The sequence below is a fragment of the Pecten maximus genome, chromosome 12 (assembly GCF_902652985.1).
Source record: "Pecten maximus chromosome 12, xPecMax1.1, whole genome shotgun sequence".
Classification (NCBI taxonomy): domain Eukaryota; kingdom Metazoa; phylum Mollusca; class Bivalvia; order Pectinida; family Pectinidae; genus Pecten; species Pecten maximus.
In genome coordinates this window covers 33,932,771-34,004,859 of record NC_047026.1, presented here as the reverse complement: position 1 = coordinate 34,004,859, position 72,089 = coordinate 33,932,771, and the positions used below count along the sequence as shown (strand labels likewise).

General features: G+C 35.4%; 2 protein-coding genes and 1 long non-coding RNA gene across 3 annotated transcripts in view; all 3 read left to right on the top strand.

Moving 5' to 3' along the window:
- Positions 1–34,499: 34,499 nt before the first annotated feature.
- LOC117339011 (hemicentin-2-like) lies at positions 34,500–41,285 on the top strand. Its single transcript, XM_033900376.1, has 6 exons — positions 34,500–34,800; positions 36,537–36,839; positions 37,884–38,141; positions 39,120–39,380; positions 40,287–40,544; positions 41,077–41,285. Exons 1-6 carry the CDS (start codon positions 34,500–34,502, stop codon positions 41,283–41,285), a joined length of 1,590 nt encoding a protein of 529 aa, XP_033756267.1.
- On the top strand, positions 39,197–50,196 carry LOC117339010. The gene is made up of 9 exons (XM_033900375.1): positions 39,197–39,380; positions 39,573–39,830; positions 40,287–40,544; positions 41,077–41,338; positions 45,428–45,736; positions 46,541–46,660; positions 47,696–47,776; positions 49,747–49,815; positions 50,168–50,196. Exons 5-9 carry the CDS (start codon positions 45,586–45,588, stop codon positions 50,194–50,196), a joined length of 450 nt encoding a protein of 149 aa, XP_033756266.1. The 5' UTR covers positions 39,197–39,380; positions 39,573–39,830; positions 40,287–40,544; positions 41,077–41,338; positions 45,428–45,585.
- A 7,911-nt stretch (positions 50,197–58,107) lies between these two features.
- The window catches only part of LOC117339479, a 14,576-nt gene continuing 594 nt past the window's right edge, over positions 58,108–72,089 (top strand). Inside the window, exons 1-4 of the long non-coding RNA XR_004535221.1 lie at positions 58,108–58,657; positions 59,046–59,108; positions 59,445–59,482; positions 68,511–72,089. The exon at positions 68,511–72,089 is cut by the window's right edge and continues 594 nt beyond it. This is a non-coding gene — a long non-coding RNA (uncharacterized LOC117339479). The remainder of the gene's footprint in view (positions 58,658–59,045; positions 59,109–59,444; positions 59,483–68,510) is intronic.

The window sequence follows — 72,089 nt, the reverse complement described above, 5'->3', positions numbered from 1 at the left end:
TGGCCACTACGTTTTCCAAGGCATTGGCCACCATATGTCATAGTACGTAAGATTGGAACGCATAGCAATGATTCTTCGATCGTAGTGATCGTGACGGCTGGTAGAGAGTGACAAATTACTGTAAATACTCCGGAGCTAGTTCATATTTTGCCTTATATTCGTACATCTTGTACTGTGACCTGAAACGCACAGGTAGCCAATGCAGTGAATAAAGAACTGGTGTGATATGCTCCCTTTTCCGAGTACGGATAACCAAGTGTGCTGCAATGTTCAGGACCCTCTACACTCGGCTAATCAATGTATCAGATACACCAAGGCATTACAATAGTATAATCGAGCGGTAATTAAGCGAATGTATGTCTTAAAATGCAACTCGAAATGTTTCTGATTTGGTGATAACAGTAACTTTTGATAGTGTTTACCTCTTCCTTCATGTTCCAGCAGCTATCAAAGTGTACACCAAGGTCAGTCACAGCTTGGACTGCCTCAATAGACTGGGCACCAACCTTTAACTGGAGACCTTTGTTGAGCTGAGACGAGCAGTTCTGTCTTTTTCTGATTAAGCATTTAATAACAACAGTATTGAAGGCTATGACGACGTCAAGTCTCCCCGATTGGTTTAGAATACAGCATTTTCTTGGTCCCAAGAGGAACCCCGAAGTTTAACATTTTGTCGTCTGAGATAGTAGATCTAATGACAACACACTGCCGTCGTTCTCTCAATATTGGATATTCAACGAATTTTATCAGAAACGCGCCAGACAACCACAGCAAACAATTCGAATAAAAAATCTAGCAACTTTTTTCATAAAAGATAAGACAAATGTGGTCAATTCACACACGACAACTATTGATACACGTCTACAAGTAATTCTACCACAAAGTTCTGTTTCGTAAAAACGTCTCAAAGGGTACTCACAATTGACGGTAAGGTCGAAAGACTGCGAACGGCTCACACTGCCATCCAAAGCTGTGCACGTGTATGTTCCAGCTTGTGTTTTATTGACTGGGCTTGTGAAGATATTTGAATTCTTCCTTACACCATTTGGGAGTCTCCATTCTGTGCTGCATGAAGATGATGAGCATTCATCAGCCTCGCATAACCTTTCCGTGACGTTGCTTCCTTCCAGTACTGTGAGATCTGTACTTTCAGGACGGATGGAGGCGGTAAATGCATCTACAATAAAAAATATTTAACCATCCTATATGGGAGGCTAACTCTTAAATATGCCATTTATTTTTGTTTCTGCGATAGGCCAAATTTTCTTAGGAATACATATAAAATAATAATCACCTGTTGAAAGCTTTTAATTCTGGTATATCGTATTCATTTTAAGAATTTACTCTTTAATCAAACATAGACTAATTTTCGCCAATATCACAATGTTCGCTCTACTTTATTTCTAGATAAAATTTCGAACCGTTCTTTCAAAATGTCTACAAATATTTCTCTTTATGATATACCGTTATAATAACGTTGTTGCATCAGGACAAATGAAATAGTCAGACAATATTATTGGTTTCGGAATAGAATAAATCGCCATATTCTGAAAACAAACTCTTTTCAATTCAAAACGGGCCTAATTCTATGTCCTATGTGTATTGAAACAATTACCCATATTTCAATTTTATTTTCACTTTTGATTTCAGTAAAAAATCCTATCTAATTGGCTCTTACACAAAATGTGAATGGTAGATTTGATATTGAGATACTCATTATAATTAAATGCTTTATATATAGAATGCGTTGTCTTTTTAGCTCCATAAATATTGCTGGAATGAAGGACTAGAAAATATATTGACATGAATAAACCTAGCTTAAAGACAACCATAATATACAAAGATTTATAGGAAATATGAAAGGAGATATTTATTGAGGAAAGTTTGAAAAGGAGTTGGAAAATGTGGGAAATGCTGATGCACGTACTTTTGTCTAAACCCTAGTATTACCTGGGTAGCAGCGTTTCATTGAAAACTACTTAAGTGTTAAATGTGATTTTTTTTAAAAAAATATTTCAATAAATTCTTCATGAATGAACGGCAGATTAAAAATGACTTAAGGAATGATCGATGATGATACGTAATGAGGATGGTAAGTAAATAGTAAGATAAGTAATAAGGATAATAAGGAATCAATATAAGCAATAAGGACAATATGTAGCTAGGATCATAATTAATGTAGATGCTATGTAATGAGGATATGTAATTGTGATGATATGTAATTAGGATGATATGTAATTAGGATGATATGTAATTAGGATGATATGTAATTGTGATAAGAATTAATGAGGATGATATGCAATGAGGATGAGAATTAATGAAGATGAAATGTAATGATGATGATGTGTAATGATAATGATATGTAATCAGGCTGATATGTAACAAAGATGATATGTAATGAGGATGATAAGCAATCAGGATAATGAGTAATGATGATGATATATTGTGAGGATGAGAATGAATGAAGATGATATGTAATGAGTATGATATGTAATGAGGATAGGTAATGAGTATGATATATAATGAGGATGATATGTAAAGAGGTTGATATGAAATTAGGATTATATGTAATGAGTATGATATGTAATGAGGATATGTAATTAGGATGATATGTAATGAGTATGATATGTAATGAGGATATGTAATGAGGATGATATGTGATCAGGATGATATGTAATGAGGATGATATGTAATGAGGATTATATGTAATCGGGATGACATGTAATCAGGATTATATGTAATCAAGAGGATATGTAATGAGGATGATATGTAATGAGGATGATATGTAATAAGGATGATATCTAATGAGGTTGATATGAAATTAGGATGATATGTAATTAGGATGATATGTAATGAGGATATGTAATGAGGATGATATGTGATCAGGATGATATGTAATGAGGATGATATGTAATGAGGATTATATGTAATGAGGATAAGTAATGAGGATGATAGGTGATCAGGATGATATGTAATGAGGATGATATGTAATGAGGATTATATGTAATCGGGATGACATGTAATCAGGATTATATGTAATCAAGAGGATATGTAATGAGGATGATATGTAATGAGGATGATATGTGATCAGGATGATAATTAATGAGGTTGATATGTAATCAGGATGATATCTAATCAGGATGATATGTAATCAGGATGATATCTAATCAGGATGATATGTAATCAGGATGATATCTAATCAGGATGATATGTAATCAGAATGACATGTAATGAGGATGATATGTAATCAGGATGATATGTAATCAGGATGATATGTAATCAGGATGATATGTAATGAGGATGACATGTAATCAGGATGATATGTAATCAGAATGGTATGTAATTAGGATGATAAGTAATAAGGATGATATGTAATCAGGATGATTAGTAATTGTGATGATGGAGAGTATGTGATATGAGATAATAAAAATGATGTTGGCTGATGAGAATATATTTGATCTATATATTTGATGACTACGACGACTTCATACAAAGAACTATAATTGAGGATATTAATGTGAAATCATGAGAGGACAAAAGTGATGATTGTGATTCTATGTTCTGTAGCCCTGTAACCTGATGATGCATTTTGTCTGATAACTACAACTACTGATTCACAATGGCGGCTGATGTGATTGATCAATTGCTTGCATTACTTATCTACTAAACTGCACAAAATTGCGCAGAAATAACGAAAAATGAAAATAAGGCCTTATCCGACCAGAATGACCTGACCTGATTGGCATATTGATTGCAGAGGGTCGATATTTATATATAGGAAATAGGTAGATTGCTTCCCGCCAAAATGTCAACGTGTCAGAGTTTAACGCCTTTGGTTTGCGACGCTCCTGCGACACAAATGCATTTTTGTTTCGAACGTTTTTACCGATAATTGTTTTACTTTCTGATGCAATAAAATCAAAATCATTGAGAAAATCGTTTTCGAAAAAATGCATTACTATTACCATGAATACTATACAACGGATAGGGGGAACGAAACAGTTAATGACATCATGGCATATCAATAACAGTCTGTACACGAAGTTAACGTAAGTTATGATTTAGACAAGTCAGCATGACGTCAAAGCAATTTCTGATGACGTAAACATTTACGTGACGAATACGTGACTCAAAGAACACGTGTGAAATTAGTTCGGTCCAAAGAGGAAATCTCAACCAATCAAAAGATCCAAAGGAAGGAAAGGTGATCTATCACTGGTGATATATCAACTAATTCATCGAACAAGTTATTGTGGATATCGTCTTTACAAACACAGGGAATACGATAACACATACAATAGTGTGGATACAATGGGTGGTTAAAATGGAGTGGTTTAAAATGAAGTGGTTTAAAATGGAGTGGTTAAAATGGAGTGGTTAAAAATGGAGTGGTTTAAAATGGAGTGGTTAAAATGGAGTGGTTTAAAATGCAGTGTTTGAAAATTGAGTGGTTTTAAATGGAGTGGTTAAAATGAAGTGGTTAAAAATGAAGTGTTAAAAATAAGAAAGATGTGAATAACAGTTTCAAGTAATTACATGTTGCTGAAATAGCTTAAAATCTATAAACATATAGAGGAAGTGCAAAAACATTCTGTCTGGTAAAGCAAGTGTGTCATTTGGAGACTGTTATAAAAATATTCAAGATTAAGCCGACACTAAATAATAATGTGGAATGGTATACATTGTAACAATAGCAATACTACTTACATACTTTCAAGCTGATCGGGGAACTAACCAACAGGATATTAGAGTTTTGACCCCATGATTTCAGCCCTCTACAGGTGTAGTTACCGGTGTCTCCAACCACGGTATTACGTATGGTAAGTGATGGGTCTCCCCACCTTGATCCAGAGTATTTGTAGTTCTGCTGTTGGCTGTAGCTGTAGACTTGTTGTCCTCCTTTGGTCCAATATACAAGGATAGGATTCCACAAAATCGTGCACTGCAAAGTGACGGATACTCCTGTTGGGGCGGAGTAGGACGTCTTACTGACCGACACTGTGATAAAACAAGCATTGTTAAGTGAGGAACTTAGGTAAATAATAGTGTGTTTAATATGCCTGTTTTAAAGAATAAAGTGTTGTATTCATGCCAAAAATCCTTGTATTGATCGATTCAAGACCTGATGATAAAAAAAAGATTTAATGCCACTCTAACACCTTCAACAGCTACATGTACATATAATATCTCTTTGAAATTTCAATAATATATATAATTTATAATCTACTTATGGTTGTGCAGCAAATCGAATGATGTTTATGAACTAAGACCATTCTAACTTACTACATAGTATGTGGTCGTTTCAGTGATTGTTACAGCCGATATGTATGGTCGCCTTCAGTCACTGGTCATTTCTCTTAGGATGTGTTCATGTCAGGGATTGGTCAGTCTTAGTCATGTGATTGGTCAGTTGCTGCAGTTTTCAAGCCTAATAAGTTTTTCTGTACGCCATAGGTTTTTTTCTGATGATGCCTAGGGTTACAGCTGCTGTTAACATTAAGGGAGTTTAAGTGAGTAAACACTTGCCAGCTGTTTTAAGCATGGGTAAATCATACCTCCCAAGACTAAGGGTTGGGGACACCCCGCTCGGCAGCAACTTTACTCGAGGGCTTTTAACATCAAATACAATCAGTTAAGTTACAAATTTTACTTTCTACTCACAATATTGCTTCCTTATTCGGCTCGGCCAGCTACAATACTTATTTGCTCATTTATCAATTAACCTAAGGCAGTGCAAATCACCACAGCTGTTATAGCCCCTTGGCCCAAATGTAAATACCAGTAATAAACAATGGTCTAAGTCTATCTCACTTATCTGTGTCTTCGTTCATAAATTAACTTATGTGTCTCCTTTAACCAATGACGATTTATTAGTACAAATATGATATATCTATAATTGACCAATCCATAGCATATGTAGGGGACTAGATTAAAATTGATAAAACTATTACCTCTCATTGCCCAATACCAGGAGAAGGGAGGGAAGCATTCTGGGAAGAAATAACGACCTCTCCAAGATATTTTTGGTGACAATGTCATTGACTTGATATTTTATTAGTTATATTTAAAGTTTTAAGTTCATATAGGAAAATTAGTTGGCCAGATGAGCAGGACAAAAATGAGTCAAAATGACCCCAAATTTGGACAAAATGTTGAAACTCTTTATCCTTGAATTTCTTATTTCTGAAAGGAGGGTGAGGCTTACTACATGTATAATATGCATAGTAAAGTGTTAGTCTTTGGAGTATTTGACTCTGGCACGGTAGGATCTGAAGGGCGGTGCTCCAACTGGGTCAATTGGCTTGAATTTCCACAATATCTCCTTCCAGGTATTTCAGGATTAAACTGTCTTTTTGTGGTGTCTATGGTCGGTATAGATGCCAGTTCTTTGCAAACAAACGAGCACAATATGACACGTTTGTTTGCAAAGCTCTGGTATCAATATCGACCATAGACACCAAAAAAGACAGTTTAATGCTTATATTTACATTCTCAACATATCTTTTTGTTACTTTTGAAAATTAAAATTGAGTTAGCATAAAAATGCCAATATTAAGCGACAATATATATATATATATATTTACATAGACATGAAACGGCAAGACGAAGGTGACACGGTAAAGACCTACAGCTCTTCATTTGTATTGCCTTCTGATTGAACGGGGTTCGACAAATGGAACAGCCTATTTTGCAGTTAAACGCCAAATGCAGTTTACCTTGTATATATATGTAGTCACAAACGTTTTGACCAAGCTTAATATCTGAGAAGATAATTAGAAGATTCGTCTTAATGTATTCTGTATAAGTACTATTGTAGATAATTTTTCAATTCCGTGTTATTTAACCAATCGTAATTATAGAATGTTTTAAACAAATATTCGTTAGTCTGCACATGCCCTGGCAATTGAATCGGGTCGTTATTGAAATATTAAGCGGAACAGGAGCTATCTTACAATTTGTAAGTCGAACAGGAGATATCATACAATTTGTAGGTCGAACAGGAGATATCATACAATTTGTAAGTCGAACAGGAGATATCATACAATTTGTAAGTCGAACAGGAGATATCATACAATTTGTAAGTCGAACAGGGGATATCATACAATTTGTAAGCGGAACAGGAGATATCATACAATTTGTAAGAGGAACAGGAGATATCATACAATTTGTAAGAGGAACAGGAAATATCATACAATTTGAAAGTCGAACAGGAGATATCATACAATTTGTAAGCGGAACAGGAGATATCACACAATTTGTAAGTCGAACAGGAGATATCATATAATGTGTAAGCGGAACAGGGGATATCATACAATTTGTAAGTCGAACAGGGGATATCATACAATTTGTAAGCGGAACAGGAGATATCATACAATTTGTAAGTCGAACAGGAGATATCATACAATTTGTAAGCGGAACAGGAGATATCATACAATTTGTAGGCGGAACAGGAGATATCATACAATTTGTAAGTGGAACAGGAGATATCATACAATTTGTAAACGGAACAGGAGATATCATACAATTTGTAAGCGGAACAGGAGATATCATACAATTTGTAAGCGGAGCAGGAGATATCATACAATTTGTAAGTCGAACAGGAGATATCATACAATTTGTAAGTCGAACAGGAGATATCATACAATTTGTAAGTCGAACAGGAGATATACAATTTGTAGGCGGAACAGGAGATATCATACAATTTGTAAGTCGAACAGGAGATATCATACAATTTGTAAGCGGAACAGGAAATATCATACAATTTGTAAGCGGAACAGGAGATATCATACAATTTGTAGGCGGAACAGGAGATATCATACAATTTGTAAGTGGAACAGGAGATATCATACAATTTGTAAGCGGAGCAGGATATATCATACAATTTGTAAGTCGAACAGGAGATATCACACAATTTGTAAGTCGAACAGGAGATATCACACAATTTGTAAGCGGAACAGGAGATATCATACAATTTGTAAGTCGAACAGGAGATATCATACAATTTGTAAGTCGAACAGGGGATATCATACAATTTGTAAGAGGAACAGGAGATATCATACAATTTGTAAGTCGAACAGGAGATATCATACAATTTGTAAGCGGAAAAGGAGATATCATACAATTTGTAAGCGGAACAGGAAATATCATACAATTTGTAAGTCGAACAGGAGATATCATACAATTTGTAAGCGGAACAGTAGATATCATACAATTTGTAAGCGGAACAGGAGATATCATACAATTTGTAGGCGGAACAGGAGATATCATACAATTTGTAAGCGGAACAGGAGATATCATACAATTTGTAAGTCGAACAGGAGATATCATACAATTTGTAAGTCGAACAGGGGATATCATACAATTTGTAAGCGGAACAGGAGATATCATACAATTTGTAAGAGGAACAGGAAATATCATACAATTTGAAAGTCGAACAGGAGATATCATACAATTTGTAAGCGGAACAGGAGATATCACACAATTTGTAAGTCGAACAGGAGATATCATACAATTTGTAAGTCGAACAGGGGATATCATACAATTTGTAAGCGGAACAGGAGATATCATACAATTTGTAAGTCGAACAGGAGATATCATACAATTTGTAAGCGGAACAGGAGATATCATACAATTTGTAGGCGGAACAGGAGATATCATACAATTTGTAAGTGGAACAGGATATATCATACAATTTGTAAGCGGAACAGGAGATATCATACAATTTGTAAGTCGAACAGGAGATATCATACAATTTGTAAGCGGAACAGGAGATATCATACAATTTGTAGGCGGAACAGGAGATATCATACAATTTGTAAGTGGAACAGGATATATCATACAATTTGTAAGCGGAGCAGGAGATATCATACAATTTGTAAGTCGAACAGGATATATCATACAATTTGTAAGTCGAACAGGAGATATCATACAATTTGTAAGTCGAACAGGAGATATACAATTTGTAGGCGGAACAGGAGATATCATACAATTTGTAAGTCGAACAGGAGATATCATACAATTTGTAAGCGGAACAGGAAATATCATACAATTTGTAAGTGGAACAGGAGATATCATACAATTTGTAAGTCGAACAGGAGATATCACACAATTTGTAAGTCGAACAGGAGATATCACACAATTTGTAAGCGGAACAGGAGATATCATACAATTTGTAAGCGGAACAGGAGATATCATACAATTTGTAAGCGGAGCAGGAGATATCATACAATTTGTAAGTCGAACATGAGATATACAATTTGTAGGCGGAACAGGAGATATCATACAATTTGTAAGTGGAACAGTAGATATCATATAATGTGTAAGCGGAACAGGAGATATCACACAATTTGTAAGTCGAACAGGAGATATCATATAATGTGTAAGCGGAACAGGAGATATCATACAATTTGTAAGCGGAAAAGGAGATATCATACAATTTGTAAGCGGAACAGGAAATATCATACAATTTGTAAGTCGAACAGGAGATATCATACAATTTGTAAGCGGAACAGTAGATATCATACAATTTGTAAGAGGAACAGGAAATATCATACAATTTGTAAGTCGAACAGGAGATATCATATAATGTGTAAGAGGAACAGGAGATATCATACAATTTGTAAGTCGAACAGGAGATATCATACAATTTGTAAGCGGAACAGTAGATATCATACAATTTGTAAGCGGAACAGGAGATATCATACAATTTGTAAGTCGAACAGGAGATATCATACAATTTGTAAGCGGAGCAGAGATGTCGAAAACATCATTTTGTATTACTATTTGATATATACAACGACATAAGAAGTCATTATAATGAGAAATAAAATTGACAAAGACCTTACCGCTTCACAGGTTTAAAGCGTCAATAACAATACCGAATTAAGCCGTCAGTGCAAACTTAGCTTTTTAAGGATTTACTTGAATATCTGTTTATGTTATGGACCTATAGCACAAAAAAACCGGCGTGTAGTCTCATTATAAACCACTTCCCGGTTTGTGACGAGAGAAAAAAACGTTCGTATATTCAACTTAATCCTTATATAATTCAAAATAAAAAATTCAAAAGCGACGTTAAAAACGGCAACGTCACTGTTTATGTTATGGACTCATAGGCCAATGAAAATGCTTCATACATGGAAGATTCAATCAGAAGGCAATTTAAATGAAGAGCTGTAGGTCTTTACCGTGTCACCTTCGTCTTGCCGTTTCATGTCTATGTAATATATATATCTATATTATACGTTTGTGCTGTAAGGTCTACAGTCAATAAACTTAAGTGTTATGGAACTGATTCTCGATAGTCCCCATGTCGACGTTACAAGTAGGTCTGTCTCGTGCATTCATTGGATTTCTTATTTGAACTCTTTGGTTTGTTTGGTTTGTTTTTGTTTAACGTCCTATTAACAGCCAGGGTCATTTAAGGACGTACCAGGTTTGGAGGTGGAGGAAAGCCGGAGTACCCGGAGAAAAACCACCGGCCTACGGTCAGTACCTGGCAACTGCCCCACGTAGGTTTCGAACTCGCAACCCAGAGGTGGAGGGCTAGTGTTAAAGTGTCGGGATACCTTAACCACTCGGCCACTGCGGCCCCTTTATTTGAGCTCGAAAACTAGACGTGTAGTTATTTTTGAATGATGTGCATTTGGTTCAAAATTATATTTAGTTTTATCGAAATTCATGAAGACCTGGGAATACACTCCAGTTAGCTTAAAGTCACGTCAGTCGTCGGTTTAACATTCAACCAGTAGACGCTTTGGGTACTAGTGACGTGGATTTGTTTATATCAAACCATGTAATTCAATAACACAGGTAAAACTTGCCATGTCTAGTTCCAAATACAGTTTATACACTTCTATGGAATACATTGTATTCGTCATCCTGTTTTCGCTCCTTCATCATCGTGTTTTCGCTCCTTCGCCCCTTCACGTTTGGGTCGAAGGAGCGATATTGGAAATTTGGCCCTAACGGAACACCATTCATTTTTGTTTTTGTAGATTATATTTGGACAGTGAAATTGTCTATAGCTACACTGTACGAGCGGCCAGGATCTGTTTCCGCTGTGTCACAGTTATATAGTTCCTATTCTGTGTAATTCCGTGTATGTAAAAACCGTTCCTTCTGACAGTTGCTACTTGGTTATAAGTACATTTGATACCTCGGTATATTGTAATATATATCGTATCTAGCCATTATTGAGTTATAAGAGTTTTAAAACCGCCGTCTGCTATTTCTAGACTGTTACACTACAGTCTGCAACTATCTAGCTGTTACATATGCACCTGACCGCGGGACATTTATATCATAATTGGCAACAATCTTTGAAATCGTAATTCCAGCTTCCATCAGAGTCCTCGACGTTTTGATTTCACCCGTAGGGGTTAGATTATTTTTTCACGCTACATGTCTGTTTAAAGTAAATGCTATTATATATATAGAAACGTTAATTCATTAGATACTGACTTTTTAGATATTTTTTCAACAACAATTGCGAAACAAGTTATAACTTATATAAATCACTTTTTGTTTGCTGGATGGAAGCGTGCGAGGGTTCTTAATTTGGGAGGAAATCGGAGAACTCGGAGAAAACCTTGCACGTCCGATCGGGGAATCGAACTCCGGCCGCTTAGGTAAAAGACAATAGTGGTTACTAATGGGTCAACCGATCACCCAGTCATGGATAAGTTCCCCATAACACGATAAACTGTTGGACAATCACTTAAAATCCAAATATAAACCTCTGTACACAAGTCCAGTCTTACCTTTTGTAATACGTAGATACACATTTTTTACTTTAACTTGGAATCCGTTTCTTCCATGGCAGTCATAATACCCATTGTCTGATGTTGTTGTATCGTGTATGGTCAGTGAAGGATCTGTAATAGACGATCCGGAATACTTGTCGTTAGGTCCGCTGTCACTACCGTACAGGGTTCTTCCACTCTCGCTCCAGTACACGGTATCAAGACCGTCAGCAGAGGAGATTGAGCATTGTAAGGTGACGTTATATCCAGCTTGTATATAATATTTTCTTTTGCACACAGTCACATCTATTTCTGCAATAGAAACATAATCAAAGTTAATAACTAACTAAACAAACAAAAGATCGGAAGTCAATCGAATGAAGTAACCACATGTTTCTGAAGAAATGTTTCTGAACCATTTGACAGCATTGCAGTACATACTTAGAATCTTTAAACCATGATGTATGTTAACATTGTACATGTATATACAGTGAATGTTATATCGTTTACCTATTGTATCAAGTCAGTGAATGTTATATCGTTTACCTAATGTATCAAGTCAGGTAATGTTATATCGTTTACCTATTGTATCAAGTCAGGTAATGTTATATCGTTTACCTAATGTATCAAGTCAGTTTATGTTATATCGTTTACCTAATGTATCAAGTCAGATGATGTTGTATCGTTTACCTAATGTATCAAGTCAGTTGATGTTATATCGTTTACCTTATGTATCAAGACAGTTGACGTTATATCGTTTACCTAATGTATCAAGACAGTTGACGTTATATCGTTTACCTGACATGATGTATCAAGTCAGATGATGTTATATCGTTTACCTAATGTATCAAGACAGTTGATGTTATATCGTTTACCTAATGTATCAAGTCAGTTGATGGTATATCGTTTACCTAATATATCAAGTCAGATGATGTTATATATTTTACCTAATGTATCAAGTCAGTTGATGTTATATCGTTTACCTAATGTATCAAGTCAGATGATGTTATATCGTTTACCTGATGTATCAAGACAGTTGATGTTATATCGTTAACCTAATGTATCAAGTCAGTTGATGTTATATCGTTTACCTAATGTATCAAGACAGTTGATGTTATATCGTTTACCTAATGTAACAAGTCAGTTGATGTTATATCGTTTACCTAATGTATCAAGTCAGGTAATGTTATATCGTTTACCTAATGTATTAAGTCAGTTGATGTCATATCGTTTACCTAATGTATCAAGTCAGTTGATGTTATATCGTTTACCTAATGTATCAAGTCAGTTTATGTTATATCGTTTACCTAATGTATCAAGTCAGGTGATGTTATATCATTTACCTAATGTATCAAGTCAGATGATATTATATCGTTTACCTAATGTATCAAGTCAGTTGGTGTTATATCGTTTACCTAATGTATCAAGTCAGTTGATATTATATCGTTTACCTAATGTATCAAGTCAGATGATATTATATCGTTTACCTAATGTATCAAGTCAGTTGATGTTATATCGTTTACCTAATGTATCAAGTCAGTTGGTGTTATATCGTTTACCTAATGTATCAAGTCAGTTGATGTCATATCGTTTACCTAATGTATCAAGTCAGTTGGTGTTATATCGTTTACCTAATGTATCAAGACAGTTGATGTTATATCGTTTACCTAATGTATCAAGTCAGATGATATTATATCGTTTACCTAATGTATCAAGACAGTTGATGTTATATCGTTTACCTAATGTATCAAGTCAGATGATATTATATCGTTTACCTAATGTATCAAGTCAGGTGATGTTATATCGTTTACCTAATGTATCAAGTCAGATGATGTTATATCGTTTACCTAATGTATCAAGTCAGTTGGTGTTATATCGTTTACCTAATGTATCAAGACAGTTGATGTTATATCGTTTACCTAATGTATCAAGACAGTTGACGTTATATCGTTTACCTGATGTATCAAGTCAGTTGATGTCATATCGTTTACCTAATGTATCAAGTCAGTTGATGTTATATCGTTTACCTAATGTATCAAGTCAGTTGACGTTATATCGTTTACCTAATGTATCAAGTCAGTCAATGTTATATCGTTTACCTAGTGTATCAAGTCAGTTGATGTTATATCGTTTACCTAATGTATCAAGTCAGTTGATGTTATATCGTTTACCTAATGTATCAAGTCAGTTGGTGTTATATCGTTTACCTAATGTATCAAGTCAGTTGGTGTTATATCGTTTACCTAATGTATCAAGTCAGTTGGTGTTATATCGTTTACCTAATGTATCAAGACAGTTGATGTTATATCGTTTACCTAATGTATCAAGTCAGTTGATGTCATATCGTTTACCTAATGTATCAAGTCAGTTGACGTTATATCGTTTACCTAATGTATCAAGTCAGTCAATGTTATATCGTTTACCTAGTGTATCAAGTCAGTTGATGTTATATCGTTTACCTAATGTATCAAGTCAGTTGATGTTATATCGTTTACCTAATGTATCAAGTCAGTTTATGTTATATCGTTTACCTAATGTATCAAGTCAGTTGGTGTTATATCGTTTACCTAATGTATCAAGTCAGTTGGTGTTATATCGTTTACCTAATGTATCAAGTCAGTTAATGTTACATATATTGTATCTAATTCATGTAATGATCACTATGGACACACAACACCACTTGGATTTCGCTTGTGTTTTTTTCAGCACTTGTGTTTGTGTGACGAAACGTGACGATGGTTATCAATTTTCATATAAATTATAGATAAAATAGCATTTTATTAGTATACATTGTAGATGAAGGAGTTTAACGAAAATAATAGCATAAACACGGCAAGCATCGGGATTAGTTCTCACTACATATTAAAACATTCAAATGTTTGTTAATTGTTTGATATCCCCATAATTCTTCATTGCTACATGTATCTATCCAAAATGTATATCGTCGTGTTACGAGTAGGCAGTACAACAATAATTAATAGCAAATAGCCAATAATATACTACATATAGTATACTTACCTGCAGAAACTAAGTCAAACAATGCCAGATAAATTGACACAACGGAGGCGAACATATTCCTGCTTAAGAACAAGAATAAGGATGGCTTCTTTGTATTCCGATTGCGTCAAACTTACACTATAGATAGAAAGTTAAACACGGTCCTGTAACAATAGCAGTAAAAGTCAGCTATGGTTATTAAGGATTAAGTGAGATGATACATAACTAATGGAAAAACGGAAAACGTCCTCGAAGTTTCCTGTCCTCGAAACTTTACCAGGGAACTCGAAATACAGCACATATTTTTCCGTATATTCTTTTTCGGTTTTCTTGTTTAAAACAAGCAACCTGATTGGTTATAGAAAAGTGTTTAACCAATCAAAATGCTTGTTTTAAAAAAAAAAATTCGGTTGGGACAAAATGGCTACTCAAGAGGAAAATCTGCGATCAGTGTGCATAAAAAGTCCCGGGGCCGTCGACAGGGTGCTCGTATGTATCAAGTAAATGTATGTAATAGTTGTATTAGGTGATCTGATGAAGCGTACCACTTGATTAACCCGTGAACTTCGTATTTAAAGCTATGTCCAATGGAGTCGAAGTGTGGCCCTAATACGTCAATTTGTCCGAGTAAACAAAATCGAGAGAATTTTGAAGTTTGACGCCCGATTCTGTGTGCTAATATCGAAAAATCGACAACATATTATGGCTAATTGTAAAGATTGACTATTTCTCTTCAATTTAAGGCCTACTGTACTTCGAATAAATCCACTTTGGTTTAGTTAAGTTTATTTTTGCTTAACGTCCTATTAACAGCCAGGATCATTTAAGGACGTGACAGGTTTAGGAGGTGGAGGAAAGCCGGAGTACCCGGAGAAAAACCACCGGTCTACGGTCAGTACCTGGAAACCACGTAGGTTTCGAACTCGTAACCCAGAGGTGGAGGGCTAGTGATAAAGTGTCGGGACACCTTAACCACTCGGCTACCGCGGCCCCACAAATAAATAAATCCACCCAATACAATCGAAGCTAAGGTACTTAGAAATAAATACATCATATTTAATTTCAAGCCTGAGGGAGTTCAGAACCTTTCTCATTTATACTGATAACTGATGAAAAGAAAATGCTATTGGAATTAGTCTGAGACGCGCTAGTATAGATTTAATCAACGCACACTGACTTAGTATACGATCACTACCAAACCAGTTTGTTGTTTCAAAGAAGTTGAAATGCTTTTCTTTTTTCTAGATGATTTTTCTCCGTCTGTTTGCAGGGTCAATTTACCTAGCATAATAAACATGAATCGGCATTGAACTTACGATACTGCTAATTAAACTGTGATACAATTGATGTCACTTTTACCTTTTGATCTGATGTGACAGGTATATTTCAAATTGTACTTGATAAAATGCTACTCATGGTTAGAGCACATACATGTATGTACCTCAATGTTAAGAAAGCTAAACAGTCTTGGGGTATACAACGTAATCAGTTAAAAAAGTAGATAATTTGGAATGAACTTTGAGAACACGGATTTTTTTTCTAATTGCAATCCTGTGATGAAATAAAACTTTTTTTATATGATAAAGGACATTTTTCAATCTGTTTTGGTTAATTGTATGCTAAATACTACGTAATTATGTAGTTTGCTAGCATAATTGTTCTAAAAAGTTGTTCAAAAATGTCTTCTAATGAGTGGGTGGTTTCCTGTTTAATTTAAAAAGCCAACAGTGGGTTATTAAGTGTGATCACGTCTGTTATGTAATTACGGCACATTGGATATAATGTAAAGGAGACGGTCTTAAGTATCTCTATGAGCAACTGGATTAGCATTATTTCCTCTCCATATTATTAAACATTTAGAATCACATTTAGTCTGCAGAAAATGTACGAGAACTATAACATCTGGAACCGGAAGGAAAAGACATACAAATACAATATTGGACAAATGTTTCCTGTTAATGAGGATTTAATACAACTCAAGATTAACTCCTTAATTTCTGTAAACATGTCTTGACATCTAGATACATTTTTATTAAATCAGACTTTAGACATCGAGTTGATTGTTTTTAACCTGTTAATATCCACTGCAAAGTCCTTATTTGATTATAACAAACTCTAACTATAATAACGATCACGTCAAAACGTGGTTAATATGTGCATGTGTTACATTCACTCTAGATGTTTGATACTCAGTCTAATATACAATGTTGTGATATCACCATATACTCAGTCTAATATACAATGTTGTGATATCACCATATACTCAGTCTAATATACAATGTTGTTATATCACCATATACTCAGTCTGATATACAATGTTGTGATATCACCATATACTCAGTCTAATATACAATGTTGTGATATCACCATATACTCAGTCTAATATACAATGTTGTTATATCACCATATACTCAGTCTGATATACAATGTTGTGATATCACCATATACTCAGTCTAATATACAATGTTGTTATATCACCATATACTCAGTTTGATATACAATGTTGTGATATCACCATATACTCAGTTTGATATACAATGTTGTGATATCACCATATACTCAGTCTGATACACAATGTTGTGATATCACTATATACTCAGACTAGAATACAATGTTGTGATATCACCATATACTCAGTCTGATATACAATGTTGTGATATCACCATATACTCAGACTTATATACAATGTTGTGATATCACCATATACTCAGTCTGATATACAATGTTGTGATATCACCATATACTCAGTCTGATACACAATGTTGTGATATCACCATATACTCAGACTAGAATACAATGTTGTGATATCACCATATACTCAGTCTGATATACAATGTTGTGATATCACCATATACTCAGACTTATATACAATGTTGTGATATCACCATATACTCAGTCTGATATACAATGTTGTGATATCATCATATACTCAGTTTGATATACAATGTTGTGATATCACCGTATACTCAGTCTAATATACAATGTTGTTATATCACCATATACTCAGTTTGATATACAATGTTGTGATATCACCATATACTCAGTCTGATACACAATGTTGTGATATCACTATATACTCAGACTAGAATACAATGTTGTGATATTACCATATACTAAGTCTGATATACAATGTTGTGATATCACCATATACTCAGACTTATATACAATGTTGTGATATCACCATCTACTCAGTCTGATATACAATGTTGTGATATCACCATATACTCAGTCTGATATACAATATTGTGATATCACCATATACCCAGTCTGATATACAATGTTGTGATATCACCATATACTCAGTCTGATATACAATGTTGTGATATCACCATATACTCAGTCTGATATACAATGTTGTGATATCACCATATACTCAGTCTGATATACAATGTTGTGATATCACCATATACTCAGTCTGGTATACAATGTTGTGATATCACCATATACTCAGTTTGATATACAATGTTGTGATATCACCATATACTCAGTCTGATATACAATGTTGTGATATCACCATATATCAGTCTGATATACCATGTTGTGATATCACCATATACTCAGTCTGATATACACTGTTATGATATCACCATACACTCAGTCTGGTATACAATGTTGTGATATCACCATATACTCAGACTGATATACAATGTTGTGATATCACCATATACTCAGACTGATATACAATGTTGTGATATCACCATATACTCAGTCCGATATACAATGTTGTGATAGCACCATATAATCAGTCTGATATACAATGTTGTGATATCGCCATATACTCAGTCTGACATACAATGTTGTGATATCACCATATACTCAGTCTGATATACAATGTTGTGATATCACCATATACTCAGACTTATATACAATGATGTGATATCACCATATACTCAGACTGGAATACAATGTTGTGATATCACCATATACTCAGTCTGATATACAATGTTGTGATATCACCATATAATCAGTCTGATATACAATGTTGTGATATCACCATATACTCAGTTTGATATACAATGTTGTGATATCACCATATACTCAGTCTGATATACAATGTTGTGATATCACCATATATCAGTCTGATATACCATGTTGTGATATCACCATATACTCAGTCTGATATACACTGTTATGATATCACCATATACTCAGTCTGGTATACAATGTTGTGATATCACCATATACTCAGACTGATATACAATGTTGTGATATCACCATATACTCAGTCCGATATACAATGTTGTGATAGCACCATATAATCAGTCTGATATACAATGTTGTGATATCGCCATATACTCAGTCTGACATACAATGTTGTGATATCACCATATACTCAGTCTGATATACAATGTTGTGATATCACCATATACTCAGACTTATATACAATGATGTGATATCACCATATACTCAGACTGGAATACAATGTTGTGATATCACCATATACTCAGTCTGATATACAATGTTGTGATATCACCATATAATCAGTCTGATATACAATGTTGTGATATCACCATATACTCAGTCTGATATACAATGTTGTGATATCACCATATACTCAGTCTGATATACAATGTTGTAATATCACCATATACTCAGTATGATATACAATGTTGTGATATCACCATATACTCAGTCTGATATACAATGTTGTGATATCACCATATACTCAGTCTGATATACGATGGTGTGATATCACCATATACTCAGTCTGATATACGATGTTGTGATATCACCATATACTCAGTCTGATACACAATGTTGTGATATCACCATATACTCAGACTAGAATACAATGGTGTGATATCACCATATGCTCAGTCTCATATACAATGTTGTGATATCACCATATACTCAGTCTGATATACAATGTTATGATATCACCATATACTCAGTCTGATATACAATGTTGTGATATCACCCTATACTCAGTCTGGTATACAATGTTGTGATATCACCATATACTCAGTTTGATATACAATGTTGTGATATCACCATATACTCAGTCTGATATACAATGTTATGATATCACCATATAATCAGTCTGATATACAATGTTGTGATATCACCATATACTCAGTCTGATATACAATGTTGTGATATCACCATATACTCAGTTTGATATACAATGTTGTGATATCATCATATACTCAGTTTGATATACAATGTTGTGATATCACTATATACTCAGTCTGGTATACAATGTTGTGATATCACCATATACTCAGTCTGATATACCATGTTGTGATATCACCATATACTCAGTCTGGTATACAATGTTGTGATATTACCATATACTCAGTCTAATATACACTGTTGTGATATCACCATCTACTCAGTCTGATATACAATGTTGTGATATCACCATATACTCAGTTTGATATACAATGTTGTGATATCATCATATACTCAGTTTGATATACAATGTTGTGATATCACTATATACTCAGTCTGGTATACAATGTTGTGATATCACCATATACTCAGTCTGATATACCATGTTGTGATATCACCATATACTCAGTCTGGTATACAATGTTGTGATATTACCATATACTCAGTCTAATATACACTGTTGTGATATCACCATCTACTCAGTCTGATATACAATGTTGTGATATCACCATATACTCAGTCTGATATACCATGTTGTGATATCACCATCTACTCAGTTTGATATACAATGTTGTGATATCACTATATACTCAGTCTAATATACACTGTTGTGATATTACCATATACTCAGTCTGATATACAATGTTGTGATATCACCATATACTCAGTCCGGTATACAATGTTGTGATATCACCATATACTCAGTCTGATATACAATATTGTGATATCACCATATACCCAGTCTGATATACAATGTTGTGATATCACCATATACTCAGTCTGATATACAATGTTGTGATATCACCATATACTCAGTCTGATATACAATGTTGTGATATCACCATATACTCAGTCTGATATACAATGTTGTGATATCACCATATACTCAGTCTGGTATACAATGTTGTGATATCACCATATACTCAGTTTGATATACAATGTTGTGATATCACCATATACTCAGTCTGATATACAATGTTGTGATATCACCATATATCAGTCTGATATACCATGTTGTGATATCACCATATACTCAGTCTGATATACACTGTTATGATATCACCATATACTCAGTCTGGTATACAATGTTGTGATATCACCATATACTCAGACTGATATACAATGTTGTGATATCACCATATACTCAGACTGATATACAATGTTGTGATATCACCATATACTCAGACTGATATACAATGTTGTGATATCACCATATACTCAGTCCGATATACAATGTTGTGATAGCACCATATAATCAGTCTGATATACAATGTTGTGATATCGCCATATACTCAGTCTGATATACGATGGTGTGATATCACCATATACACAGTCTGATATACGATGTTGTGATATCACCATATACTCAGTCTGATACACAATGTTGTGATATCACCATATACTCAGACTAGAATACAATGTTGTGATATTACCATATACTCAGTCTGATATACAATGTTGTGATATCACCATATACTCAGACTTATATACAATGTTGTGATATCACCATATACTCAGTCTGATATACAATGTTGTGATATCACCATATACTCAGTCTGATATACAATGTTGTGATATCACCATATACTCAGTCTGATATACAATATTGTGATATCACCATATACTCAGTCTGATATACGATGGTGTGATATCACCATATGCTCAGTCTAATATACAATGTTGTGATATCACCATATACTCAGTCTGATATACAATGTTATGATATCACCATATACTCAGTCTGATATACAATGTTGTGATATCACCATATACTCAGTCTGGTATACAATGTTGTGATATCACCATATACTCAGTTTGATATACAATGTTGTGATATCACCATATACTCAGTCTGATATACAATGTTGTGATATCACCATATACTCAGTCTGATATACAATGTTGTGATATCACCATATACTCAGTTTGATATACAATGTTGTGATATCACCATATACTCAGTTTGATATACAATGTTGTGATATCGCTATATACTCAGTCTGGTATACAATGTTGTGATATCACCATATACTCAGTCTGATATACCATGTTGTGATATCACCATATACTCAGTCTGGTATACAATGTTGTGATATCACCATATACTCAGTCTGATATACAATATTGTGATATCACCATATACTCAGTCTGATATACAATGTTGTAATATCACCATATACTCAGTCTGATATACAATGTTGTGAGATCACCATATACTCAGTCTGATATACCATGTTGTGATATCACCATATACTCAGTCTGATCACAGTGCTATATCACGATATACTTTGGCTACCGTGCAATATTATGAGAACTTTGTATTGTTTGTTTGTTGGATTGATAGCCTTTGCGAAAACCCAGGATGAATACTGAAGAAGATATAATAACCTAGCATTGATGTATCCCACAGTTTTCGAAGTAGTGTTTTTGACAGTGGATACGTATAAGGTCTTCACAATGATACTGAGAGACATTTACATATAAATTGTGAGGACTATTACCACATCGTACTAATAATCTACCCCTCTAGTTTATATCCACCTATCATATTACTAACTTATTGCAAAAGCAACAATGTACTTCCATTTAAACATTAAACACACTAAATACCTTGAATATACTGTCCATATCTTTGTAATGATATAGAAATTAATTCGATATTCTAGTGTAATTTTGAACTTCATCATCATATTATTAGATCCCTCAGAAACATATCTGGTATTATAGAGTCAAATTAATGAATGTTGGATACTATATCATTATGCTTAATATATCTTACCCAAAAATCACCATAAATTCATTATCATAATATCCATAAATGTGAAAGATTAACAGGACCAGGAGGAGGAAAAGAGACCCAGAGGGCCTGTATCGCTCACCTGTTTTGATTTGACCAAACTTCAAAATAGTATTCACGTTCAATTCGATAATAGCTTTATGTATTGATGACGAACAATGGTATTTATGGTTATGACGTTGGAATCTCAACTGCTTTAAAGGTCATCATTTAAGCAAAATCTGTTCCTCATTTCCCAAGGGTGTTGCTTACAAAATTTTATTAAAATCAAATCATAACTTTTTTTGATAAATAGGATTTGAAGTAAATGTTGACGGACGACATACGGATGGACAACGGACGCTGCGCCATTGCATAAGCTCACTGGCCCTTATTTACTATAAAAACACAGTACATACAAAAAGAAGAAGATATCTTGAACATGAAGAGAGAGCTTTCATCTGGGTGGATATTTTGATTAATAAGCAAAATATTCTATTAGGATATACATATATGTAAATTCTAATGTAGAGTATAGGAATTCATGGTTAGCATCTTGGATGACTTCGTCTATTGAAATGCTGAGGTTATCAGTTTCCTCTTCAAGTTCTTTTTCAGCTAAATATTCAGGCTCGGTTTGTTGCTGCGAGTGAATTCAAAATCTCCTCTGCAGTCGTCTTCTGGACGCCATGTTGTTTATTTTGATTCGCTGGCAACACATGAGCTACGTCAAACCCTGAGAGACCCGAATGGTTTGATGAGACACACAATCTAGAGGCGTTCCGCGAAGAAGGTCAATGGCCTGCGGCCTCGGGCCAATATGACAGACCTTGGCCTAATAACAGGGCCAATATGGAATTGGCTGATTAATAACCCAAAAATAGCTATCACGCCTCAATTTGAGCCAATATCTATTACGTCTAATATAAGCCTTAATATCAGCCAATAGCTATCACGCCTTAATATCAGCTAATAGCTATCACGCCTTAATATCAGCCAATAGCTATTACGCCTTAATTTGATCCAATTTCTATGACGCTTTAATATCAGCCAATAGCTTTTACGTCTTAATTGAGCCATCGTCTATTACGCCTTAATATAAGCCATATCTATTAGGGCTTGTTTTTGTAAAATCATCAAAAAAAGTTACTTTAGAATGGATCATTAATAATCTGAAAGATTGTGATATACTAACAAAGCATCAGTCTGGCTTCCTACTAAACAAACTCAACAGGTAATCGGTCACTAGAGATATGTGACACTACTGTAAATAATTAGGTCCAAAATAACAAATTAAATTTATGTTTGTGATACTAGTAAAGCAATCGATATGGATTGGCATGAGGTTTTACTTTATAACTTAAAATCATATGTTATAAAATGGAAAGTTGTACAGTGATTCACAGACTGTCTTTCTGTCAGGAAACAAGTAATAGTATTAACAAAAAGTTTTTTATTTATCATCCATGGATGAAAAAGCAGACTTCCAAAGAAACACAAACCAACACTGGTAGTGGCATGAAACCACGCGTCTTGAATTTTCACCTGAGCTTTAACTTTTCTCACAACTGTGAATTGGCAGCAATTAACAATGGAAAGATATACAGCAGAATGTACATGTATCACAATCAACATGTCAATAAAACTGTTGAAATGAAATTAAACATACGGGCCACCCACCCAGGGACATAACCCCACCTCGGTACAAACTGGTCCGTTTCTCAGCTTACCGAGAAACATAAACCGCCATTGTTATTTAGTGCCGAACCATACACCTAGGATCTTCACATGAGGTTACATAAGCTAACGTTCTAACCGACTGAGCTATCGCCATCCATTCCCCCCTCAAACACCGTTATAAGATGTTATAACAAATATTGATATACAGTCGATATTATCCAGACTGATTGGTATATACACTGTGAAGTGGTATCAGTTAACAATGTAACGTTATATCTGTATCAAAATCAACAGTAAGTGTCCTCTTGAGCCAGACAGGAACGGACCACTTATTTCAGGCCGAATCCTGTGCAAACGGACAAGGAAGTTTACTTTCTCTGCGTGCATTTGTTACAAAAATAGCCAAAATGATTTAAACAGTATATTTTGAAAATATCTTATTTAAAGGCGCATTGATTTACGACAAGGTAAATAATATTTGACTACATGTAATATGTGTTTACTGAAAGCGTTGTCTATTGAGAAGCTTGATGTTACTTGATGTGATATATATTACATATAAACAGATATGACGAATGAGGACAAAGGTATAACTCGTGCCCTGACCGGGCCTCGAACTCACGATATACGGCAACCAATCGCCTAGCCAGAAATACCCGCAGCTTATATAGCGCCACAACCATGTTTTGAAAAAAAGTTTAAATGACGCAATAAAAGACAGCCCGATGTGGACCCTGAAATGATTATAGTGAAAAATGTCCATTAGATGATATAAATACTTCTGCCGCAATATATTAAGAACATGGATGTGGATTGAACACTTATACCATATATTAAACACAGTACAACTGTGACAGGAAATTAAAACCTTCTGATCAACAACACATAGTGCATATGGTATATTGGTGCTTATAATTAGTTATTTAACAAAGTAACACAAATGACGAAGGATGACAATTTTACAAATCCTGCTCTGACCGGGCCACGAACCACAGATCTAAGGCACTTAATTGACTAGGCAGAAATACCCACAGCTTTAACTACTGCACTACATCCAGTAATTGAGGCACAGTGAACAGACCAGATGACAAGGAGTACCGAAACGCGTAAGGAACTACGCGATATTTCTTGACTTAAACATATTTTATTTGTATCAATATATACAAGAGGATTGGGCACAAGTTTTCAAACTTATATGAAGCCCTTTCCTAGATATTTCTTCTTAAAACATCGTCTGTTTAAACAAAATAATTGATTTAATTATCACTATATAATGTGTAATGCAAAAACGTTCGGAAATTTAATTTATTTTCAATATTACGCGAGAAATGTGACTATTTTATGATATAAATCGGGACGTAATTGTTAACGGTAAAATAATAATGAGTTTGCGGATAACCGTCATCAATACCTCTTTAATTACGTTATGACAATGAGAACAAAGATACATTTTTTAAGCATTCAACTGCTTTCAGTTATCGGTTAGCGCGCTTTATCAAATTTGCCTTTGTCCAGTTGGCATTCATCAGCCCATAACTTCCAAATGAAAGCAGTTTAATGCTTATATTTACATTTGACAACGATTTTCAAAGACTGTAACCAGGAATTTTGCTCCTACGATGAATGAACAAATTATTATCGTCGAAGACGGAACACCATTTTCCACACTTTCGTTATCGCCGACGTGACAATTATGACTATAATAATGACGTCATAACAAAGATTTGGGAGTTATGGACTCGTAACCTTGAAGTAAGCTTGGTCAAGTTATATGACGGGGCTGCAGTGTAAATGTAAATAAAAAAACATGAATTCAATTTGACAGTCATGTCATATCATATTTTTATTATATTTTTCAAATGAATATCGTAAATATATGAATCATCTGTTATTGTAAAGCTTAGTCTTAATGGCTACAATACGAGAGTGATGTTCTTTCCTGCTCTGATCCAGAGGGTTGTCGTAATTGTTACTGTTTTCGATACAGATACATGTATTATATAGCCACACAAATCACAAAGGAAGACAATTTTACAAATCCTGTCCTGACCGGGCCTCGAGCTCAAGATCTACGGCGCCTACTTTCCTATCCAGTATTCAGGCAAAGCATAGATATAACGTTTTGTTGAGTGTTACTGCCTGCTATCAATCAAAAGTAAAATGTCCTGTTATCAGTTTATTGTACCATCGTATCATAGGCAGAGGACATCATGCTGTCCAAATACATCGTGTTTCCATCAGATTGAAACCAGTCTGAGAACATAGTGTTGTCACAGGATTGACTTGTGACCTGAGTGTATAATGTTGTCACTCTATTGTATCTCTCTACTTTTCTGTCGGAGGAAGGCTGATATTCGTTGTCCTAGTTTTATTGTTTTCATTGTTTCCTTGAGTCCACTTAACTCTCTTATAATTCTGTCGTCGATAATCTTCCCTAGATCCGTATGGATTTCAAATGCTGTTCCAAAGCGGTAAAGGAGTCGGTCTCTGCAGTCTGTCCGGCTAAGGAAAAAACACTCTACAAACCTGGTTAACGAATCATCTTTCATGTAGACATACTCCATAGGTTACTATGGATTTCCTAGGTAAACATTTCTGGAAATTAGAGACCTTGCATCTATCAACGTACTATTTGCAGTCGGCCGTCTTGCAACACCAAATGTCTCTCCTCCTCGTTCGTATAATCGGTATCGCTGGCCCGAAATGACAACCTAAGATCGTGTGTATTATGAAGGATTCGGTTATGCATGCTTACTATCGTTAGGAACCACAGTTTTGTTGATACATTGACAATCCGGATTATCCGTCTCCGTCTCTATTGTTATATATGTACTATTCCCGTGATGCTCTGTTATACTTGTTGTTGCTGTTGATAATACAATGAGAAAGGACGTGGATAGAAATGTAGAGTCAGAAACCATACAGAGTAATGTGTTGTGAATGTTTTGACGAGTTGACTTCCCTTAGTTAGATATACCTGAAATTTCCGAAAATAACTTGCCCCTGAGGTGATGTACTCTTGACAGCCATTGGGGTAGTCTACGCTTGCTCATGTTCGTGGGACGTATTATTGTACGCTCCCGTACTTGTGTTATCGTGGACTACACTTGACACTGTCGGCATCAAATATATTAAGTATATAACATTGCATATTCGGACATCTTTCAAAGCATCGGAGTCATTAGTAAACGGTTATTATCTAACAGTGCTTTTCAGCGAAACACTGTGTGTATATACGTAGTGGTAGTGTTACAGGTTTGGGTTTCCGCCCAAATGATAAGACGAAATCCTGTGTTGAGTTCGGACCATTTATTCAAGTATAGTTGTGATGATATATATACCAGACTCTGCGTGTGGCACAAAGTCTAAGATACTCATGGTATCGTCATACTAGAGACTTGAAAATATTACATCAGGACTGTATTTTCAATGTTTGGCCAGTGCGACAAAAAAGTACAGTCCGACCTCTGGTTGTCACAATCGTATATTTGACAATGACCGGAAAACCGATCTGACGCCAAAACATTGGACCAATAAAAATGTACATATCTCTATGACGTAAGACAAAAGACTTGACCATTGACCACAGTACATAATACGGACGGACGAGAATATAACGAAACGATATAACATTACATTTTGAACATAACAATACTTATTACTTCTAGGTAATCACGGAACAATTTAAATACAAAATATACATAAAATAATCCTGCCACAGTAGCTATGTATGGCCTCCCGTCGCAGGGTGGTGCATAACCAGTGCTATTATTTAACACTTAGCAGTGTTTACGAATCCGTTCGATTTTAACACATCTCTCATTTCTCGATCGAGTGTCAGTATGATGGGTATCGTTGACGGGGATCTGCGAACAGGAGATACGGTGGCATGTATAATTACTGAAATTCGTAACCTTACGGTGATAATTAAACAGAGGTCATCCTCAGACATCTCCCCTCATTTCGACAGTTCTCTGACCTCATCACAACAAATACCTTGTACTTTGGATGTGGCTTTTGCGGGGAAAGTTTCCAGTCATGATAAAAGCTCCAAAGGGGCGCGATGTTTAGAGGAGACGTCAAGGAGAGAAAAGTTGTGTTCTGTAAGCTTTTTGCTGAAGGGGACTATATGACAAAATATTTTCTAAATCCATTTTTTTTGTTATTGGTGTAGTATAAGTTGTCGACGTTACTGTTTACGTCCCAATAAATAATACATTTACATATGTATTGACATATCAAGTTAACACGATTTACAAGTAGATCTAGAAATACGTTTATTAACATTGTTCACGCGGCAAGGCAACAAAGGTCTACGGGAAGATCTAAACATAAAACAGTGTGGGATTCTATGATGGTGATAACTTGTACTCTATTACGTAGCAGATTATTGAATTTGCATTTAAACCGGAATGAAACTACTGAAGTTATCATTGCGTTGAATATTTTGATAAAAAAAAACAGAATGTTATACTAGCTCTTTGTTGACTTCTCTTAAGCTTTGTATCTGATAGACATTTCTAGCTTGCTGAATAAAAGAATATGTTATCGCGAAAAGTAACATGTTAACTATTGTTCAATTCATAAATTGCTAAATGCTGTGATTTGTTTTACTCAATACTACACCAACAATACCGGATTATTACAAGGAGAAATGCCCCTTTATCAATGTTCTTAAAATCGACATTTAGAATGAAAACGAAAACAGTTAGTCATTAGGGATACCGATATTAACTTTATTTACAGTAACCTATGCAGATGATACGGTACCAACACCCTTTAGTAGTAATTCCTGAGGGTTTTAAGTCATTGTTGAAGTTCATTCTAACAGCGATGAATTGGAACTTTATATCAATATAAGCAAAACAAAAAACTTAGTCTTGAGAAAAAGAAGGGGGTTTTGGTAAATATTGTCGATTTTGGAATTATTAATATTGCAATTGTAATTCAACATACCCAAAAACTTTGTTTATACGGCTAGAAGAGCCCTTATTTCTATACAAAGGAAGTTGAAAAATTAAAATTCAATTAAGATGCTCTTATTTAACACTTAAAAAAGCGTATTAAATCATATTTAAAAAAAGAGGTTTCAAATGAGCTCCTGATTTGGACAAACGTTCAATATTTTCATATTAATGTACCTATTTCATTATGGGCGAAGTAGGTTAACCCATATGCTAATAGAAAATTTTGGAAAAAGCTGAATAAAACTGAAAAATGTATATTGCAACTATATTTTGGAGGAGTTCATTTACATGAATGATGACTAAATTGTGATTATTCAAAATTAACAAAATAGCTTTTCCCTATCCATGGAACTATCATGGTATATCGAGTAAATTGTTCATGTTATTCATATACAAGACAAATTATGTAGTAAATGCAAGACTCAAGATTGCACCTCGAATTGCTGACGACTTTTGTCCAATGTAAATGGATACCAGCAATGTTTAAAAACACAAACAATCTGCTGGCTCCAGGCCGAGTCGTTGGCGCTACTTGTTACTGAAGATGACACAAGTAACCAAGAGACGCGAGTGGTGGACAGAACCTTTTTGACACGATTTTCAGATTAAGATGATCCAGAAGATACTGGAGAACACAAACTTTTACATCATGTGGAGGCAAAGGGAAGCAATAGAGACGAGATAAATGATGTCAGGTTGATTGATGAGAACAAGCACAAAAGAAATTAAATGCTGAAGTTCGTAATGGTGATTGGTACCTGTTACAAAATCATTTTTTTCGGACATTAAACCAGGATGTCATCAACGTATCATTTGTCAAATCGAATCACAGCCTATGCAGTCTGTAATGTGTTTTTGTGCATGATTGATTATGTATTAACTACCTGATTGGCCTATGGGTTCGGCAAATAAAAGGACTGGGTGATATACAATGTTACATTATCACTATCTACTCTCCATATATTCAGTCCGGTAAACAAGGTTATGATATTATCATATACTAAGTCTGACATACAATTGTGATATCACCATATACTCAGTCTGATATACAATGTTGTAATAACACCATATACTCAGTCTGATATACAATGTTGTTTATCTCCACATATACATGTTAGTATGCATTAATTTGATTTAGGTTTTGGTGTGTATAAATAGAGAACGGCCTGTCGTTTTTCTCAAAACTGTTAATGGGCAGCAGTTAACAATGCAGTGCTATATCTGTATCAAAATCAACCATAAGTGTCCTCTTGAGCCAGATATGAACGGACCGCTTGTCCCTGACCACATTTTCCTCACCACTTATCCCAGGTTTGATTCTTTACAAACGAACAAGGAAGTTTACTATAAATGTAGAAAGGAAAAAACATCTACAATGTAGTATTGCACTGTGCATCGTTATCAGGAAACGAATAAAAGGATTAGGGGGCCTGAATAGCTCACATGTCCAGAAAGAAATTATGGCCAAATTACTATTTCCAATAAGATGCAGTCACTGATACCGTGACCTGAACAAGGTTGATCTCAACAGCTTAGCCACAGGCCATCCTATTGTTACTAGATGTAATCCTATCAGACACTCTATACGTACAGTGATAGTGTAATTAGATATACACACACACCAATGATTGTAATACATGTTATTTATTATTCTTCCATTTCATAAGTGATATGTTTACCGACTGTTTGTCTCTGACATCTGGCTATTATTATTGCCTTAACTATTGCCTTTGATTAATTAATAATTAAATTTATAACTCCAGCCTCCGAAAAATCACCTTTCTTAGGTTAACAGTTCCTGGAATTAACCTAAACAATGTCAATAACGTTTTATATGAAACGATACTTGACTGCCATTTTTCGAAACGATTTTGAATTAACAAAAGAAGTAAAAAATGCAGATCAACAATATTCATAGTTACATATAATAAATCAATAAAAAAAAACACGAAAATAGTGTTAAGTTTTTTACATTTAACTGCAGCTTTTAATTAACCGTTATAGAGATGACTAATGGGACAGGAATCGCAGCTTCACTGGAAGGACTACAACATCTGTTACCAGTTCAATTTTCAAAGTAACCGTCGCGGCCTTTTCCCGCCAAATGATATCGGAATTTCTTCACCTATATCCTCATAATCACTTCTGTGTTATTACATGTATGTTTACTAAACTATTTTGTAGATCGGTATCCGAAATACAGTCAAAACGTTTCTTATGAAGCTCGACAGTAGTTGGTCACAATGGTTACAGGCCGATAATCGACAACAATCTCGTTTGTTTGGTCAAAAATACTGAAGGCTCCTGAAATTTCCTGATGCGATGTTAACCTCATGTGTAGGAATTGGCCTGTTTCAGGTTAACAATGCATTTTTCAAGATCTCTAAGAGAGGTTTCGACCAATCAGAAAACAGAAAATAGCATAGCCAATAGCAAAACAAATAGATATTAAGTAATAAATAAGATGTTATTTCCCGAGGCCTGGATGTCGATATAATTTCAATCTAAACAGATAACAAACAAGTCTGGGAAAACGTTCTCATAGTAAAGACATCAAAACAAAACATATCGCATATATTGACTGACATTTCTTTAATTTAATCATATGATAAAACAAATTGTCGAATTTGTCAGCTAAAACCAGGATGGACATTAGAGTCTGAAACTCTGTTGTTGATCAGGCACTTGTTTCTCGCCTGCGCAGTAAACGAGTTCTAATACATATTTCACAATGATTTGAAAAATATCATAAACAAAAGAAAATACATAAAATTATCATTATATATTATTCACAAATACTCTTTCTATACATATACTATATTTTTCATTCTTGACTAATAACCGGATACTAATTATTTGAAATAAATGTAATATGTTATGGAGAGAACTTTAATATAGGCTTAGTCTGATGTTCAATCCATTTGAGTTCCAATAAGATAAGTTGAAATGAAATGAAAGCCAGGATTTTCAATTGATCAATACTAGAGATCTGGTAAACACTGGCTTGGATGATGATAAGATTCCAAGGGCTCATAACTCTTGGTGTTTACCTCATTCAAAGTAAATATCAGACCAAGTAAAGGTTGTTATCATAATATTTTCCCCGGTACCTACTGGTGTGGTACTGTTTTATGACATGAAATACAGTCTTCATTCCTGTCGATGAATTTCATGGATACCAAAAATTAAATCCTCAAGTTTTGATATTTTAACATTGTTTATTAGCCTGTTATATACCTTGAAATCACAACATTGTATATCAGACTGAGTATATGGTGCTATATTGTTTTTAATCTTGTTATTTTAGCTGCAGATAATGTACTTGTACTTAAGGCAATTTCTGTGCAATTTCACCCATCAGTCAGATTAAATTGAACGCTACGGCCTTTTAACTAGACTTGGATGACACGTATCATCTAACGCGCATGCGCATCAATTTATTGAAATAATATTTTCTTTCCACTTAAAACCGAAAATGAATGTACGGAAGAATTTAATGTGTGCTGTATTGCTCTGTCCCTTGTTTAGTATCTAGGGAAATTAAACCACTATCATGGTTTCCGATCATCCTTCAGATGTAAACAACTTCACATGATGTTACTTCCGCATTTTTACGAACAGTGTCGTCATCCTATGGTTAATATTACATAAGTAGGTTAAATGCTTTATCGAGGATGTTTATATCTATGGCGAAATCCGAGGATAAAGAACACTTTCTTTGATCCACATATTGGACTTAATACGTACCCAAGAACATGATGTTTGTCTCCATTGTGTTTAGTTGTCTGGTATTGTCCGGCTTTGTCACTGCACGTAAGTACGCATAGAGTATAGGTCACATAACATCCAGTGGTTATATAGAATAAGGCTAAACAACAGTACGGTCTTATGGAATATTTATTGATCGGGATGTATCTTCATTGAGGAAAATACTTTGATGTCTAAATCCTGCAGTTTTTATAAATACATTTTAAATATCTATATTTGCTCCTACTTTCACCACGTTGTAAACAATGCCTCTAGGCAATGGTCAAATATTACCATAGATCACATCACATTGATGACGTCATGAAATCATGGTCAGTAATTACTATTGATTTTACTTAGTACATTTTCACTCTGTTATTACATTAGATATATTTACACGTCGGAGAAACATCAAATAACTTCAAAACTATTTATTCAAGGAAACTAGATATATTTTGGATTAAATATTTTTAGCTCGTCTCTTCGAAGAAGAGTGAGAGCTTATGTCGTCACTACGGCGTCGGCGTCGGCGTCGGCGTTGGTTTTTCAAATGTTAAGTTTTTTGTGCAAGTGTTGAAAAGCATAGTAATTTATGGTAATATGGTCCCTGTGGGGATTAAACTAAAAGTTTTTTTGGAGAAAAAAAAAACAACAGATTTTTGAAAATGTTTGTGCGTTAAATTTTTAGTGCAACTGTTGAGAGGTATTAATACATCACTTCATAATTGTACTAGGGTGTTGATAATTGGCAATAGAGTCCCTCAGGAGTTAAACTATCCCCTGCCAGAGTTAAACTTCAAGATTGTTTGGAAACGAAACCCAGATTTTTCAATTTATTTCTGTTGTGAGTGTTGGAAGGCATAGTAATACATGATATTAGGTTTCCTGTGGGGTTAAACTATCTTTTGCCGGAGTTAAACTGAATGGGGTTTTTTTGGGGGGAAAAAAAACAAGATTTTAACTTTTTTTGTGCAAATGTTGAAAGCTATTAACATGTCATTTTATGATTGTACACTAGGGTGCTGATATTTGGTAAAAGAGTCCCTATGGAGTTCACTATACCTTCCTGGCGTGAAACTGAAAATAAAACAATGTCAAAACGCTCACATTAGATAATTTATACCGGTCCTCATTTTTCAAGGCATACATCTCTAATAAGGATAATATTTTATAAAAAAAAAAAAAAATGAAGAAATATGTCCAAAAGCAATTACATTTGTATTTAATATATTCATTTAATCTACAACAGCATAGCTTGTCTCCTGAATGTATGTCAATAGATGATTTATATATATATATAAATAGTATGGTTTGAAAATTGCACGAATTCACAAAACACAATCTGATCAAGTAAACAATATAAATATTATTAATGCAGCTTGAGAAACCATTCCAATCAATATATTTTAATTATTTATTGACAAACCTTTGCGAGACGAACTATGCAGTTCTAATTTAACATTTGATTTTGTTGATATGGCACGCTTTGGTGTGACTGTGAGTCAAAGGAGCTATTATATACAAGCTGGAGATGACGTCACCTTACAATGCTCAATCTCCTCTACTGACGGTCTTGATAGGGTGTACTGGAAAAAGAGAGAAAGAACCGTGTACGGTAGTGACAGAGGACCTAACGACAAGTATTCCGGATCGTCTATTACAGATCCATCACTGACCATACATAATACAACACTACCAGACTCTGAGTATTATTACTGTCATGGAAGAAAGGGAAACAAAGATAAATCTAAACATATTTACCTACAAGTTACAGAAGGTAAGACTGGATTCCTGTACAGAAGTTTAGAGTTGGATTATAGACGATGGTCCAACACTTTATCATATTATATCTAACTTATCAATAGAGCCAGTATCTAAACAATTTACATGTCTACATAGATTATATCACTGTGTCTAAACCGACATGTAACGTGGATACTGATCTTACCCTTACTTAATTAAAATATAGGCTACGATAATGGAAAAGTCAATGTTTCAACGAGAACAAACTATGATATCAAACCAGTCACAATATCGCTAGTGTAATTGATGTGATAAAATATACACTCTAATATACTCCACGACTATCTATACAAAAGGTCCGGTTATTAACATTCATTTAAAACTAATACAATGCTTGAACGTTAATCCCCAAATAAACGTATTTTTTACTTCGTAGTTATCGACAAAATGATATCTTAAACCAGAAAAAGACGTTATACGATACATGTTTGAATTCCATATACAGTCTTGTACATGTGTTTTTAATACCATGCTTATACAGATGCAAATATGTTTACTATAATGTCGCGTTCGGATAAATTAATAAAACATCAAAGTTAGCTTCATCCTCAACACAATTTGTACAATATGTTCATTTTCATTCTTGAAAATGTATTTGCCTTGCATATCTGCCCGTTTCTACGACTAATGTAAGAGAATTACTTTTATAATTAGACAACATTCTCCTATGACATCTATTACTAACATAGTAAAGTGTATCAATTGTATCTCGTTTTATTTTTTTCTTCCTCAATGAGTTTGCGATGTGGTGAGAAGCATTGTAGATGTTTGTAGTTATACGCACTATTCTGTCGCGTCCTGTAGTCGGAGACGAAGATGGAGCAATTCAATAATGTGCGTGTGATTCGATGTACTGATAACAATCCCATATCAAATCGGCTTGCTGTATCCGAGTTTTTTGACGATCCAAGAAATGAGTTAGGCTCTTATTTTCTATGATATTTACGTAAGTCCATCTCGATATTCCCCTATTCCGGCCCCGTAGTTGAGTAAAGGTTACTCGAGAGTGCGATATAGATTTTCAAATACACCAAACGAAACACCTTCGCTTGATAAGAACTTTGTATACTCCAGGAAAATAACTAACTCTGATCTTATGACGTCTTATTGACTAGGACATTTATATCTATTTCTAGGATTAACTTTCAGTGATATCGCCCGTCTCGCTGCTTTAGTAATACTTTGCATGGTGTATTTCTAGTCATATTCAATATTGAATACATAGTACATAATTCGATCTTTGAGAGTTATTTTCAGTATTTAAACTTTTGTGGCGTTCCCGTGTGTACACGTGTACAGTTACATGTAAATAAAAGTAGAAATCACAATGTCCGTAATTCTTTAAAATTCTATTGAAAACTAAACTAGAAAATGTCTCTAAGATATATATAAGTGCTCTCACTGCCACTTGAAACCCGGAAATACATTTTGTTGATGATCGCAACAGTAGCTCCTGAGATTAGCTGGTTACCTTGCATCGGCTGGTGGTCTGGTTCTGGTTCCAGGATTTCGCTTCTATAACCATTACTCTGAAAGGAGAAGATAGAACACGTCTTACGCGAATAAGTTAGGTGACGAGACTCACCAGTGTGAGTTTACCATGTATAGACTACCTCCTTTAGTTGATAGGAGAAGGAAAGGTATTTCAATTAATCATGCTGTTTCTTTTTCCCTAATTGCTCAGAATAACAATTCATACTTGTTTTACAGTGACTGTCAGAAAGACGTCCTACACCATGCCAATAGGAACCAGCGTCACTCTGGAGTGTACGATTTTGCCAAGGATTGGCCTTACTGATGTATATTGGACCAAAGGAGGACAACAAGTCTACAGCTATAGCCGGATGCCGAATCCCAAATACTCTGGATCATGGTGGTTTAAACCATCACTTACCATACGAAATACCGTGGTTGGAGACACCGGTAACTACACATGTAAAGGACAGATATCACAGGGTGACGTCTCTAGTTCCCCTCTTATCCTGACCAGCTCTCTGATCAGACTGAAAGTATGTAAGTAAAGCTGTTACTGTTGTAACTACATGTGAGCTATGATAAAGACATTTTTTCGCATAATTTGTATAGCAGTATTATTAAGTGTTGCTATCTTCCGGGTTGGTGAAAAATCCAAGATTGCCACTATGGCCAACATGTATACAACGATAGTGTTGGAGACTTTAACACCTGATGATTTTTAAGGTCAATGGGCTTCTTGTTTAGTATATGCGCTGCCTTCAAACTGTTTTGACACAATAGCAGTATTTCGTAGTTTACACACCAGTAAACAACAAAATAAACAATTAGTTCTTATATTTACATTTTATTTTTATGTTTATTACCGCTTTTTATCAAAACTAATAACCCTTATTCATCGGATGTCAAACGTACAGACGAAACACCCGACATTTGGTGGAATAGTAAAACAACTGATTCCTATTTGATGAGAAAGACTGCCAACTACCTTAAGTAAATTGAAATATCTCCACAATAACATAACCTTTTCCTTCTATACCCGTGAGAATCTTTGGGTTAGACGATTTACAGGATCGGACAGGATCGGGCAGAATCGGGCCCGATCCTGTAAATCGTCTAACCGTGAATTATTTTAAAATCTACATCTTCCGTTCACACGTGGTTTAAATTTGCATCATAATTAAAAGACATCAGTACCCACAAACAAAAATAAAATCCAGATAAAAACAAAATGTGTGTGTGAGAGCCTTAACGGGACCCAGAAGACCAAACCACCCTCAATGTCCACTTTGTATTCCTTTACGCCAGTCTAAATTCCAATTTTATTGGTTAGGCAAAATAGAGAATTTTAGATATTTTTAAAAATTCATATCAAATACTAATCCTCAGGCCAGGCGTATCATATATTATAGCATATGTGTTTTGAATTCCTACATCAAAACTTATCTTAGATTTAAGTAAAATATATGCCTCACTTCTTTAATAGATATATAATAAAGATATTAAACACTTGCTGAATTTCGATAGAGATGGGACATACACATGGTTATAACCATGAGGTTAAAACACTTGTCTACTTTACAGATAAACCATTCACCGTATCTATCCTACCCGATAGTAGCAATATTATAATAGAGGAGGGACATCACCCACAAACAAGAACTTGTACATCAGATGACTGTTCTGACGATTGTGAGATGGAGTGGACATTACCGAACGGTGTAAAGAAGAGGTCGAATATCTTCACAAAGCCGATCACTAAGGACGAAGCTGGGATATACACGTGTACAGTTAGGTCTCGGAACCAGACACAATCCCAGTCGTTCTACGTTACCGTAAACTGTGAGTTATCCTTGCATTATAACTTACACCAACAAAAACCCATAATACATGATGACGTATTTAGTGGGTGGTCGGTTGACACAATGATAACACATTTGTCTTTCACCTAAGCGTGAAAAGGTATGGGGCCACCTGTCCGACCACGTGGGTTTGCCCCCAGGTACTCCGGGGCCGCGGTGGCCGAGTGGTTAAGGTGTCCCGACACTTTAACACTAGCCCTCCAGCTCTGGGTTGCGAGTTCGAAACCTACGTGGGGCAGTTGCCAGGTACTGACCGTAGGCCGGTGGTTTTTCTCCGGGTACTCCGGCTTTCCTCCACCTCCAAAACCTGGCACGTCCTTAAATGACCCTGGCTGTAAATAGGACGTTAAACAAAAACAAACCAAACAAGCCAAACTCCGATTTCCGCCCAAAGTAAGATCCCTCGCGCGCTTCCATTTTGGCCAACAACCGTGATTAATAAAGTTCATATAACTTATTTCGCAATTGTTGTAAAATAATTAAAATATACACGGGCTCAAACTGCAATTGTCTGAACACTTCGCCTACATTAACAATGGTAAATTGAATATATAGAGGATATTGAATGGTTTCCCGTTTAATATAACATATATTTCACTCGTATGAAAGAATATTTCGATATTTTTCACTCGTGCTTCGCACTCGTGCAAATATCGATATTCTGTCATACTCGTTATGTTATACATTGCATTATGATTATTTTTTCATTGTTTGTACGCAGAATGCGGCTTTCTGATTGGTTGAGGGTTTTTTATCATACCATAATGAAAAAAAATCCGAGAATGGCGCATAAAATGTGATGTCGCAATACGAAAATTGACGTTGCGTATTGATTTGAATCCCATATAAAACCAGTAAACTCGTACATACATGTAAAACGAAAAATTAATAAGACAAAAAGTGCGGGAATCAGTAATGATTATGTTGAAACTGATTTGTGTTGTTTTAATTGAACCAGATGGGCCGAAGTCTATTTCACTGTCCTCACCCAATAGTATGACTGTTCAGGAAGGACACAGGATACATCCCGTGACGTGTCAGGCAGAATGTTCCCCTGCCTGTTCTTTTGTCTGGACAGGACCAAATACTGGCAAATATGGACAGAGTGGGGCGTATTTAAACCTTGGATATTCAAACAAGAGAGACCGTGGTATCTATAGTTGTATGGCGTACAATGACTTTGGCAACATATCCAGCTCTCTGTGGATCGATGTGAACTGTAAGTCAATAAATATAAGATTTAAACTTAATTTATCTAAAACACCACAAGATTTATAAATTGCTTCACAAGTCATACAACTTATATGTATCCAATTATATGGTATTCACCAATTTGAAAATTCCATAATGTGGATGAGATTTCGTGATTTCACATGTTTTCACTTAATACCTCTTTTGCATATTTGTGAAGACGGGCCAAGTACGATAGATTTGGAACCTTCTACGCTGTCATACAGGGAGCTGGAGGGGTCCGTGTTGGAGGACATCACCTGTACTGCTGACTGTAATCCTCTGTGTCATTTCACCTGGACTAGGGACAATATTAGCGTCAGTAATGACAACACACTATCTCTCGGTAGCTTGGATAGCAGCAAAGATGGCACATATCAATGTGCGGCGCGTGGCGGAAACAGAAGAATTGACAAAACAATCAGCGTAATAACTTTGTGTAAGTTTTTCAAATGTATAATGTGATCTTACTTTTAAGATTTTTAGCTGTAGGAATGTATAAGCATGTCGTCATGTTAACATTTGCTCTATATTCAATGTTTAATAATCTGCATATCGCATGTTTAACATCAAAGTTCATGCTGTTGCCATCAACTGCAAACAAAACTTTTAACAAATATTGAAAATAGTAAACTTTAACTGAAATAAGAATTGTGATTTGCCTGTATTTTACATCTGTCCTGAAAATTAAAAATACACAATAGTCTCGAAATCTTAACTCGATGAACTTTATCATCGACATATATGCATAAGACAACTGTTAAAGCGACGGTTTAAAACGTCGGCGATCCCATTTTCATTAGTTCATTTTTAAGACCCTTGTCAAGATAATGTGACATTTTATAGCATAAATGATTTTTTTTATAATGTGAACAATATGTTTTATTTCACTAAGATGGACCAAAGACCATATCACTCTCCCCACCTGGTGATGTGTCTGTACCAGAGGGACAACAGATATCTGTAGGATGTCAGGCAGATTGTTCCCCTTCCTGTGATATTAACTGGACAGGACCGAGTACTGGCCTACCTCGTACACGTGGACCTAACCTAAGTATAAGTAAACCAGACAAAAGTGACAATGGTGTCTATGTTTGTACGGCATCAAACGAATATGGCAACAAATCCACCTCTCTGAGGATTGATGTTAATTGTAAGTCTAGTATTATATAAAGAACCTCTTATGAAAGGACACAATGCTTCACATTGGGAATAACGCAAATACATATCAAAAACTCTTAACCGTTATTTTGCCTATAACATTGGTGGTATATAAGCAGTTTTCTTATCCCCCTTAATTCTATTCTGATTTTCTAACGTAATATGTCCCTGATTTTTATTCCCGATTTTCTCCATTGACGAATATCATCCTTACTCTTCATCTATAAACCATTCTAGTTGAGTAATTCTGGTTCTCCTTCTCACTGAATTGACGTATCGTGAAAAAATTGCATAGTATCACATGTGTTATATATCATATATATACTTCCTTGTTTGTTAGAAGTACAAGAAAAGTAACCAAAATAAAAAAGACACTTAATATGATTAGTGAGACAAAATATTATTCATCGGTAATTTCTCGAATTTTCGAACATCTTTCAATTATCATGATTGACATTGTGTTTATAGATCTGAATAATTTTTTGTAAAATCGTTTAAGATGAAATTCAAAACTTTGTATATAGATGGTGGGTCTGACATTCGATTGGTCCCCGAGGATACCCACTATTCCTACAAGGAGGGTACTGCCATACCGGATATCCGGTGTGTGGCTGACTGTAACCCTACCTGTGAGATGTCGTGGTACCATGATAGAACTGAACACATCACAACGGGGAGTAACCTGTCCTTGAGGAGAATAGGAAAGGTCAAAGGACGGGAACTACACGTGTAAAGCCAAGAACAGTCAGGGGACCCAAACTTTAAATCTGACTGTAGTTTCTCTCTGTAAGTAGATTTTAACATTCTTCCTCCGGTTCTTTGTTTGGAACTTTTCTGATTATATTGCATTAAACTTAATATTTGTATATTCCGTTTAAATTGATGAATAGTAAGCCCTTTGCATGGTACGTTTTGATTCTTTTGAATATTTGAACCGGTTCAGAATAAACACTTTTTTTGTTAATAAACTTCAATACAGTAACTGAGAACATCAGCTCGTCTATCATAACATTAGTTTAGACCCATTTTGATATGTCTTTCCTTATGAAAATCACTCGTCTGTAATCAATACCGACGAGAACTAGACGAACTAAATAACCGTTTAACTGTTTCGTATTGAGTGTCTTACATATCTTGTGATTTGTTAGGAACGTAATTAAAGATTGTACACCACCGTACACTAGCTGCCTGTCACCAACGATATAAAAACTCATTACATTACACCGACAACCCGTACACTGCCTGTCACCCACGATATAAATATACATTACACCGACAATCCGTACACTGCCTGTCAGCCACGATATAAATATACATTACACCGACAATCCTGTACACTGCCTGTCACCCACGGATATAAATATACATTACACCGACAATCCGTACACTGCCTGTCACCCACGGTATAAATATACATTACACCGACAACCTGTACACTGCCTGTCACCCACGGTATAAATATACATTACACCGACAACCTGTACACTGCCTCTCACCCACGATATAAATATACATTACACCGACAACCTGTACACTGCCTGTCACCCACGGTATCAATATACATTACACCGACAACCTGTACACTGCCTGTCACCCACGGTATAAATATACATTACACCGACAACCCGTACACTGCCTGTCACCCACGATATAAATATACATTACACCGACAACCTGTACACTGCCTGTCACCCACGGTATAAATATACATTACACCGACAACCTGTACACTGCCTGTCACCCACGGTATAAATATACATTACACCGACAACCTGTACACTGCCTGTCACCCACGATATAAATATACATTACACCGACAACCTGTACACTGCCTGTCACCCACAGTATAAATATACATTACACCGACAACCCGTACACTGCCTGTCACCCACGGTATAAATATACATTACACCGACAATCCGTACACTGCCTGTCACCCACGGTATAAATATACATTACACCGACAACCTGTACACTGCCTGTCACCCACGGTATAAATATACATTACACCGACAACCTGTACACTGCCTCTCACCCACGGTATAAATATACATTACACCGACAACCTGTACACTGCCTGTCACCCACAGTATAAATATACATTACACCGACAACCTGTACACTGCCTGTCACCCACGGTATAAATATACATTACACCGACAACCCGTACACTGCCTGTCACCCACGGTATAAATATACATTACACCGACAACCCGTACACTGCCTGTCACCCACAGTATAAATATACATTACACCGACAATCCTGTACACTGCCTGTCACCCACGATATAAATATACATTACACCGACAACCCGTACACTGCCTGTCACCCACGGTATAAATATACATTACACCGACAACCTGTACACTGCCTGTCACCCACGATATAAATATACATTACACCGACAACCTGTACACTGCCTGTCACCCACGATTAAAATATACATTACAACAACAACAACCTGTACACTGCCTGTAACCCACGTTATAAATATACAATACACTGACGACACGTACACTGCCTGTCACCCACGGTTATAAATATACATTACACCGACAACCTGTACACCTGCCTGTCACCCACGTATAAATATACATTACACCGACAACCTGTACACTGCCTGTCACCCACGGTATAAATATACATTACACCGACAACCTGTACACTGCCTGTCACCCACGGTATAAATATACATTACACCGACAACCTGTACACCGCCTGTCACCCACGATATAAATATACATTACACCGACAACCTGTACACTGCCTGTCACCCACGATATAAATATACATTACACCGACAACCCGTACACTGCCTGTCACCCACGGTATAAATATACATTACACCGACAATCCGTACACTGCCTGTCACCCACAGTATCAATATACATTACACCGACAACCGTACACTGCCTGTCACCCACGGTATAAATATACATTACACCGACAACCTGTACACTGCCTGTCACCCACGATATAAATATACATTACACCGACAACCCGTACACTGCCTGTCACCCACGATATAAATATACATTACACCGACAACCTGTACACTGCCTGTCACCCACAGTATAAATATACATTACACCGACAATCCGTACACTGCCTGTCACCCACGATATAAATATACATTACACCGACAACCCGTACACTGCCTGTCACCCACGATATAAATATACATTACACCGACAACCTGTACACTGCCTCTCACCCACGGTATAAATATACATTACACCGACACCCTGTACACTGCCTGTCACCCACGTATAAATATACATTACACCGACAACTGTACACTGCCTGTCACCCACAGTATCAATATACATTCACACCGACAATCCTGTACACTGCCTGTCACCCACGGTATAATATACATTACACCGACAACCTGTACACTGCCTGTCACCCACGATATAAATATACATTACACCGACAACCTGTACACCGCCTGTCACCCACAGTATCAATATACATTACACCGACAATCCGTACACTGCCTGTCACCCATGATATAAATATACATTACACCGACAACCTGTACACTGCCTGTCACCCACGGTATAAATATACATTACACCGACAACCTGTACACTGCCTGTCACCCACGGTATAAATATACATTACACCGACAACCTGTACACTGCCTGTCACCCACGGTATAAATATACATTACACCGACAATCCCGTACACTGCCTCTCACCCACGGTATAAATATACATTACACCGACAACCCGTACACTGCCTGTCACCCACAGTATCAATATACATTACACCGACAACCTGTACACTGCCTGTCACCCACGGTATAAATATACATTACACCGACAACCCGTACACTGCCTGTCACCCACGGTATAAATATACATTACACCGACAATCCGTACACTGCCTGTCACCCATGATATAAATATACATTACACCGACAATCCGTACACTGCCTGTCACCCACGATATAAATACTTATTACACCGACGACCCGTACACAGCCTATCACCCACGGTATAAAATTAATTACTTATAAACGATTACACAATGTCTAAATAATGATAGGTTATTTGACCTAATGCTATAATCCAACCAGAGTAATCTGTTGTTGTGGCCATTGATCTGTAATCGACTTGAAATCTATGTACGGAAAATAAATATTTTGCATACGTAAATATGCAACGGTTTAATGATGTCCAAGACATTTTATATCGACGAATCAGTCTTGAGGGCTTATTGATTACGTCTGTGAGTACAATTAAAAGTGTAATGCGTCCGTATGCCGAAGAGCTTTTTTTGTGTGTAGCTCAAATACTGACAATGACAACGTTCAACGAGATACTCCAACGGCCAAGAATATTCGTTTTTTTAAATGTTGATACTGTAAGCATATTAATACTTTATAACCTTAATTAATTGAGTGTGTAACACAGGGACCATGCTCCAGTAAGTTTAACATGTCCGTATAATAATGGTCGCTGTGCCTTTCCAAATGTTTTGTTCGCATCAGGTTGGCAGAGGCGGAGCACGATTAAGTTTCGTCAGGGTGCAATTATTTATTTTTCCACTTTAAAATTTAAAAGATAAAATTAAAAGCTACAACTTTTGAAGGATGGTATGTTCCAACCAATTCTTGATTTGAATTGATAATATTTACTTTTGTCGGCAGTGTAGCATCTTTAAATACAGTTCACATTGATAGATTGGGTTTACTTGTCATGTTGACATGTTGGATAATGATCATCACATTCAAATAAAGAAACATGTTTCGTGCACGTAGATTAGATTATTAATGTTTCAATTTTTGTATTGATATATAATTTTTTAAAGTTTTCCCAGAGGAACTCCGAAAAGACCTGTTGTATTGATATATCATTTTTCATAGTTTCCCCAGAGGTACTCCGAAAAGACCTGTTGAACTCTTCGTATGCAGTCCACATAGGAGACACCGTGGAGGGCAGTGTCACCATTGACGCGTCACCTTTCCCACTGGCCTACCTTCTGTATAAGGGGGGTGGACAACAAGAGGAGAAAAACATCTCAATGCAGTGGAAGAGACCTGACTTCTATAGGATCGTATATACCTACAGCATCATCAACATCACCTACTCCGACGAGGGAGACTACCTACTGAATGTATTAAACTCGCAGGGGGCCTCTCATTACAAGTTCTCGGTCAATATCATAGAAAATGGTATGTTAAAACTTGTTTTGCCTTCCATTACAGAAACGACAGTACAATCGGTATATCGGGAACGAAATCCAATCATACCATAATTTTCGTTAAATCTTACGAACACTATACGTTTTAGTAAAAATTACTAGAACAATCCGAAACAGAGATTGTTTGGTTCTAACCGTGTTGCGCTTACATAACGTTTCATATGTCTATATCACTGCATTATAATGGACTGTTTGGGGCGTGAATAAAAACGAAATTTTAAAAAGCGATAATATAAAAATATGTCAATTTCCAACAAAACAAGGGTTTTAACGTTTTTCAATAATGCTGTGATATATTTTTGCTCATAATTCTTTAATTTTGATTGTTTATGATAAACATTTCAAAGCTAACAAAAATCAACAGTTAAAACAAATGCAAAAACAATAAAGGGAGTGTGTTTGTGTAAAGAATGAATTCTAGGTTTACCACATCAGATTGTTTGAAAAAAACAAAAAACAAAAACCAAAAACAAAATACATTTTTTCTCGTTTTCCAACAGTAAAGTATGTGAACGAATTAGTTGGGTTGGGTTGAAGAAGGGGTGTTGTAAAGGACTGAATTATTGTTGATTCGTGATGTGGTCATTTGAACAAATAACAATACAATACTGTCAGTGCCGGCCAGGAATACTGCATTAAATGAATGAATAACGATTAAATCACAAAACTTATCGATACCTTTGACGTGGTCACAATAACCAACAAGTACCAGATCGTGTATTTTAACTTGGAGGCAGCTATATGTCAATACTGATCTTTTTGTTTTACATCCTAGGATCACTACCTCCAGAACGGTTTGGTGACAGCTCCCTAGCTACTTTATTGATTGTCCTGGTGTTGGTGATCATCGTCCTGACTGTCATCGCTGTAGGCTTCGTCCTCAAACGAAAAAGAGGTAAACAATATTTGTCAAAAACATACAATTTACAGAGATAAACAATTTATGGATATATGGAGATACAACGAACTGACCATCAATTTTGCCTTAAGATAATATTTAGTGCATAGCTAGATTCACATATAGCAGATATATAGATACACGGATGGTTTCTAAAACGATTTCTCTAATGAGTGTCACTTATCAGTGCCGTAGTTAAGACATTGTACAGGGCATGTCATCTATGTAGAGCAATTAACTTTCGTAATCGGTAAGAAGTCACATGATCAATGCTTTAATTTCTGACTGTCGCTTCTTTGGATTTCGTGTGATTGTAAACAAACTCAAATACGTATTACGACACTAGTTAGCATTACCTGCATATTGTGTGTTAATTGCTGGGAAAACCATGGGTTATGACGCCATGAATTGTTTTCATTTAATCAGAATCCCTGATTTTATTAAAAAGTTTAAGAGGAATTTTAAAGGCATTTCACTAAGTTTTCCTTTAAAAAAACATCTTTTAAATAACCCTAGCGTCAGATTAGTATTAATGTTAATGCCGAGCATGGTGTTCAAATAATCTGCCGTAGGTTTGGTAAGACAGTAACAAGCCCGAAGCAATCATTTGACTTTTGTTGAAATAGTAATTGCTGGTATATGAAGACATAAAAATATCAGCGAGCCCTTTAGTTTGTTAAAATCTCATATAAAATTAATACAAATCTAAGATATCTTTTATCACATAACTCAGAAAAACTTACACTTAGACAGTTTTTCAGTAAAAAATGTGGATAGCTTAATCCAACGGGAAGATCCATTTTGTTAGGTCATTCACGATTTCATGATGTCACGTCATTGCCCCGCCCCTATTATGATGTCACAATAGATTTCTGACTGGCGTGACCAATGGAAGACGCTCCAGGGAAATCCACTGGCCGGGATAAGATATTCGGTTAATGCACTTCATTGGAATATTTTGATATCAAAACAGCAATGACATTGAATTCTGTAGATATGTTTTATCGTACCACTATTTACCTTCCTATACAGACAACAAACGTGAAGCTGATAGACGTAGCGACTACCCATTTACTGGAGTTCACAACGCTCTCTATGAACGTAGAGGAACAGGTTGGTGTGATACTATGGTGTTTGATTAAACCAATGATTGTAATCAAGCTCTGGTATAAACTTATGTCGATCAAAAACTAAATAATTAATGTATATCATGTTAATATCTAATTGTTGATTTTGTCATAATGAAAATACAGCGATAGTTCTAGGTTTAAGAATGTCTAATCCAATATTCATTGTGTCATACTTATAAAACTCCTATTTCGATGAGAAGATGATGATTTCACATCGTCTCATCTGGTTTTTAGGAACGTGACCTTACCTAATGTTGACCTACACATGAAGAGAGTAGTTGATGAACTACATGTATAGGACGCTTACCCCTACGGAACTCCTGGCCTTACTCTCCTCTGTTTCAAGGGTTTTCCTTCAAATCTTTACGTTGTCTTTATTTTGCTATCATTTTCTTTTTTGCGGTTTCGTTATTATGCTCATATTCGCTCTTGCCTTCCGCCAAAATCTTGATAACAATATAGTTTTTTTTTAGATTAATGTCAAGTCTCTTCGATACTTACAATCACGAAATACCCCTAGCATATCGAGAAATGATAACATGTGACGGGTTCATTTCATCTGAATTTCTATTCATGGTGTTGACAATGATAAGACGGGAAATTAGTCTCAACCAAGTGAATTTAGAAGAAGCTTCGTTAATTGTCTGGTCTCGGAATAATTAAAAATGTGTTTCTGGTTCATTGTTTACGAATGAAAGTGGTTATTTGATAGTTGATTCGGTATTAAGAATAACCTTAAAGGATATATTTCCTGAGTTATTTTGCACTTTTGAATGCGTATAAACATGGGCCAGATACGGTACGTTTATACAGATTTAGGCTGTACACAATGACAAAGGAATATTACGGTAATATGACTGTACTATAACATTGTCTGTAACTATACACAATGACAAAGGAATATTACGGTAATATGGCTGTACTATAACATTGTCTGTAACTATACACAATGACAAAGGAATATTACGGTAATATGACTGTACTATAACATTGTCTGTAACTATACACATTGACACAGGAATATTACGGTAATATGACTGTACTATAACATTGTCTACATGTATAACTACTATATATAAATACCGAAATATAAATGTCTGAAAAATACTTCCTGTTTCCGTTATTTATTATAAACAAACAACTGCATTGCTTATGTTACAGTATATAAATAGCAGGCTGTTTATTTCTGTATGAATTTGACTGAGTATCAGCGGTGATATATTTTGGGAGTACACAGCGATAACTCTTTATTCCTGGGTTAACAGTACAATGCTAGTTTTATTTTCCCCATATTACCGTAAAAACCAGGGTAGTATTGTAGATTAATGCTGTATACCAGGAAGAGTTGTTCCGCTTGTATCGTATATATTCATATCGAGCTTAGTTACGTGTTTTAATACATACAGTATTCTGTGTGATATCGGGCTTAGTTACGTGTTTAATACATACAGTATTATGTGTGATATCGGGCTTAGTTACGTGTTTAATACATACAGTATTATGTGTGATATCCGGCTTAGTTACGTGTTTAATACATACAGTATTCTGTGTGATATCGGGCTTAGTTACGTGTTTAATACATACAGTATTATGTGTGATATCCGGCTTAGTTACGTGTTTTAGTATATACAGTATTCGGTGTGATATCGGGCTTAGTTGCGTGTTTAATACATACAGTATTCTGTGTGATATCAACAATGCAATAAAAAGATCATAACCAGAAAACTAAGATATATGCCATGTAAGCTTCGGAGACCAAACCGACCTCATAAAAAAATCAAAATGCTATACAAAGTTATTCCACCAGCAGTGATAATTTTAAGTAAATATTTGTTAATAGATTAAAAAGTATAATATGACAGATATGTATACTTAAAATAAACTAGTGAAATGGAATTATCCCCTAACCTTTTTATAATTTGATGATTGAATGCCGATCTTTTTTATTTACAGCACAATCTCCCGGATTCCAACAACAACCTGTTGATGAAGACGAAGGTTTCATCGCTATCCATGACACAGGTATCTATAACAATGTTCGTTTGTGATAATCATGGTATGCATTCCACGAACATATCTGAAAAGCGCAACTTTTTTTCAAAGTCGCATATTTGATTGGAATGATTTCTTTTTTCAAAAGACAATGAAATAATTAAACAATATTTTACAATGTGATTTTCAACTGTCAAATTTGTTTTGTTAATACTTTGTGTTTGTTTTGTACAAGCCTTTCATACTGCTGATGGATGTATCGTAACGTTATGGTCATATTTTGATTCATTCCAATAATGACACAGTTCAGAACAACACCTGTACTTAATTAAATGTAATACTGAAAATTATGAAAGCTTTAGGCATGTAACATCACTTAAAGAGTACAAGAAGGACGAAACTGCTCTATGATGCTGTATTATTAGTTTTGGCTCTCGTGATCTAACTTTCAATTTGTGATAAATGGTGTTAATGTCTTGTATGTCTTTTATACAATCCTTACAGTATCACATATAGGATTAAAATTACGGATAAAAAATCATCATTTTGATAAGTTCTTTGTTCAATAATTGTGGGGATGAATTAAGTGTGCGGGTGGTGAAATGTCTCGATATATTTTTTAGCTTTGATAATTCAGTACTACGGCCTGATTCGATGTCATTGCCCAGTATCTCAATAACTTACGGAGACATTACATCAATTTGACCTAGATGTACATGGCAAACGTTTTCAATGAAGGAGAGGACACCACTCCTACCACACCTTCTAATATCACACCCTGTAATAACACACCTGTAGTCTTACACCCAGTAATATCACACCTGTAATAACACACCTGTAATATCACAGCCTGTAATAACACACCTGTTATATCACACACAGTAATAACGCACCTGTTATAACACACCAAGTAATAACACACCTGTAATATAACACTCAGTAGTAACACACCTGTGATATCACACCCAGTAATAACACACCTGTAATATCTCACCCAGTAATAACACACCTGTAATATCACACCAAGTAATAACACACCTGTAATATAACACCAAGTAATAACACACATGTAATATCACACCCAGTAATAACACACCTGTAATATCACATCCAGCAATAACATACCTGTAATATAACACCAAGTAATATCACACCTGTAATAACACACCCAGTAATAACACACATGTAATGTCACACCCTGTAATAACACACCTGTAATATAACACCAAGTAATAACACACCTGTAATATCACACTAAGTAATAACACAGAAAGTAATAACATACCTGTGATATCACACCAAGTTATAATACACCTGTGATATCACACCCAGTAATAACACAACTGTAATATCACACTCAGTAATAATACACCTGTAATATAACACCAAGTAATAACACACCTATAATATAACACCCAGTAATAACACACATGTGATATCACACCCAGTAATAACACACCTGTAATAACACACCCAGTAATAGCACACCTGTAATATCACACCAAGTAATAACACACCTGTAATATCACACCAAGTAATAACACACCTGCAATATCACAGCCTGTAATAACACACCTGTAATATCACAACCAGTAATAACACACCGATAATAACACACCCAGTTATATTACACCAAGTAATAACACACCTGTAATATAACAAGAAGTAATAACACACCTATAATATAACACCCAGTAATAACACACCTGTAATATCACACCCAGTAATAACACACCTGTAATATCACACCAAGTAATAACACACCTGTAATATAACACTCAGTAGTAACACACCTGTGATATCACACCCAGTAATAACACACCTGTAATATCTCACCCAGTAATAACACACCTGTAATATCACACCAAGAATTAACACACCTGTAATATCACACCAAGTAATAACACACCTGTAATATAACACCAAGTAATAACACACCTGTAATATCACACCCAGTAATAACACACCTGTAATATCACATCCAGCAATAACATACCTGTAATATAACACCAAGTAATATCACACCTGTAATAACACACCCAGTAATAACACACATGTAATGTCACACCCTGTAATAACACATCTGTGATATCACACCCAACAATAACACACCTGTAATATAACACCAAGTAATAACACACCTGTAATATCACACCAAGTAATAACACACCTGTAATATCACTCCCATTAATAACACACCTGTAATATCACACCAAGTTATAACACACCTGTAATATCACACCAAGTAATAACACACCTGTGATATCACACCAAGTAATAATACACCTGTGATATCAAACCCAGTAATAACACACCTGTAATATCACACACAGTAATAACACACCTGTAATATAACACACCAAGTAATAACACAAACCCTATAATAACACTGACACCAAGTAATAACACACACTGTAATAACCGTAATAACACACCCCGTAATACACACCAAACACACCTGTAATATCACACCCAGTAATAACACACCTGTAATATCACATCCAGTAATAACACACCTGTAATATCACACACAGTAATAACACACCTGTAATATCACACCAAGTAATAACACACCTGTAATATCACTCCCAGTAATAACACACCTGTAATAACACATCTATAATATCACACACAGTAATAACACACCTGTAATATCACACCCAGTAATAACACACCTGTAATATCACACCCATTAATAACACACCTGTAATATCACACCCAGTAATAACACACCTGTAATATCACACCAGATAACGACCTGTAATCACACCAAATAACACCTGTATATACACCAGTATAACACACTTGTAATATCACACCCTAGTAATAACACACCTGTGAATCATCACCCAATAACACACTGTAATATCACACCAAGATAACACACCTGTATACACACCCTGTAACATAACACTCTGTAAATCAACACCCGTATAACACAACACCTGTAATATCACTCACAGTAATAACACACCTGTAATATCACACCCTTAACAATACACCTGTAACTATAACACACTGTAAACCATCAAACCACCTGTAAAAACACACCTGTAAACATAAACACCCATATAACATGTAACACCCAGTAATAACACACCTTGATATCACACCAGTTAACACACCTGTAACATCACACACCCTGTAAACATCACACCATGTAACATATCACACTCCAGTAATACACCTGTAATCACACCACACCTGTAAAACAATCACACCGTAATATAACCAGTAATACACCCTGTAATATACACCCAAAACACCCGTAAATCACACACCTGTAAATCACACACCTGTTAACTATCACGACCCTGTAACATCAAAACACCTGATTAACGTCACACCTGTAATCATCACACACCTGTAATCAACACCCTGTAACTAACACCCTGTAATACCATACACACCCTGTAATACCCGAACACCCTGTATAAAACCCGTATAAATAACACCAGTATAACACACCTGTAACACTCAACTATAACCCTGTAAATACACGAATACACCTGTAAATCACACCGTAAACACCCTTAACTACCCCTGTAACATAACAACCTAATAACCATATAACAACCTGTACACTCAGTAACCAAACCCCGTACACATATCACACCATGTAACAATCAAACAACCCTAGTAACTACACACCCTGTAACATCACCACCTGTAACATCACACCCTGTACATCATCCAACACCTGTAACATACACCGTAAACATCACCCTGTAACATCACACCTTAACATCACACCTGTAACATCACACACCTGTAACATCACACACCTGTAACATCCACACCCTATACACCGTACACACCCTGTAACATACACACCTGTAATCACACCGTAACACACCTGTAACATCACACCTTAAAGTAAACCATGAACATCACACCTGTAACACACACCTGTAACATCAACCGTAAACACACCTGTAAACCCCCCATATAACACACCTGTACATCACACTCTTAACACACACCTGTAACACACCTGTAATATAACACCCTGTAACATCACACCCTATAACATCACACCCTGTAACATCACACCCTGTAACATCACACTCTGTAACATCACACCCTGTAATAACAACCTAAACACACTGTATAACCCCGTAATAACACCATGTAACTATCACACCCTGTAAACACAACCTGTAATCCCAATCACCACTACTGTAATCACACCCATATACTGAACACACACCTGTAAACTCACACCTGTAACCATCCACACACCCTGTAACATCACACCTGTAACATCACATCCCTTATAACAACTGAATCACACACCTGTAAATACACCGTACATCACACACCTGACATCACACCCTAATCACACCTGTAATACACCGTAAATAACACACCTCGTATACCATCCACATCCCTGTAACTACCTAACTACACCTGTAACATCACACCCTGTACACACCACTGTAACATCCCCCGTAACACCCTGTACATACACAATCCCGCATCACCTGTACATACACCTTCATCAACCGTAATCTACACCCTAACATCCACTGTAACACACCTGTAACATCCACCCTGTAACAACTTAAATAACACCTGTACATCACACCTCATGTACATCACACTGACATCAACTACACCTGTAACATCACCACTCTGTAAACTCACCCTGTAACTACACCCTGTAACACACACTCACCCTGTAACATCACACCTGTAACCACATCACCTGTACATCACACCCTGTAACATCACACCCTGTAACATCACACTCTGTAACATCACACCCTGTAACATCACACCCTGTAACATCACACCCTGTAACATCACACCCTGTAACATCACACCATGTAACATCACACCCTGTAACATCACACCCTGTAACATCACACCCTGTAACATCACACCTGTAACACCACACCCTGTAACATCACACCATGTAACATCACACCCTGTAACACTACATCACACTCTGTAACATCACACACCTTTAACATCACACTGTATCATACACTTTGTTAACATCACACTGTATCATACACTTTGTTAACATCACACTGTATCATACACTTGTTAACATCACACTGTATCATACACTTTGTTAACATTACACTTTATCATACACTTTAACATCACACTGTATCATACACCTGTAACATCAACACCTGTAACAATCAACATCACCTGTAACATCACACCCTGTAACATCACACCCTGTAACATCACACCCTGTAACATCACACTCTGTAACATCACACCCTGTAACATCACACCATGTAACATCACACTCTGTAACATCACACCCTGTAACATCACACCCTGTAACATCACACCCTGTAACATCACACCCTGTAACATCACACCCTGTAACATCACACCCTGTAACATCACACCCTGTAACATCACACCCTGTAACATCACACCCTGTAACATCACACTCTGTAACATCACACCCTGTAACATCACACCCTGTAACATCACACCCTGTAACATCACACCCTGTAACATCACACCCTGTAACATCACACTCTGTAACATAACACCCTGTAACATCACACCCTGTAACATCACACCCTGTAACATCACACCCTGTAACATCACACCCTGTAACATCACACCCTGTAACATCACACCCTGTAACATCACACCCTGTAACATCACACCCTGTAACATCACACCCTGTAACATCACACCCTGTAACATCACACCCTGTAACATCACACCTCTGTAACATCACACCCTGTAACATCACACCCTGTAAATAACACCCTGTAACATCAACCCCCCTGTAACATCACACTCTGTAACATACACACCCTGTACACATCACACTGTAAACCCTCACACCCTGTAACATCACACCTGTAAAATCACACCTGTAAATCACACCTAACACACCCTGTAACATCACACCCTGTAACATCACACCCTGTAACATCACACCCTGTAACATCACACCCTGTAACATCACACCCTGTAACATCACACCCTGTAACATCACACCCTGTAACATCACACTCTGTAACATCACACCTTGTAACATCACACCCTGTAACATCACACTCTGTAACATCACACTATGTAACATCACACTCTGTAACATCACACCCTGTAACATCACACTCTGTAACATCACACCCTGTAATAACATCACACCCTGTAACATCACACCCTGTAACATCACACCCTGTAACATCACACCTGTAACATCACACCCTGTAACATCACACTCTGTAACATCACACTCTGTAACATCACACCTGTATAACATCACACCTGTCATACACCTGTAACACAACACCCTGTAACATCACACCTGTATACACACACCCTGTAACATCACACCTGTAACATCACACATCTGTAACATCACCCTGTAAACACACACCTCATTAAACATCACACTCTGTAACCATCACACACCTGTATCATACACTTTGTTAACATCACACTGTATCATACACTTTGTTAACATCACACTGTATCATACACTTGTTAACATCACACTGTATCATACACTTTGTTAACATCACACTGTATCATACACTTTGTTAACATCACACTGTATCATACACTTTGTTAACATCACACTGTATCATACACTTTGTAACATCACACTGTATCATACACTTTGTTAACATCACACTGTATCATACACTTTGTTAACATCACACTGTATCATACACTTTGTTAACATCACACTGTATCATACACTTGTTAACATCACACTGTATCATACACTTTGTTAACATCACACTGTATCATACACTTTGTTAACATCACACTGTATCATACACTTGTTAACATCACACTGTATCATACACTTTGTTAACATCACACTGTATCATACACTTTGTTAACATCACACTGTATCATACACTTTGTTAACATCACACTGTATCATACACTTTGTTAACATCACACTGTAAAATCACACTTGTAACATCAACCTGTAACATCACCTGTAACATCACACCTTAACATCACCCTGTAAACACACAACCTGTAACATCACACCTGCTAATAACCTTAACACCTTAACTCACACCTTAACAAACCCTGTAACACTACCGTACATCACACCTGTAACATCACACTCTGTACCATCACACCCTGTAACATCACACCCTGTAACATCACACCCTGTAACATCACACCCTGTAACATCACCCTGTAACATCACACCCTGTAACATCACACCTGTAACATCACACCCTGTAACATCACACCCTATAACATCACACCCTGTAACATCACACCCTGTAACATCACACCCTGTAACATAACACCCTGTAACATCACACCTGTAACATCACACCCTGTAACATCACACCCTGTAACATCACACCTGTAACATCACACCCTGTAACATCACACTCTGTAACCCTGTACATCACACTCTGTAACATCACAACCCTGTACATCACACTGATCTTATAACTATCACCTGTCTATAACTATCAACTGTCTATAACTATCTATAACTATCAACTGTCTATAACTATCTATAACTATCAACTGTCTATAACTAACATATGTCTATAACTAACATATGTATACATCAATCATCTGTAAATAACTATCACCTGTCTATAAATATCACCTGTCTATAACTAACATATGTTCTATGACTAACATATGTTTACATCAAGCATCTGTATGTAACTACACCTGTCTATAACTATCACCTGTGTCTACTACACCCCTGCGTAAAGCTTCCAACTATCTACGTCTACTCAGGGGCCGCGATAGCCGAGTGGTTTAGGCGTCCCGACACTTTATCACTAGCCCTCCACCTCTGTGTTGTGAGTTCGAAACCTTCGTGGCGTAGTTCCATCACCGCAGTATCCATCACCTGTATATAACTACCCTCTGTATATAACTAGCATTTGTCTATAGCCATCACCTGTATATAATTACCACCTGTCTATAACTACCACCTGTCTATATCCACCACCTGTCTATATCTACCACCTGTCTATATCTACCCACCTGTTTATAACTACCACCTGTCTATATCTACCACCTGTCTATATCTACCACCCTGTCTATATCCACCACCTGTCTATATCTTCCACCTGTCTATATCCACCACCTGTCTATAACTACCACCTGTCTATATCTACCACCTGTCTATATCCACCACCTGTCTATATCTACCACCTGTCTATATCTACCACCTGTCTATATCTACCACCTGTTTATATCTACCATCTGTCTATATCTACCACCTGTCTATAACTACCACCTGTCTATATCTACCACCTGTATATATCTACCACCTGTCTATATCTACCACCTGTCTATAACTACCACCTGTCTTTATATACCACCTGTCTATATATACCACCTGTCTATAACTACTACCTGTATATATTTACGACCTGTCTATAACTACCACCTGTCTATAACTACTACCTGTATATATCCTTGTTTCAGCACAGTGTTCAAGTCCCTTATCTTGGCCAATAGAAATCATATACAATTCTACAAAATTCAGCGACATTTGTCCGGTGTATGTTAAAACGGTCTGTTATATATTGAAACATAAAATGGTTAAAGTGAAATGTCAGTTGCATTGCAACGCCAACAAATGCATCTGTCACAAAAACGTATTTTTGCAAGCCTCGGCAAGGCGAAGGCAACCGTTTTGATATGCCAATTTCAATTCATGACTTGATGTCAATATTATGACATAAAGTCGAATTCTACTTGGCATAGCCAATCAAAACCCTCCACGGTATATTATACTGGTGACATATGCAAACTTACGCTTGAGAATTAATTGGATAACAAACGATTCTGTGATAAGATTTAATTGACATTGTAGATGGAGCTACATCTGCTGGACCAAACGACTGTAATGCTGCTGTATCAAAACCCAACAGTTTAGGTAAACATCCACTTCAAAATTTAAACAAAAAGGGGTAATTTGAATGAAGTTTGTTTTTTTGTGTCGAAGTTTGAATCAATTCTGAATTGAAGTTCTGTTTAGCCATCTGTTATTTTGGAAAAAGATTCCTTTGAAGCTTAATACTAAGGCTTCATTAATTCAAAAATAATTGCTTTGTTTGTATTCATGAAATACAACAACTTGAAAAACATTTTCAGAATTAAATTTGTTTGATATATAATCAAGAACTAAAAGTTTGGTAACGGAATAAGACAATAATCTAAATAGAACACGGGAGTTGATCCAATCCATAGTGCTGATATTGAATACGGCTAATATAAACCATGTCGAGGAAGGTAATTAAGTCGATCTATTTTCAAATTTGTAGGTGGAGCCACGTCTGTCCAACCAGCTGACGTATACAGTACTGTAATTAAACGTAGCGACAGAGGTAATTACACACTTTAATCCTGATATTTATAACATATTTGAATATTTTTTCGTTGGCTTGATTTTTTCCTATTGGTTTACCATAACATCAGGTGTTTAAACATTGTAATATCGATAGGTTGCTTTGACCTTGCGCTTGCATTATTAACGGTTAAGATTTTAAGTCCCATAAAGTAATGCTATTACCATATCAAATATTCGTCTGACCAATGAAATCACGCGTTTTCTCGTCGAAAACATTACACTGACTGCTGACTGATCCGTTCCTAAATATAAACTCCATTTCTCTGAAAACTTTTGAAATGTCATACATGTATATGTTTGGGTTTTTTTTCAGCTGAAGAAAATGAAGTAGAAGGACAGCAATCATCAAGGGTTCGTTTAAACTACTTTATAGATGTATCTAGATGGACGATTGGGCTATATTGTTTATCTACCATATAGATGTATCTAGATGGACGATTGGGCTATATTGTTTATCTACTTTATAGATGTATCTAGATGGACGATTGGGCTATTTTCTTTAACTACCTTATAGATGTATCTAGATGGACGATTGGGCTATATTGTTTAACTACCTTATAGGTGTATCTAGATGGACGATTGGGCTATATTGTTTATCTACCATATAGATGTATCTAGATGGACGATTGGGCTATATTGTTTATCTACCTTATCGATGTATCTAGGTGGACGATTGGGCTATATTGTTTATCTACCATATAGATGTATCTAGGTGGACGATTGGGCTATATTCTTTAACTACCTTATAGATGTATCTAGATGGACGATTGGGCTATATTGTTTATCTACCATATAGATGTATCTAGATGGACGATTGGGCTATATTGTTTATCTACTTTATAGATGTATCTAGATGGAGGATTGGGCTATATTGTTTATCTACCTTATAGATGTATCTAGATGGACGATTGGGCTATATTCTTTATCTACCTTATAGATGTATCTAGATGGACGATTGGGCTATATTCGTTTATCTACCTTATAGGTGTATCTAGATGGACGGTTGGGCTATATTGTTTATCTACCTTATAGGTGTATCTAGATGGACGATTGGGCTATATTGTTTATCTACTTTATAGATGTATCTAGATGGACAATTGGGCTATATTCCTTATCTACCTTATAGTGTATCTAGATGGACGATTGGGCTATATTCCTTATCTACCTGATAGGTGTATCTAGATGGACAATTGGGCTATATTCTTTAACTACCATATAGATGTATCTAGATGGACGATTGGGCTATATTGTTTATCTACCTTACAGGTGTATCTAGATGGACGATTGGGCTATATTGTTTATTTACCATATAGATGTATCTAGATGGACGATTGGGCTTAAGTCTTTAACTACCTTATAGAAGTATCTAGATGGACGATTGGGCTATATTGTTTATCTACCTTATAGGTGTATCTAGATGGACGATTGGGCTATATTCCTTATCTACCTTATAGGTGTATCTAGATGGACGATTGGGTTATATTCTTTATCTACATTATAGGTGTATCTAGATGGACGATTGGGCTTAAATCTTTAACTACCTTATAGAAGTATCTAGATGGACGATTGGGCTATATTGTTTATCTACTTTATAGAATTATCTAGATGGACGATTGGGCTATATTCTTTGTCTACTTTATAGAATTATCTAGATGGACGATTGGGCTATATTCTTTATCTACTTTATAGATGTATCTAGATGGACGATTGGGCTATATTCTTTATCTACTTTATAGATGTATCTAGATGGACGATTGGGCTATATTGTTTATCTACTTTATAGATGTATCTAGATGGACGATTGGGCTATATTGTTTATCTACCTTATAGATGTATCTAGATGGACGATTGGGCTATATTGTTTATCTACCTTATAGATGTATCTAGATGGACGATTGGGCTATATTGTTTATCTACCTTATAGATGTATCTAGATGGACGATTGGGCTATATTCTTTATCTACTTTATAGATGTATCTAGATGGACGATTGGGCTATATTGTTTATCTACTTTATAGATGTATCTAGATGGACGATTGGGCTATATTGTTTATCTACCTTATAGATGTATCTAGATGGACGATTGGGCTATATTGTTTATCTACTTTATAGATGTATCTAGATGGACGATTGGGCTATATTCTTTATCTACCTTATAGATGTATCTAGATGGACGATTGGGCTATATTCTTTATCTACCTTATAGATGTATCTAGATGGACGATTGGGCTATATTCTTTATCTACCTTATAGATGTATCTAGATGGACGATTGGGCTATATTGTTTATCTACCTTATAGATGTATCTAGATGGACGATTGGGCTATATTGTTTATCTACCTTATAGATGTATCTAGATGGACGATTGGGCTATATTCTTTATCTACTTATAGATGTATCTAGATGGACGATTGGGCTATATTGTTTATCTACCTTATAGATGTATCTAGATGGACGATTGGGCTATATTGTTTATCTACCTTATAGATGTATCTAGATGGACGATTGGGCTATATTCTTTATCTACCTTATAGATGTATCTAGATGGACGATTGGGCTATATTGTTTATCTACCTTATAGATGTATCTAGATGGACGATTGGGCTATATTGTTTATCTACTTTATAGATGTATCTAGATGGACGATTGGGCTATATTTTTATCTACCTTATAGATGTATCTAGATGGACGATTGGGCTATATTGTTTATCTACTTATAGATGTATCTAGATGGACGATTGGGCTATATTGTTTATCTACCTTATAGATGTATCTAGATGGACGATTGGGCTATATTGTTTATCTACCTTATAGATGTATCTAGGTAGACGATTGGGCTATATTCTTTATCTACTTTATAGATGTATCTAGATGGACGATTGGGCTATTTTTTTAACTTTCTTATAGATGTATCTAGATGGACGATTGGGCTATATTGTTTATCTACTTTATAGATGTATCTAGATGGACGATTGGGCTATATTCTTATCTACTTTATAGATGTATCTAGATGGACGATTGGGCTATATTCTTTATCTACCTTTATAGATGTATCTAGATGGACGATTGGGCTATATTGTTATCTACCTTTATAGATGTATCTAGATGGACGATTGGGACTATATTGTTTATCTACTTATAGATGTATCTAGATGGACGATTGGGCTATATTGTTTATCTACCTTATAGATGTATCTAGATGGACGATTGGGCTATATTGCTTTATCTACCTTATAGATGTATCTAGATGGACGATTGGGCTATATTCTTTATCTACCTTATAGATGTATCTAGATGGACGATTGGGCTATATTCTTTATCTACTTTATAGATGTATCTAGATGGACGATTGGGCTATATTGTTTATCTACCTTATAGATGTATCTAGATGGACGATTGGGCTATATTCTTTATCTACCTTATAGATGTATCTAGATGGACGATTGGGCTATATTGTTTATCTACCTTATAGATGTATCTAGATGGACGATTGGGCTATATTCTTTATCTACTTTATAGATGTATCTAGATGGACGATTGGGCTATATTCTTTATCTACCTTATAGGTGTATCTAGATGGACGATTGGGCTATATTCTTTATCTACCTTATAGATGTATCTAGATGGACGATTGGGCTATATTCCTTATCTACCTTATAGATGTATCTAGATGGACGATTGGGCTATATTGTTTATCTACCTTATAGATGTATCTAGATGGACGATTGGGCTATATTGTTTATCTACCTTATAGGTGTATCTAGATGGACGATTGGGCTATATTGTTTATCTACCTTATAGATGTATCTAGATGGACGATTGCGCTATATTGTTTATCTACTTTATAGATGTATCTAGATAGACGATTGGGCTATATTGTTTATCTACTTTATAAATGTATCTAGATGGACGATTGGGCTATATTGTTTAACTACCTTATAGATGTATCTAGATGGACGATTGGGCTATATTGTTTATCTACCTTATAGATGTATCTAGATGGACGATTGGGCTATATTCTTTATCTACTTTATAGATGTATCTAGATGGACGATTGGGCTATATTGTTTATCTACTTTATAGATGTATCTAGATGGACGATTGGAATATATTGTTTATCTACCTTATAGATGTATCTAGATGGACGATTGGGCTATATTGTTTATCTACTTTATAGATGTATCTAGATGGACGATTGGGCTATATTGTTTATCTACCTTATAGGTGTATCTAGATGGACGATTGGGCTATATTGTTTATCTACCATATAGATGTATCTAGATGGACGATTGGGCTATATTGTTTATCTACTTTATAGATGTATCTAGACGGACGATTGGACTATATTGTTTATCTACCTTATAGATGTATCTAGATGGACGATTGGGCTATATTGTTTATCTACTTTATAGATGTATCTTGATGGACGATTGGGCTATATTGTTTATCTACTTTATAGATGTATCTAGATGGACGATTGAGCTATATTGTTTATCTACCTTATAGATGTATCTAGGTAGACGATTGGGCCATGTTGTTTATCTACTTTATAGATGTATCTAGATGGACGATTGAGCTATATTCTTTATCTACTTTATAGGTGTATCTAGATGGACGATTGGGCTATATTGTTTATCTACCTTATAGATGTATCTAGATGGACGATTGGGCTATATTGTTTATCTACCTTATAGATGTATCTAGATGGACGATTGGGCTATTTTCTTTAACAACCTTATAGATGTATCTAGATGGACGATTGGGCTATATTGTTTATCTACCTTATAGATGTATCTAGATGGACGATTGGGCTATATTGTTTATCTACCTTATAGATGTATCTAGATGGACGATTGGGCTATATTCTTTATCTACCTTATAGATGTATCTAGATGGACGATTGGGCTATATTGTTTATCTACTTTATAGATGTATCTAGATGGACGATTGGGCTATATTGTTTATCTACTTTATAGATGTATCTAGATGGACGATTGGGCTATATTGTTTATCTACCTTATAGATGTATCTAGATGGACGATTGGGCTATATTGTTTATCTACCTTATAGATGTATCTAGATGGACGATTGGGCTATATTCTTTATCTACCTTATAGATGTATCTAGATGGACGATTGGGCTATATTCTTTATCTACCTTTATAGATGTATCTAGATGGACGATTGGGCTATATTCTTTATCTACCTTATAGATGTATCTAGATGGACGATTGGGCTATATTTTTAACTTTCTTATAGATGTATCTAGATGGACGATTGGGCTATATTGTTTATCTACCTTATAGATGTATCTAGATGGACGATTGGGCTATAATTCCTTATCTACCTTATAGATGTATCTAGATGGACGATTGGGCTATATTGTTTATCTACTTTATAGATGAATATAGGTGGACGATTGGGTTATATTGTTTATCTACCTTATAGATGTATCTAGATGGACGATTGGGCTATATTGTTTATCTACTTTATAGATGTATCTAGGTGGACGATTGGGCTATATTGTTTATCTACTTTATAGATGTATCTAGATGGACGATTGGGCTTTATTGTTTATCTACTTTATAGATGTATCTAGGTGGACGATTGGGCTATATTCTTTAACTACCTTATAGGTGTATCTAGATGGACGATTGGGCTATATTCTTTATCTACCTTATCGATGTATCTAGATGGACGATTGGGCTATATTCCTTATCTACCTTATAGGTGTATCTAGATTGACGATTGGGCTATATTGTTTATCTACCTTATAGGTGTATCTTGATGGACGATTGGGCTATATTGTTTATCTACCTTATAGATGTATCTAGACGGACGATTGGACTATATTGTTTATCTACCTTATAGATGTATCTAGATGGACGATTGGGCTATATTGTTTATCTACTTATAGATGTATCTAGATGGACGATTGGGCTATATTGTTTATCTACTTTATAGATGTATCTAGATGGACGATTGGGCTATATTGTTTATCTACCTTATAGATGTATCTAGATGGACGATTGGGCTATATTGTTTATCTACCTTATAGATGTATCTAGATGGACGATTGGGCTATATTCTTTATCTACCTTATAGATGTATCTAGATGGACGATTGGGCTATATTGTTTATCTACCTTATAGATGTATCTAGATGGACGATTGGGCTATATTGTTTATCTACCTTATAGATGTATCTAGATGGACGATTGGGCTATATTCTTTATCTACTTTATAGATGTATCTAGATGGACGATTGGGCTATATTGTTTATCTACCTTATAGATGTATCTAGATGGACGATTGGGCTATATTGTTTATCTACTTTATAGATGTATCTAGATGGACGATTGGGCTATATTCTTTATCTACCTTATAGATGTATCTAGATGGACGATTGGGCTATATTGTTTATCTACCTTATAGATGTATCTAGATGGACGATTGGGCTATATTGTTTATCTACCTTATAGATGTATCTAGATGGACGATTGGGCTATATTCTTTATCTACCTTTATAGATGTATCTAGATGGACGATTGGGCTATATTGTTTATCTACTTATAGATGTATCTAGATGGACGATTGGGCTATATTGTTTATCTACTTTATAGATGTATCTAGATGGACGATTGGGCTATTTTTTTATCTACCTTATAGATGTATCTAGATGGACGATTGGGCTATATTCTTTATCTACCTTATAGATGTATCTAGATGGACGATTGGGCTATATTGTTTATCTACCTTATAGATGTATCTAGATGGACGATTGGGCTATATTCTTTATCTACCTTATAGATGTATCTAGATGGACGATTGGGCTATATTCTTTATCTACTTTATAGATGTATCTAGATGGACGATTGGGCTATATTCTTTATCTACCTTATAGATGTATCTAGATGGACGATTGGGCTATATTCTTTATCTACCTTATAGATGTATCTAGATGGACGATTGGGCTATATTGTTTATCTACTTATAGATGTATCTAGATGGACGATTGGGCTATATTCTTTATCTACCTTATAGATGTATCTAGATGGACGATTGGGCTATATTGTTTATCTACCTTATAGATGTATCTAGATGGACGATTGGGCTATATTCTTTATCTACTTTATAGATGTATCTAGATGGACGATTGGGCTATTTTTTTAACTTTCTTATAGATGTATCTAGATGGACGATTGGGCTATATTGTTTATCTACCTTATAGATGTATCTAGATGGACGATTGGACTATATTCTTTATCTACCTTATAGATGTATCTAGATGGACGATTGGGCTATATTCTTTATCTACCTTATAGATGTATCTAGATGGACGATTGGGCTATATTCTTTATCTACCTTATAGATGTATCTAGATGGACGATTGGGCTATATTCTTTATCTACCTTATAGATGTATCTAGATGGACGATTGGGCTATATTCTTTATCTACCTTATAGATGTATCTAGATGGACGATTGGGCTATATTGTTTATCTACCATATAGATGTATCTAGATGGACGATTGGGCTATATTGTTTATCTACCTTATAGATGTATCTAGATGGACGATTGGGCTATATTTCTTTAACTACCTTATAGATGTATCTAGATGGACGATTGGGCTATATTGTTTAACTACCTTATAGATGTATCTAGATGGACGATTGGGCTATATTGTTTATCTACCATATAGATGTATCTAGATGGACGATTGGGCTATATTGTTTATCTACCTTATAGATGTATCTAGGTGGACGATTGGGCTATATTGTTTATCTACCATATAGATGTATCTAGGTGGACGATTGGGCTATATTCTTTAACTACCTTATAGATGTATCTAGATGGACGATTGGGCTATATTGTTTATCTACCATATAGATGTATCTAGATGGACGATTGGGCTATATTGTTTATCTACTTTATAGATGTATCTAGATGGAGGATTGGGCTATATTGTTTATCTACCTTATAGATGTATCTAGATGGACGATTGGGCTATATTGTTTATCTACTTTATAGATGTATCTAGATGGACGATTGGGCTATATTCCTTATCTACCTTATAGATGTATCTAGATGGACGATTGGGCTATTTGTTTAACTTTCTTATAGATGTATCTAGATGGACGATTGGGCTATATTCTTTAACTACCTTATAGATGTATCTAGATGGACGATTTGGCTATATTCCTTACCTACCATGCAGATGTATCTAGATGGACGATTGGGCTATATTGTGTATCTACATTATAGAATTATCTAGATGGACGATTGGGCTATTTGCTTTAACTACCTTATAGATGTATCTAGATGGACGATTGGGGTATATTGTTTATCTACCTTATAGATGTATCTAGATGGACGATTGGGGTATATTGTCTATCTACCAGATAGATGTATCTAGATGGACGATTGGGCTATTTTGTTTATCTACCTTATAGATGTATCTAGATGGACAATTGGGGTATATTGTTTATCTACCATATAGATGTATCTAGATGGACGATTGGGCTATTTTGTTTATCTACCTTATAGATGTATCTAGATGGACGATTGGGCTATATTGTTTATCTACCTTATAGATGTATCTAGATGGACGATTGGGCTATATTCTTTATCTACCTTATAGATGTATCTAGATGGACGATTGGGCTATATTCTTTATCTACCTTATAGATGTATCTAGATCGACGATTGGGCTATTTTGTTTATCTACTTATAGATGTATCTAGATGGACGATTGGGCTATATTGTTTATCTACTTTATAGATGTATCTAGATGGACGATTGGGCTATATTGTTTATCTACTTTATAGGTGTATCTAGATGGACGATTTGGCTATATTCTTTATCTACTTTATAGAATTATCTAGATGGAGGATTGGGCTATATTCTTTATCTACCTTATAGAATTATCTAGATGGACGATTGGGCTATTTTCTTTAACTACCTTATAGATGTATCTAGATGGACGATTGAGCTATATTGTTTATCTACTTTATAGATGTATCTAAATGGACGATCGCGCTGTATTATTTACTTTTCCTGTTAATATAGATATGCGCTGTAATGTCTTAATTTAATTTCCAGTGCATGACGTGATTCAGTTTTTGATGTAATATTTGGAATCTTAATTTATTCTGCTGTTTTGGAATAATTGTAACCTTGCTCAAACAAACATAACTGGAGCTGTTATCTGATACATGCAAGTATCCTTATGAAGTTGATAAAAGGCAGGTAAGGGTAAATTCACGTTGATTTTGCTTTTGTCAATCTTAGGAAATGCGACTTAAGAAGGCTATGTAGTCTACCGGACACACTTTGCCTCTTATTAAACTGCAACTAAACATAATTTCTTCGATATTTTAGACAACGAACAAAGATGGCTTAGTCTATTTGGAAGTGAGCTTCAGAACGAAAACTGACAGCGACAGATCCGGCCAGATTGTCATTCACGGCGCAGAGAACAGATGTGAATACGGGGAAATTGACTTCTCAAGGAAAGTCACCTTACCAGAAGATCTGGAAAATTAAGACATCTAACGAGTGCTGTCGTTATGTTTTAATTCAAGCTTTAATTTCAAGTTGCTATTCATATGCAATGATCGAATTACGATCTTGGTACCGTTTTTATATCAAAATCATAGCTCTACGGTTACTAATAAAGCTGACGCGTACCGTGGATTCAAGTACGCGTTGTGAAACGGTACCATGATAACATGAATTAGTCCAGTTTCTCAGTTATCTATATCATTGGATTTCCAATAACTATATGTCTTCAATAAACATGAGGGATTATTTTCTGTGGTGGTGCTTCGTGTAAATAACTATTACCCATGTTTATGTTGACAGAAATACTAAGTAAATATATTGAACAATGTCCTTGAGGCAAACAATTAGATTTAGCGGATTGCGAATTCCAGCTTTTTAACTTGTTATTTGATTATTTACTTGTTTTCACATTTATCAAAAGTGTTCTTTTACAAGTCAGATAAGTAAGCTTTGGAGTTGTTCGGAATTAATCACCGCATATTATGGATAGTGGTCCGAAAGCGTTCGAAACATATTTTTTTGTTTTCATAATATAAGTTACAGATGCATGCTGTTCAGATATAGATAAAGGACGTATAAGGACTAGCTCACCCTTATCGTACATAGACACACAAGGGAGGTAATCTGACTCAATATACATAGACACACAAGGGAGAAATCTGACCCAATATAAATAGACACACCAGGAAGGTAATCTGACTATATATACATAGATACACAAGGGAGGTAATCTGACAGAATATACATCGACACCCAGGGGAGGTAATCTTACTCAATATACATAGAAACACAAGGGAGGTAATCTGACTCAATATAAATAGACACACAAGGAAGGTAATCTGACTATATATACATAGATACACAAGGGAGGTAATCTGACAGAATATACATCGACACCCAGGGGAGGTAATCTTACTCAATATACATAGAAACACAAGGGAGGCAATCTGACTCAATATACATAGACACACAAGGGAGGTAATCTGACTCAATATACATAGACACACAAGGGAAGTAATCTGACTATATATACATAGATACACAAGAGGGGGAATCCAACTCAATAGCTAAAGGATGTATAAGGAATATATAACTCTTATGTTACATAGAGACACACAGGGGAGATAATTTTACTCAATTATACTTGGACACACAAGGGAGATAATCTGACTCTATATACATGGACACACAATGGAAGTAATCTGACTCAATAAATACTCAATAAATAAATGATTATAGGGAATATCTAACTCTGATTATAGATAGAAACACAAGGGAGGTAATCTCGCACATACATCTGTGTATATTAAAAGGAACACACTGCGTTCTATATATTGATGATTATGAAATAAGTGAAACAAGAATGTAGCAGATTAAATCACTATAATTTGATGTGTAATAGACAACAAAATCATACTTATGATTGTGAATGTTCATTCATATATACATATATATATCCTATTTGGATATCATGACTATAAGTTAGATTTTTTATTTGTTTGTTATTTGTATATTATTATGTTAATATATAATTTTGCGTTCGACCTTTGAATATTCCTTGATTAAGTATTGCATGCTTCTTATGCTTTCTAATAACTAAATGTAGTTATTCCTGCTGTTTGTAGCTGGAAGATATCTAAAATAGGACAATTACTTTTTTGAAATATTCAACTTAGCAATGACCTGTTTTTTGGTGTGTGTTTTTTGATGTGCGTAATCTTAAATAATGACCTATGTGAACAGGAATAATGATAGCCATGGAACGACATGAGAGGAATTGATGATTATGATTGTATGTAGATTTATACAGCAAAGTTCCCGTAAACTACTATAGATACTATCAAATAGATGTTTCTAGAAGATATGTCTTACATAATCGCCGTTTAACTGATCTGACATAACTTGAGGTCATGAACTTATAATAGAAAGACATCACAAGTTTAAAATACACCAACAGGTGCGAGCTCCTCACTCAAAGCCAAAAAAATCAAAACAGTCCTGAATTTCGTTTCCATTTTGTCCTCAATTCATAAAAAAGATTATCACATTGAAGTCTGGATCTAGGGAAACAAGGAATCTTAACACTAGTAAAATCAAAAACAATTTATATATGAATCCATGTAAGATTACATATAAAATATAGGTACAGTGTTTTAATATACAGTGTAGTATGTAGCATTCCATTTGCATGTTTATCAAAGTCATACAAAATGTTATATGAATTCAAATGTACTATGTATATATGCATGCTGGTTTTTTTTCTTTTTTTTTCATTTACTTGTCATAATCATTTGTTATATTTTGCATCGTTGCGGTTCAGGGACTGCCTGATTGTCGTAACTAAGGGTTTCTTTATTTCAATACACAAACTGCCTCTTTGGAGTGTCTTTATTCCATTGATGTAGAAGTATATCTTCATCTTGTAAATCAGATTGCATGATTCCTAATCTATTATTCTATTCTGTAATATATGACTGGGAAGTCTCAATATTTTGCCTTTTGAATCTACAACTTTCTTTGCTATAACTGATGATTCGCTGAAGCCGACGACGCTTACCTCTGAGGAACACCTGGTCGTAATATCCTTTCACTCGTTAAAAGGTCTCTATAGTTTTGTGTATGTAGAGCTGAATTCTGTTTCATATTTATCAAAATGTTTTAGTGACACTCATTTCCCTCATTTTGTTATTTTATATATATATATATAGTTTAGATCTTTTGGAATGTACACATATAATCATTGACGTTTGTGTTTTGTTTGTTTGTTTTATTATTATTATTATTTCTTTTTTTCCGTGTTTAACAAATGTTACCGACATGATTGATTTTTAATGTTGCGCATATTTGAATTTCTTGATATATTTAATCTTACGTAGACGCAAGTTTCACATTGCAAAGTTGGCATAACTATTTTTTTCATCCTATCCCATTTTATATTATTTACAAGTTTTCTGAACAATGGGTTTATGCTATCCAACTCAAAAGTCGCATAATGTTTCATTATTTTGAAAGTGATAAATATTCACCCGCTATCAATTGATCGGCTTCAGATGAACGTGGGGCTTCTCGAGCGGTATGTAATTTATACGTGTACGCCCGATAGTTTGGTTGCAGATTTTAGTGACCTGACTGAGTAGCCAGTTAACTGTTGACAACTCTAATTTTAAGTAAGATTGACGTTCTCGCTCACAATCTATATTCTTTATCTTTCATCATAACGTCGTTCTAGGACTTGTCGTTGATGTCAAAAACCTCTGCAACTGTCTCGTCCCTTCTATGACTTGTCAGTGATGATAGGTATATCATACAGCTGTTTCGTCTTTCAAGGACTTGTCAGTTATGTAAGATTAAGACTTGTCAGTGATGTTAGGGACATCATTCAGCTGTCTCGTTCTT

Bases quoted from the DNA above. Each gene is read 5' to 3' on its own strand.
- LOC117339011 (XM_033900376.1), top strand. From the start codon at position 34,500: ATGGCACGCTTTGGTGTGACTGTGAGTCAAAGGAGCTATTATATACAA. The intron at 34,801-36,536 runs GTAAGACTGGAT...CTTGTTTTACAG, and splicing joins TTACCTACAAGTTACAGAAG to TGACTGTCAGAAAGACGTCC. The intron at 39,381-40,286 runs GTAAGTCAATAA...TATTTCACTAAG, and splicing joins TCTGTGGATCGATGTGAACT to ATGGACCAAAGACCATATCA.
- LOC117339010 (XM_033900375.1), top strand. From the start codon at position 45,586: ATGCAGTGGAAGAGACCTGACTTCTATAGGATCGTATATACCTACAGC. The intron at 45,737-46,540 runs GTATGTTAAAAC...TTTACATCCTAG, and splicing joins GGTCAATATCATAGAAAATG to GATCACTACCTCCAGAACGG. The intron at 47,777-49,746 runs GTTGGTGTGATA...TTTTATTTACAG, and splicing joins CTATGAACGTAGAGGAACAG to CACAATCTCCCGGATTCCAA.